The sequence below is a fragment of the Rattus rattus genome, chromosome 4, assembly GCF_011064425.1.
Source record: "Rattus rattus isolate New Zealand chromosome 4, Rrattus_CSIRO_v1, whole genome shotgun sequence".
NCBI classification, from domain to species: domain Eukaryota; kingdom Metazoa; phylum Chordata; class Mammalia; order Rodentia; family Muridae; genus Rattus; species Rattus rattus.
The window spans coordinates 21984071-22039138 of record NC_046157.1 but is presented as its reverse complement, the minus strand read 5'-3'; the positions used below and the strand labels follow the sequence as shown (position 1 = coordinate 22039138).

Genomic DNA, 55068 nt, shown 5'->3' with positions numbered 1-55068 from the left:
TGGGACCCTAGGTTGGGAAGAATACCCTCCCCTCCCCGTATGCACCCACTGCCCCAAATAAAAATAACCAATCTAGGGAAGCAGCTGACAGTGATGTATATTGGGAGTGGGCAGGAAGGATATTCGGGAATTGAGGGCAGCAGTGAAAGACCATGCGTGTGCTGGGAGGGGTCTTGTGGCTGGATTGTCCTGTCTTCCCTTGTAGGTATGTATAAATATAAAGATAAGCCTTTTCTTCTCCCCCTACTGCCCAAAATACTGCTTACCACCGTCCCAGCTCGCCCTTTTCCTCATGGCTCAAAGGGGAGAGAGAAAAATGCGTTATCACCAATTGCGATCAGACCCACATCCATCAGCTTCTGGATCTTCTGTGCTATTACAGGATTCTTTTTCAAGTGTTCGGCCAGAGCCTGGGGGTCCCTTTTGCATCCGCTCCGGATGAGCCTCATGGCTGGGTCACTCATTATCTGCTGTACCTCAGGGTCAGCCATGGCCCGCCGTTTCACATCCTCAGGGCTATCATGTCTGTTGTACTGTGCCATCATACAGCGTTGGTAACCATCTGCTGCTTCCTTACAGCTGGAGTCCAGGTCTAATGCCTTCTGGTACACATCCATGGCTTTTGTATAGTCCTTCATGGCTTCCAGAGCAGCTGCTTTCCGTGTATAACCCTTGATGAAGGTTGGCTCTAGCTGGATGCACTCTTCACAGTCCTTGAGTGCCAGCTGAAACTCCAGGAGCTTGGTGTAGCAGGCGGCTCGGTTGCTGTATAGTTTGGCATCTCTTGGGTTCCTTTTAATGGCTTCTGTATAGTGCTTCATGGCCTGGGGGTAGTCCCCTTTCTGGAAGCACTCATTGCCCTTATTCTTTTCCTCCAAAGCCAAATCAGGGTTGATATAAGCCAGTCGCTCTTGTTCCTTCAGAATTTTCTCTGCCTGCTGGCACTTCTTGAGCACATCTGGGGTTCGGTGCTCTGCCAGAGACTTGTTGTAGAAATGGATAGCATCCTTGTACCTTTCTTCTTTGAAATAGGAATTGCCAATTCGAGCATAAGCTTTGGCGATCTGCCGGTAGTCCTCTCGGTTCTCTCTGCCTACTTCAATGGCCTTCTCACAGAGCTCCCGGCATTTGTTGCAGTCGCCCTTCTCAAAGTGCACAGCTGCTTGATTAGTTATGTAAGTCATATTGGTAGGGTCCAGCTCCTTGGCCTTGTCATAATGCTTCAGGGCCTTGTCAAAATCTTTCTTCTTGTAGGCATCATTTCCCAGTTCCTTTTCTTTCAGAGCCTGTTTCTTATTCTCTGGAAGATCTTCTTCCATTGGTTCTGGCTTGGCCTCCTTTTTAGGAGGGGGTGGAGGTGGGGGTGTTGCTGCCTCTTCCTCTTCATCCATACTGCCCAGATCAACTCCAAGGAGGACACACGAGGAGTAGTCATGACCAGGGATCTTGGAGTTCGTTGCAGGTCTGAAGGAAACTTGTTCTGTAGCTGCTCTATGAGTTCCCTGTAGAGTTACAGGGTCACTGAGCAGTATGCCTCTGGGATCATTCTCTAACTTCTGGTACAGATTAGGCAAGTTGAAAGGATTCATAAATTTCCTCTCTGCAAACCTGGCCTCCATGTTCTGCAAGTGTTCCTTAAGCTGGAGATTATTGGCTTCATGTTTTAAACCTTCTTCAGGTTCGTTTGGCTTCTTCAAACCGGTTTAGGGAACTCAAGGGCTGCTGCTTTTCTTGAATAACCCTTGCCTCAGTCAGGCTTCAGGTCAACAGTCTTGCAACCATCCTCATCGCCTTCTGGTAGTCTCCTTTCTTGCCATAGGCTGCAGATGTATTGCTATAGAGCACATGGTTCTGAGGATCTAGTTTAATTGCCTCTAGAGTAGCACTGTAAGGCATCATCAATGTTCCCAACCTCCAGCCCTTGTGCCCTCTCCTTTAGCTCATTCACCTGCTCCATAGCCTGGCCCGAACCCCGTTGAATCGAATTGGCTGGCTGCTGCTGCTCCCAACTGCACGCCACGCCTTCTGGAACCTACTAGAAGCTCCCCAATTGTCAACTCTTAAATGTTTTTCAACAATAAATGGGAGATATTTACTGGCTGAGGCCTACAATTATATTAAGTACATATGACCAAATAAATTGTTTCAAACATTATAAGGAAATTCAAATTTGAACATTCAAAACTATCTAACACCTGAGAGAAATAGAGTTAAAATTGTAGAACAAAGACTGCAAGACTCTTGATTTATTTTGGTCATTTGCCTTAACTCCATTTCTTACTGGGGATCATTACACTAGGAAAAGATACTCTCAGAGAATATATTTTGCAAGCTCATAAACAAAGTAAAAATTGAAGACATGTGAAGAAATGATTATTGAAATAAGTATAAAATTTATAATTTCCTACATCAATTATCAGGAACATAACCAGCTGAAATTAGTAACATACTTATGTCTTACTAATGCTGAGTTTTATGTCATCATAGGTGCTCAGTGAAAATTATTAAGATTATCACAGGGTTTAGCAACTACTTGAAGAACTCCTTTTTGAGGCCCATCATCTGAGAAGCACACTGAAGTGTAATACAAGCTACTAGAAATAAAAATTTCTTTCCATAAATTAGACCTCAAAAGGATTTCATTCAAGAGAGCAAGACCCAAAGTCCGATTTGCCTTTGTGGAGCTAGTAGTGTTTTCCAAGAAATTGTTCAAGGGGGAAACTTTGAATAAAATACAAATATATTGTTTCAGACTATACTTTTGTTGATAAATGATGCAAAAGGGGAATCCATGCCATGCATAAGAAAATACAATAAAAGAAAAAAACATGCTCCCTAAAACACACATACATTACATTTGTTTATCTTCTTAGGTTTGTGGATTCATGTATATATATCATTGGCATTGTATGTGAATCACCAACATTAGGTCTATTCCATGACGGTAGAACCACAGGTACTCCTGAACACATAACTTCAAATTGTAAATTATCTCAATACAGATATCAGATTTCTGATTGCATATAACTTATGACCTCTTACCCAATTACTATTTACTTGTATCAATGCCTAGTGCAGTAAATCCATACTCACTTTTCTTCCTTACAGTTAAGAAAAACCACCATTTGTCTTTTATGAATGAGCACATGTAAAGACTGTACTCTAGAATGAACTTTTTAACTTGAGATTACCTGTGTTCCTATCAAAATATTAATTCTGTCACTATAAGGATTATTTTTACACATATGACAATCTTCAACATTAAAATACTTATTGTGTTATATTCTAGCCATGGAAGCATTCATTGTCATGTTGATTTTCTCACAATCAAGTTGGACAACATCTGATGTACATCATTCTAAATGCAGTGTCCTTTGCCTGATGCAAATGCAATTTTTTGTCCATTATTTCTACCATATTCCATTGAAATTGATGTGTCATTTTTGAAGAATATTTGAGAAGGGAATGCTATCATGGACACATAGTACACCCACATTGGTTTCCTTGACAAAAATGTAATTGAATCCTGTCATAAAAAAAACTGCTGTTATATTTCAGAATTATGAACATTGTCATGTAGTCACTAGTCCTGTGTTAGTATGGAATATGAAATATATCATCCTAAAAACAAAAAAAGTGCTAATCAGAAATTATAGAAGGTATTTGCAATTATACATGCCAATAAATGTTTACCAAATCAACCATAAGTTTTATTTGTTCCATGTTATGAACTTAAGACTTATTTTAATAACTATTATGTATGTGTGCTGTATGAGAGCAATGTTTCTAATTTGGGCTTTTAAAGTTTATACTTTTATTACACTCTACTCAACAATTGTCACTTTATCTGTTTTTCCCGTAAGGTCTTAGGCATAATAAACAGGCATATTTTGTCCTTTTAGCTCATTTCCATTTCTAATTCATAAGAGACCATCAGGTCTACAATTTTTGTGGTACTCTTTGCTAAGAATTCAGAGGTGTTGCTTTGTTGGAATAGGCATGTCACTGGAAGTCTCCACTTTCATTCTCTACTCCCTGCTTCTTGACAGGATATAAGTGCTTACCTGCTGCTCCAGTGTTATGTCTGCATGCTTGCTACCATGATCAGAAGCATGATGATCCTGGACTCTTTCTTTGAAACAATAAGTAATCTCTTAACTAAAGGCTTTCTCTGGTGAGTTACCTTGATCATGATATCTTGTAAGACCAGTTTAATATTAACTAAATTGTATCCAGTAGTAAGAGTCAATGGTTGACTCTGTACCACTTTTATTTCTTTTCAGTGTGGAAAGTGAAAACAGTTAGAGACCATGAACCAGAAGGCCTTCTCTAAAATTGGTCTGAAATACTGGTAATAGAAAACTGCATATTTAATTCCTCCAAGTGATTTGCTTTTTTTACTTCAAACTAACTTGACGCTTATTACTGACATATTATACATATCAATCCCTATTCAGGAGGCTTAAATTTGAACATAAATGTCACTTAGGGACATTATAAAAGGTGTTGTTGTAAAAATATAAAAAATACATAAGGCCTCTGGGATCCCGTAGATAAGGGCACTGGAGCATCAGGTCCCCTGCGCCTGAGACACCGCCAGAACCTGAAGGGACCAACTGGATAAACATTTCTCTGCACCCAAATCCCATGGGAGGGAGAGCTGAACCTTCAGAGAGGCAGACACGCCTGAGAAGCCAGAAGAGACTACACTCTGCCCACATTTCTGACTCCAGAGGAAAACACCAAACAAAATCTGGGACCCTGGTGCACGGGGGCTCCCAAAAAGGGCGGCGCAGGTCCTCCTGGTTGCTGCCCTCATGGAGAGCTCACAAGCAACACCCCACGAGCAAACTTGAGCCTCAGGACCACAGGTAAGACAAACTTTTCTGCTCCAAGCGAGCTGCCTGGTGAACTTACAGGCCCATAGGGACAGCTGAAGACCTGTAGATAGGAAAAACTATACGCCCAAAAGCAGAACACTCTGTTCCCATAACTGGCTGAAAGAAAAAGGAAAACAGGCTCTACAGCACTGCTGACACATTAGGCTTATGGGAAGTAGCCTGTCAGAAATAGCAGAACAAAAGGAACACCAGAGATAAATCTACGGCGTAGGGGCAAGTGCAGGAACTCTCAAGCAACAGAAACGAAGACTACATGGCATCATTGGAGCCCAATTCTCCCACCAAAGCAAACACTGAATATCCAAACATACCAGAAGAGCAAGATCTAGACTTAAAATCACATTTGATCATGATGCTGGAGGACTTCAAGAAAGACATGAAGAAATCCCTTAGAGAAACACAGGAAAACATAAATAAACAAGTAGAAACCTATAGTGGGGAATCACAAAAATCCCTGAAAGAATTCCAGGAAAACACAGTCAAACAGTCGAAGAAATTAAAAGTGGAAATAGAAGCAATAAAGAAAGCAAAAAGTGAAACAACGCTGGATATAGAAAACCAAAGGAAGAAACAAGGAGCCACAAATACAAGCATCACAAACAGAATACAAGAGATAGAAGAGAGAATCTCAGGAGCAGAAGATTCCATAGAAATCATAGACACAATGGTCAAAGTTAATGAAAAACCGAAAAAGCTACTGTTCCAAAATATATAGGAAATCCAGGATACAATGAGAAGATCAAACCTAAGGATAATAGGTATAGAAGACAGTGAAGACTCCCAGCTCAAAGGACCAGTAAATATCTTCAACGGAATCATAGAAGAAGACTTCCCTAACCTAAAAAAAAGAGATACCCATAGGCATACAAGAAGCCTACAGAACTCCAAATAGATTGGACCAGAAAAGAAACACCTCCCGTCACATAATAGTCAAAACACCAAATACACAAAAAAAAAAAAAGAATATTAAAAGCAGTAAGGGAAAAAGGTCAAGTAACATATAAAGGCAGACCTATCAGAATCACACCAGATTTTTCAGAAACTATGAAAGCCAGAAGATCCTGGACAGATGTCATACAGACCCTAAGAGAACACAAATGCCAGCCCAGGTTACTGTATCCTGCAAAACTCTCAATTAACATAGATGGAGAAACCAAGATATTCCATGACAAAACCAAATTTACACAATATCTTTCTACAAATCCAGCACTACAAAGGATAATAAATGGTAAAGCCCAACATAAGGAGGCAAGCTATACCCTAGAAGAAGCAAGAAACTAATCATCTTGGCAACAAAACAAAGAGAATGAAAGCACACAAACATAACGTCACATCCAAATATGAATATAACGGGAAGCAATAATCACTATTTCTTAATATCTCTCAACATCAATGGCCTCAACTCCCCAATAAAAGACATAGATTAACAAACTTGATACGCAACCATGACCCTGCATTCTGCTGCCTACAGGAAACACACCTCAGAGACAAAGACAGACATTACCTCAGAGTGAAAGGCTGGAACACAACTTTCCAAGCAAATGGTCAGAAGAAGCAAGCTGGAGTAGCCATTCTAATATCAAATAAAATCAATTTTCAACTAAAAGTCATCAAAAAAGATAAGGAAGGACACTTCATATTCATCAAAGGAAAAATCCACCAAGATGAACTCTCAATCCTAAATATCTATGCCCCAAATACAAGGGCACCTACATACGAAAAGAAACTCTTACTAAAGCTCAAAACACACATTGCACCTCACACAATAATAGTAGGAGATTTCAACACCCCACTCTCATCAATGGACAGATCATGGAAACAGAAATTAAACAGAGACGTAGACAGACTAAGAGAAGTCATGAGCCAAATGGACTTAATAGATATTTATAGAACATTCTATCCTAAAGCAAAAGGATATACCTTCTTCTCAGCTCCTCATGGTACTTTCGAAAAATTGCCCATATAATTGGTCAAAAAACCAGCCTCAACAGGTACAGAAAGATAGAAATAATCCCATGCGTGCTATCAGACCACCACGGCCTAAAACTGGTCTTCAATAACAATAAGGGAAGAATGCCCATATATACGTGGAAATTGAACAATGCTCTACTCAATGATAACCTGGTCAAGGAAGAAATAAAGAAAGAAATTAAAAACTTTTTAGAATTTAATGAAAATGAAGGTACAACATACCCAAACTTATGGGACACAATGAAAGCTGTGCTAAGAGGAAAACTCATAGCTCTGAGTGCCTGCAGAAAGAAACAGGAAAGAGCATATGTCAGCAGCTTGACAGCACACCAAAAGCTCTAGAACAAAAAGAAGCAAATACACCCAGGAGGAGAAGGCAGGAAATAATCAAACTCAGAGCTAAAATCAACCAAGTAGGAACAAAAAGGACCATAGAAAGAATCAACAGAACCAAAAGTTGGTTCTTTGAGAAAATCAACAAGATAGATAAACCCTTAGCCAGACTAATGAGAGGACACAGAGAGTGCGTCCAAATTAACAAAATCAGAAATGGAAAGGGAGACATAACTACAGATTCAGAGGAAATTCAAAAAATCATCAGATCTTACTATAAAAGCCTATATTCAACAAAACTTGAAAATCTGCAGGAAATGGATAATTTCCTAGACAGATACCAGGTACTGAAGTTAAATCAGGAACAGATAAACCATTTAGACAACCCCCTAACTCCTAATGAAATAGAAGCAGTCATTAAAGGTCTCCCAACCAAAAAGAGCCCAGGTCCAGACAGGTTTAGTGCAGAATTCTATCAGACCTTCATAGAAGACCTCATACCAATACTATCCAAACTATTCCACAAAATTGAAACAGATGAAGCTCTACAGAATTCCTTCTATGAAGCCACAATTACTCTTATACCTAAACCACACAAAGACCCAACAAAGAAAGAGAACTTCAGACCAATTTCCTTTATGAATATTGATGCAAAAATACTCAATAAAATTCTAGCAAACCGAATCCAAGAGCACATCAAAACAATCATCCACCATGACCAAGTGGGTTTCATCCCAGGCATGCAGGAATGGTTTAATGTACGGAAAACTATCAACATGATCCATTATATAAACAAACTGAAAGAACAAAACCACATGATCATTTCATTAGATGCTGAGAAAGCATTTGACAAAATTCAACACCCCTTCATGATAAAAGTCCTGAAAGAATAGGAATTCAAGGCCCATATCTAAACATAGTAAAAGCTATATACAGCAAACCAGTTGCTAACATTAAACTAAATGGAGAGAAACTTGAAGCAATCCCACTAAAATCAGGGACTAGAAAAGGCTGCCCACTCTCTCCCTACTTATTCAATATAGTTCTTGAAGTTCTAGCCAGAGAAATCTGACAACAAAAGGAGGTCAAGGGGATACAGATCGGAAAAGAAGAAGTCAAAATATCACTATTTTCAGATGATATGATAGTATATTTAAGTGATCCCAAAAGTTCCACCAGAGAACTACTAAAGCTGATAAACAACTTCAGCAAAGTGGCTGGGTATAAAATTAACTCAAATAAACCAGTAGCCTTCCTCTACACAAAAGAGAAACAAGCCGAGAAAGAAATTAGGGAAACGACACCCTTCATTATAGACCCAAATAATATAAAGTACCTCGGAGTTACTTTAACCAAGCAAGTAAAAGATCTGTACAATAAGAACTTCAAGACACTGAAGAAAGAAATTGAAGAAGACCTCAGAAGACAGAAAGATCTCCCATGCTCATGGATTGGCAGGATTAATATAGGAAAAATGGCCATTTTACCAAAAGCGATCTGCAGATTCAATGCAATCCCCATCAAAATACCATTCCATTTCTTCAAAGAGTTAGATAGAACAATTTGCAAATTCATCTGGAATAACAAAAAACCCAGGATAGCTAAAACTATCCTCAACAATAAAAGGACTTCAGGGGGAATCACTATCCCTGAACTCAAGCAGTATTACAGAGCAATAGTGATAAAAACTGCATGGTATTGGGACAGAGACAGACAGATAGACCAATGAAACAGAATTGAAGACCCAGAAATGAACCCACACACCTATGGGCACTTGATTTTTGACAAAGGAGCCAAAACCATCCAATGGAAAAAAGATAGCATTTTCAGCAAATGGTGCTGGTTCAACTGGAGGTCAACATGTAGAAGAATGCAGATCGATCCATGCTTATCACCCTGTACAAAGCTTAAGTCCAAGTGGATCAAGGACCTCCACATCAAACCAGACACACTCAAACTAATAGAAGAAAAACTAGGGCAGCATCTGGAACACATGGGCACTGGAAAAAACTTCCTGAACAAAACCCCAATGGCTTACGCTCTAAGATCAAGAATCGACAAATGGGATCTCATAAAACTGCAAAGCTTCTGTAAGGCAAAGGACACAGTGGTTAGGACAAAACGGCAACCAACAGATTGGGAAAAGATCTTTACCAATCCTACAACACATAGAGGCCTTATATCAAAAATATACAAAGAACTCAAGAAGTTAGACCACAGGGAAACAAATAATCCTATTAAAAAATGGGGTTCAGAGCTAAACAAAGAATTCACAGCTGAGGAATGCCGATTGGCTGAGAAACACCTAAAGAAATGTTCAACATCTTTAGTCATAAGGGAAATGCAAATCAAAACAACCCTGAGATTTCACCTCACACCAGTGAGAATGGCTAAGATCAAAAACTCAGGTGACAGCAAATGCTTGTGAGGATGTGGAGAAAGAGGAACACTCCTCCATTGTTGGTGGGATTGCAGACTGGTACATCCATTCTGGAAATCAGTCTGGAGGTTCCTCAGAAAATTGGACATTGAACTGCCTGAGGATTCAGCTATACCTCTCTTGGGCATATACCCAAAAGATGCCCCAACATATAAAAAAGACATGTGCTCCACTATGTTCATAGCAGCCTTATTTATAATAGCTAGAAGCTGGAAAGAACCCAGATGCCCTTCAACAGAGGAATGGATACAGAAAATGTGGTACATCTACACAATGGAATATTACTCAGCTATCAAAAACAATGACTTTATGAAATTCGTAGGCAAATGGTCGGAACTGGAAAATATCATCCTGAGTGAGGTAACCCAATCACAGAAAAACACTCATTTTTTTCACTCAAAACATGGTATGCACTCATTGATAAGTGGATACTAGCCCAAATGCTTGAATTAACCTAGATGGATTAGTTTTACAAGTATTTTATTGCGTATTTTTGTGTCAATATTCATAAGGGAAAGTTGTCTGAAATTCTCTTTCTTTTTTTGAGTCTTATTGAGTTTTAGGTGTAAGCATAATCATGGCTTCATAGAAGGAATCAGGTAGTGTTCCTACTGTTTCTTTGTTTTTTTCTGAGATTGTTTGGATAGTATTGGTAGGAGGTCTTCTATATAAGTCTGATAGAATTCTGCACTAAGTCCATCTTGTCCTGAGCTCTATTTGTTTGGGAGAATTTTAATAATTGTTTTTATTTTTTTAGGAGTGTTGGGATTGTTTAGATAGTTTATCTGTTCCTGCTTTAATTTTGGTATCTGGTATTTGTCTAGAAAATTGTCCATTTCCTCCAGATTTTCCAGGCTTTTGTAGTAGGATCTGATAATTTTATGAATTTCCTCAGATTCTGTTGTTATGTCTCCTTTTCATTTCTGATTTTGTTAATTTGTATAAAGTTTCTGTGCCCTCTGGTTAGTCTGGCTAAAGGTTTATCTATCTTGTTGATTTTCTCAAAGAACCAGCTCTTGTTTTTGTTGACTCTTTGTATAGTCCTTTTTGTTTCTACTTGGCTGATTTCAGCCCTGACTTTGACTATTTTCTGCCTTCTACCCCTCTTAAGTGCATTTGCTTCTTTTTGTTCTAGAGCTTTTAGGTGTGCTCTCAAGCTGCTAATGTATGCTCTCTCCTGTTTCTTTTCGATGCACACCAAGCTATGAGTTTTCCTCTTAGCACTGCTTTCTTTGTGTTCCATAAGATTGGGTATGTTGTTGCCTTCATTTTTTTTTTTTTTTTTTTTTTTTTTTATGCTGGGGACCAACCCAGATCTTGCTTTTGCTAGGGCAAGCGCCTACCACTGAGCTAAATCCCAACCCCTGTGCCTTCATTTTCATTAAATACTAAATGTCTTTAAAATAATTCTTTATTTCATCCTGACAAATTATCATTGAGTAATGCGTTGTTCATCTTCCATATTATATGTGGGCATTCTGTTGTCATTGAAGATCAGCCTTAGTCCATGGTAATCTAATAAGATGCATGGGTTTATTTTTTTCTTCCTGTATCTGTTGAAGCCTGTTTTTTTGGCTGATTATATGCTCAATTTTAGAAAGGCTACCATGAGGTGCTCAGAAGAAGGTATATCCTTTTGTATTAGAGTGAAATGTTCTATAAATATTTGTTAAATCCATTTGGTTCATAAATTCTGTTAGTTTCTCTATGTTTCTGCTTAACCTCTGTTTCCATAATCAGTCTATTGTTGAAAGTGGAGTGTTGAAATATTCTAGTATTATTTTGTGAGGTACAATATGTGATTTGTGCTTTATTAAAGTTTCTTTTATAAATATAGGTGCCCTTGCACTTCGAGCATAGATATTTAGGATTGAGATTTCATCTTGGTAGATTTTTCCTTTGATGAAATATGAAGTGTCTTTCCTTATCTTTTTTTGATGACTATTTGTTGAAAGTCTAATTTATTCGATATTAGAATGGCTACTCTCTCTTGTTTCTTCAGATCATTTGCTTTGCAAGTTGTTTTCCAGTCTTTTACTCTGAGGTAGTGTCTGTGTTTGACCCTGAGGTGTGTTTCCTGCATGCAGCAAAATGCTGTGTCCTCTTTATGTATCCAGTCTATTAGTCTATGTGTTTTTATTATGGAATTGATTCTATTGATGTTAAGATATATTAAGAAATAGTGATTGATGCTTCCTGTTATTTTCACTGTTAGAAGCATAATTATGTTTGTTTATCTCTCTTCTTTTGGTTTTGTTTCAAAGAGATTTCTTTCTTGCTTTTTCTAGGGTTTATTTTCCCTCCTTGTGCTGGAGTTTTCCTTGCATTATCCTTTGTAGTGCTGAATTTGGAGAAAGATATTGTGTAAATTGATTTTGTCATGCAATATTTTAGTTTCTCCATCTATATTGAGAATTTTGCTGGTTATAGTTGTCTGGGCTGAAATTTTTGTCTTGTAGAGTCTTCTCTACCTACTATCTTTAGTTTAGATCTTCTCATTGTGGCCTGGATTGCCTGGATGTTTTGGGTTGGGACCTTTTTGTTATTTACAATACCTTTGGTGATTGTGTTAATGTTTTCTGTGGTATCTTCTGACCCTGAGATTCTCTTTTCTATCTCTTGTATTCTGTTGGTGCTTGCACCTGTGACTCCTGACTTCTTTCTTAGGTTTTCTATCTCCAGGGTTGTCTTGCTTTGTGCTTTCTTTATTGTTTCTATTTCCAGTTTTAAATCCTGTATAGTTTTGTTCAATTCCACCACCTGTTTGTTTGTGCATTCCTGTAATTCTATAAGGAATTTTCATGTTTCCTCTTTATGGGCTTCTACTTGTTTACTTGTGTTGTCCTCTATTTCTTTTAGGGAGTTATTTTTGTCCTTCAAAAAGTCCTCCATCATCATCATAAAATGTGATTTTAAATTTAAATCTTGCTTTTCTGGTATGTTTGGATATTCAGTATTTGCTTTGGTGGAAGAACTGGGCTCTGATGATGCCAAGTAGTCTCTGTTTCTATTGCTTATGTTCCTGAACCTGCCTCTGGCCATCAGGTCGTATCTGTTGTTAGCTTGTCATGCTGCCTCTGATAGTCGCTTGACCATCCTGTAGGCCTGTGTGTCAGCATTCTGGTAGACCTGTTTCCTTTCAGCTGGATATGGAAACGGAGAGTTCTGATCTCAAGTGTGTAGGAACTCCTGCCAACTAGCTTTCAGCTCTTGGCACAGGCAGAAACCCAAACAGTACTGCCCTTTACTGCTCCTAGATCCCTATGCCAAGGAGAACAGGTAGCACTAGGCAATTTTTCTCTTGAGTCAGGAATGTGGGCCAAAAGTGTCTCCACTGATCTCTCAGGAGTGTTAATATTTCAAAATGTCCAGCTCTCTCTTCCATGGGATTTGGGTGCAGGGAACTCTGTAACCATTTCAGTTCATTTCTGGGCACAGGAAGAAACCAGCAGTTTCATACTGTTGACTGCTCCTATTTTCCTGTATCCAGAGGCACTATACAGTTTTCTCTTGAGTCAGGGATGTGAGCGGAAGTGGGTAGAAGTAGTGGTCTGTCTTGTGGTCTCAGGATTCTCTGCACTTCTCAGAGTTCAGCTCCCACGTGATTTTCCAGATAACTTCTTTAGATGGGCAAAACTGAAGCTTACCTGAGAGACTAGAGATTGGTGATGCAGAAAATGGCAGCCAATCGGAAACTGCCACTTGGAGGGCACACTTGCTTGGGACCAATTTTACAAGAATAGATGGTATAAAGGCCACTGCCAGAAAATTAATAACTGAGTTTCCTGCATTGGTTTTAGCTGCTCCCAGAGTTTGAGCCATTAATTCCTGACACCTAACCTCCAAACTCCAAGGGTGTGGACAATTTGGTTACACATGATCCAATGCTCAAAGCAACATCTGAAGCCCAGTGTGGTCTATGGACTCCTCCCTTTCCTCATTTTTGGCTGCTTGTGAACCTCCATTTTTGGGGTTCATTTTTGCTTGTCACAGTCCTGAAGTTTGAGCTGTTCTAATCTTCTCAAGACACTGCTAGAATATTTCATTCAAATATTAAAGAATATAGATTTTTCTTAGAAGTCTAGAAAACTTTGCATAAAGCAGAAATTCACAAAGGAAAACTTTTGGACAAGCAGAGGGAAGAACTATTCTATGAATATATACTAATGTTTAAAAGACAGATACACTGAAACTAATAGAAGAGAAGGTGGGAATGAGCCTCGAACACATGGGTACAAGGGACAATTTCCCAAAAAGAACACCAATGGCTTATGCGCTATAATCAGGAATTGACAAATTGGACCTCATAAAATTGTTAAGGTTCTGTAATACAAAGAACACTGACAATAGGACAAAATGTCAACCAACAGATTGGGAAAAGATCTTTACCAATACTATATCTAATAGAGGGAAAGCTTTGAAGGAGTTAGCAAAAGTATTAAATCAGGTGAACAGGTTTGTAACCCCATATGAAGAATAGCTATATCAACCAAACAGATTACCCAGAGATCCCACAGACTAAACTACCAACCAAAGAGTACACATATGGGAGTGCATGGCTCTAGCTGCATATGTAGCAGGGGGTTGCATTGTCTGAAATCAGTAAGAGGAGAATCCCTTGGTCCTGTGAAGGCTTGTTTATCTAGGTTTGTTATGAAGTTTAATTGTAAGTGGCCACTGGGTAGAACAGTAAAATGCTTGTCTGGTGTTGGGGGAATATTCTCCAATCCTGTGAATCATGCCACTATTTCTTAAAAGCTTATTGAATCTGCCCATAAGGATTGAGAATCTCTTAGCTAGAATTGTAGAATTATTTTGTCTGGTTCCATGTTCTAAGTTCTCCTTGCTAAACCTCTTGTCTTAAGGGCAAGGCAGAGGACAATCTCAAACTTGGATGTAAACTTAAGTAGATCGGAGTGGGCCTGGTGCAATCACACAGAAAGCTCATTCTGCCATAACAGTTCCAGATATTATTGGAATTCCACAGGGGAGTAGGATTTTTTGCCAGGATGAGAAGGCCAGCGGCTTGATTCTGTCAGAAATAGAAATGCTCAGGAATACCTCTAATCTTTCAGGGGGCCTCCAGTTTCATGAAGATTCGTGCATCTTCTCTGACTGAACCCAGCCCAAAGAGTCCTCTGCTGTACATGTATAGGGGCCCTCATCTCAGCTGGTGTAGGCTGACTTGCTACTGAGCCGGTGTCTAAGAGATCTCAGGGTTCCAGGTTAGTGGAGAGTGCTGTTCCTCCAACAGAGTTGCCTTCCTGCTCAGCTTCTGCCAACTTTTCCATAATTTGACCACAGGGGTCAACAGCTTCAGTTCGTTGGTTGAGTGCACATATATCCATCTAATGCTTTCAGATAAAAAAGCTTGTTGGGTCTTTCGGAGGGCAATCATGATATGTCCCTTTTGTGAGTGTTCCGTAGCCTCATAATAGTGTGAGGGCTTGGGGCCTTCCCTTGGGGCCTGCTTTTTCTCAGGCTCATAACCATTTTTGTCCATGTAGTTTTTTTTCAGACAGGAAGAATTATGGGTTAGAGCTTTGGCTGTGAGATAGCGACCCCATCCCTCACTGGATGCCCTCCCTGTCCTTATGCTGGAGGTGGTTTCAAGATGTTCTCTTTCTGCACTGAAGGTCCTTTCATCTGTGGTTCCCCCATTTGAGACCTGAGAGTCTCTCACTTCCCAGGTCTCTGGTACATTCTGGAGGGTCTTCCCAACCTCTTTCCTCCAGAGGTTGCCTGTTTCCATTCTTTCTTCTATACAGGGCTTCAGTTCTTTCCCCCCACCCAATACCAGATCATTTTCATCTATTTGCCCACTCTCATCCCCTTTCCCTCCCCTATCCCTTCCTCCTTCCCCTCTTGTGTTTGCTCTCTTCTCCCTCCCAAGATGAACAGAGGTGTCTTCACTTGGGTCCTTCAGCTTGTTGAACTTTCTGAGTTTTGTGGACTGTATCTTGGGTAGTCTGTACTTTTCTTTTTCTTTTTCTTTCTTTTTTTTTTTGACTAATATCCACTTATTAGTGAGAACAAAGTGTGCATGTCTTTTTGGGTCTGAGTTAACTCACTCAGGATGACATTTTCAAATTCCATTAATTTGCCTGCAAAACTCAGGATGTCCTCATTCTTAATAGTTAAATAATATTCCATTGTGTAAATGACGTACATTTTTTGTATCTATTCTTCTGTTGTGGGACATCTGGGTTATTTTGAGTTTCTGGCTATTACAAATAAGGCTGCTGTGAACATAGGGGACTGTGTGCCCCTGTGGTATGATGAGGCATCTTTGGCGTATATTCACAAGAGTAGTATTTCTGGATTTTAGGAAGATCTATTTCCAATTTTCTGAGGAACCTCTAAAATTGATTTCCAGAGTGGTTGTATCCCACCTGCAATGGAAGAGTTTTCCTCTTTCTCCACATCCTGACCAACATGTGTTGTCACCTGAGGTTTTGATCTTAGTTATTTTGACTTGTTTTAGGTGGAATCTCAGGATCGTCTTGATTTTCATTTATCTTATCACTAAGTACTTTTAACATTTCTTTTGGGGCCTCTCAGCCATTGGAGATTCCTCTATTGTGATTTTTCAGTTTAGTTTGATACTCTATTTTTTTATTGGGTTGTTTGGTTTTCGGTTGCAAGCTTTTAATTCTCATTTTTCACTACTGTGTTTAAATGTTCTCCTCATTCTATCTCAATGCCTCCAAACCTTTCCCTGTTCAAACATTCATAATGAAATTCATTATGAAATTCATTTTCTTCTTATAATATTAAGTATTCATGCCTGCCTAAATGTCATACATTTATCTACACACAGACACACACCCAAACTCAGACACAGACACACACACACACACACACACACACACACACATGAATCCATGCAGTATTGTTAATATACAAATATGTTGGAATTACAAGTGATAATGTATAACCTATCGAGGATCTGAATATTAAGTAATCCTAGTTACCTTGTCTTTTTAGCCATATATTTTCTGTTAGTATCCATCGAGCTGTAAGTTGACATCCTGAAATTCCCTATCCTTTCTGGTTTGTTAATGTTTGTCATTATGGAGTAGTCACTAATAATGATAATTTTTATTATTATTTATATAATACATGATACATAGTATATTTGCTATATTATAGTTTTATAAATATATAGCATATTTATATAATCATGCACACCACACACCCTTGGCACAGCAAATGTGTTGGTTCTCTCGATCTTAAGATCATTATGCATTCCCTTTTTCTTTAGTTTTATGTGTATGGTTTATGTTACAGGTATATCAACTATGGATTTTACTAAATTATTATTTGTTTTCTCTCTTGCACTAATTGTAACTTTCTTTAATCATCTTTGTCTACTTCAGAAAGAATTTTCTTTGAGGACAGGTTATAGCTATACTTATTTGCATATAGATGGATAACTATTCAGAATATTGTTTAAAAATTAGAGAGATTTTAAAATGTGTCAAGATTCGGTTTCCCTCTAGAGTTCAATCATCATTGGCAAGGTGTTATTGGTTGCGTTTAAAACATCATGCATCAATATAATCCTATTAAGCATTTCCTATGTTTCCAAAGGTATGAGTCTCAGTACTGAATTATCATGGATTTCTCCATTCGGGTAATTGTTTTGATTCACAGGATTTACTACAAGGTAAAGTACTAATTAATTTTCTTGCCTGGAAATTCAGATAGGTTATTTAGATTCTACAAACAGAAGACTTTAGGCAGGAAACTATAACTAGTACATCCTTTCTTTCTGTTTTCTGTATACAAAGTGTACAGTGTCTTCAATTAAAAGTTTTCCTCTCCAATCTCCTGGAGAAAGCCATTGTCAATGTGATAGGCTTACAATGTTAGAAGTCTCTTGCTGATAACTGTCTTATCCCCAACTTGAAAATTCGTGTTCCTGTTCCTGGCCAGGTTGTGTGGATTTTATTTGATAGTCTATCATTTACATAATATATATATACATATAATAACTGCCTGCTATTTTTCTGATGTACAACTGAATATGTATTATGTAAATTTAATAGTATATGGTAAAAATATGTAAAGGTTTTAATATGCAGCCAGGAAGATCTTTTTTTTTTTTTGTAAAAGATGGTTTCTGTAAATGTAACTTACTGTCACCACCATTAACATAAAAATTAAGTTATTTAATTTTACATGCAGTTAAGGAATTAAAATCTATGTGGATTTTTCATTTTTGAATAAAATAACAAAATTCATAACATATATCAGATTTGTGAGTTAATTTTAACAATATTCTATTTCCAATAAAATCTATTTTATTCTATAATGCCTTGAAAGTATTATGTCAGGTTTCCTGAGAATAATGTAGCATTTGGGGAAAAAGATACATACTAGGAGCCCTGCACTGGAGGACAAGATTGAGAAGACCTCTACAGAAACCATGACTTTGCCTTTGGTGCTATGGTAGACAGGGAGAAAAGTGACCCAGACACTGCAGAACACCAGCATGCTGAATGTCAGATACTTAGCTTCATTGAAGGTGTCAGGCAGGTTCCTGGCCAAGAAAGCCACAGTAAAACTTATAAGGGCCAGGGCGCCAAGGTATCCAAGTGCACAGTAAAAGGCTATGACTGAGCCTTTGTTGCATATAATGAGGATGTGACCATATTCAGTGTGTAAATCTCTTTCCACAAATGGAGGAGATGTTCCTAGCCAGACCCCACAGAGAATAATTTGAATCAGTGTACAGACAGGAATTACATAATTTGGGGCCCCAGATACCAACAGCCCCCGCATCCTCCTTCCTGGAGTAGTGATTTTAAAGGCTAAAACCACAGTTATAGTTTTGGATAAGACAGTGGTCACAGACACAGTAAATGCAAATCCAAATATGATCTGCTGCATGATGCAGGTGGCTGTGTTTGGGTGACCAATAAAAAGCAAGGAGCAAAGAAAACAAAATATAAGAGAAATGAGTAGAGTGTAGCTGAGAGTACGATTATTGGCCTTTACAATAGGTGTGTCACGATGCTTTAAAAAGACCCAAAAAACAAGAGCTGTGAGTACAGAGAAGCACAGAGCAAGGAAGGCCAGAGCCATCCCCAAGGGGTCTTCAAAAGCCAGAAATGTCACAGTCTTCTTGAGGCAGTGATTTTTCTCTTTGTTGGCATACTGATCGCCTGGACACTTCACACACTGATCCATATCTGTGAAAATAGAAATGGTCAATGATTCTAGTTTCAGCATGTATATCTAAGTTTATTGCTCCTTATTTGAAAGCAATATATGATGCATTCAAAACAACTTTCTCCTTTTTCTTGTTGTAAACAGCAAAAGAATATTCCATATTGACAAATTTGAGTGTAACAGTATTTAATTTTCCATTAAACACACAATATTTGTTATTTTAAAATCACTTATTTTTGATGATATTACTTTTATTGCTTATACATTTTATTACAAATACAGCTATTTACTCGCAGAGCAAGTAAATTTAGCGTACTGTACTATATTGAAAAATTTGTAACAACATGCCAAAGACTGAATATTTTACAAAAAGTAGGCCTACTGTCTCGATAATAACTTCATGGTCAGTGTCTTTCTGCTACAGTGGCATAGAGATTCTAGGATATCTATGATTCATAAGTGCCAGAGAGAACACAAAGAAGTGTGATGCTAAGGAGGTAAAATCTAACATGTGATGATATGATGAAATCTCAGAATTATAGAGATGTCTTAACCAGAGAATACTCAGTAAAGATTATATATATATATATATATATATATATATGTATATATATGATATATATGTTTGGATATGGTGTTTTATCTTCTGGGTTTGGCTTTTTTCCTCTTGATGTTTAACAAATTTTTGTCATGCCTCCTTGATTTATTTGTCATCAAACTATTATATATTATTATTGTGCATAAGCCCCATACTTGGTTTTAGTTTTAGGGAAAATCATGTAGTTTTTTCTTTTTCTTTTATTGAGTACTTTTTTAATTTACATTTTAAATGTTATCCCCTTTACTGGTTTCCCCTCCAGAAACCATTATTTCAACTCCCTCCTCCAGCTTCTTTGAGGGTACTCCCTTGCCCACCAACCTGCACCCTCTTATATCTCTCTCCCCTGATATTCCACTACACTGGGGCATCCAGCCTTGAAATGACCAAGGGCCTCACCTCCCATTGATGCCTGACAAAGCCATTCTCTGATACATATGCAGATGGAGCTATAGGCCCATCCCTGCATACTCATGAGATTGTGGTATAGTCATTGGGAGTTCTGTGGGTCTGGCTGGTTGATATTATTGTTCTTATGGGGTTGCAATTCCCTTCAGCTACTTCTCTCTTTTCTCTAACTCCTACATTTGGGACACCGCTCTCAGTTCAATGGTTGGCTGCAAGCATCCACCTCTATATTTGTCAGGTTCTGGCAGAGCCTCTCAGGAGACAGCTATATGAGGCTCCTGTCAGCATGCACTGCTTGGCATCTGCAGTATTGTCTGGGTTTGGTATCTTTACATGAGATAGATCCTACAGGTGGGGCAGTCTCTGGATGGCCTTTAATTCAGTCTCTGCACCATACTTTGTCTTCATATGTTCTCCTGTGAATATTTTTGTTCCCCCTTCTAAGAAGATTTGAAGCATCCACACTGTTTCTTCCTTCTTCTTGAAATTCATGTGGTTTGTGACTTGTATTTTGGGTATTTTGAGCTTTTGGGTAGTATCTGCTTACCCAGTGAACGTATCAGTGATTGAGTTACCTCACTCACAATACTTTCTAGGTCCATCCATTTGCCTAAGAATTTCATGAAGTCATTATTTTTAATAACTGAGTAATATTCTATTGGGAAAATATAACACTAGGACACCTGGGTTCTTACCAGATTCTGGCTATTATAAATAAGGCTACTATGAACATAGTATAGCATGTGTCCCTGTTTTATGTTGGAGCATCTTTTGGATATATGCTCAGCAGTGGTATAGCTGGGTCCTCAGGTAGTATTATGTCCATTCTTCTGAGGAACCTCCAGACTAACTTGCAGAGTGTTTTAACCAGCTTGTAATCCCATTAAAAGTAAAGGAGTATACCTCTTTCTCCACATCCTTGCTAGCATTTGCTGTCACCTGAGTTTTTGATCTCAGCCATTCTGACTGATGTGAGGTAGAGATTCAGGGTTGTTTTGATTTGCATTTCCCTGATGACCAAGGATGTTGAATATATCTTTAGGTGCTTCTTGGCCATTCAATATTCCACAGGAAAGAGTTTGTTGTTTAACTCTCTAACTCATTTTTAAAAGGCTTATTTGATTCTCTGGAATTTAACTTCTTGAATTCTTTGTATATATTATTAGTCTTCTATCAGATGCAGGATTGGTAAAAATCTTTTCCCAATCTGTTTGTTGACATTTTGTCTTATTGACAGTGTCCTTTCCCTTACAGATGCTTTGCAATTTTATGAGATCCAATTTGTTAATTCTTGATCTTAAAGTATAAGATATGGGTGTTATGTTCAGGAATTTTTCCCCTGAGACCATGGCTTTGAGGTACTTACCCGCTTTCTCTTCTATTAGTTTCAGTGTATCTGGTTTTATGTGGACGTCCTTGATCTTCTTGAACTGGTGATAAGAACGGTTCAGTTAGATTTTTCCACATGCTGACCACCAGTTAAACCAGCACAATTTGTTGACAATGACTTGCTTTTTCCATTGGATGGTTTTAGCTTCTTTGTCAAAGATCAATTAATCATAAGTGGTTGGGTTCATTTCTGTGTCTTCATTTCTATTCCATTGATCTACTTGTCTGTCTCTGTACCAATACTGTACACTTATCACTATTGCATATACTCTGTCATTGTCCTTTGAAAGTTCACTTATCATTTTCTATGATAAAAATATGTACTCTGGATTTCTTCTCATTTAATTCTAACTGCAGTTATGCCTTAAATTGGCATAGTAGGCTTTGTAAATGAATACAGGAGTGTTCAAATCATTAATTTCCTGAGAATTATCTCATTACTGGAGAATACATTAATAGTATCTAAATATTAAGATGAATTAGACAGAAAATCTGCCTGCTGCCATATAGTGACAAGTCTAGAGTTCTTCACACACAATCAGTTAGGCTTATTATAACTATTGTCAAAGATTCATTTTCCTATCATGGTTATTTTCATATCTTAATTATATCTTTCTGTTCTTAAATGAAACTTATTTTCTTTATTTGTTTTGAGTTTTGTTTTCTTTAGTTTTTCTGTGCAGGTTCTTTCCTATTTTTTAATTATACCATCTCTATTTATTGCTTTACCAATTATAACAAGAACAATGTGTCCAGTAGTTCAATATTAATCATTAGAATACACATGATGATAAGACATATCCATAACTCAAAATTTAAGAACTGTCCATGTCTAATGTACTTGCACATGAGTTTAATTCAAGCACTTTGGAGGAAGAATTCGGAATGGGATTTCAGTGATTTTAATGGCAGTCTAGGCTGCATATTTTCTTTCTGAACAGTAAGAACTAAACAAGGTGGCTCTGTTAGGTAGAACAAAGTTACAATAACAAGAACAATTATTGTATCCAACATGAAAATAATCACATCTATGATGTTTAGTAGCTGGTATTTTCAATTTTAAGCACATTATCCTTCTAATAAATTTGTTGCTACAGCTTTAAGTTTGCTTAGTAATGTGTTCAAGCCAACGCCTTATAGAAATAAAGAGGCTGAAATCTATGTCTGCACTATAAACGCACCACACACCACACACACACACACACACACACACACACACACACACAATCACTCACTCACATGGATCCTCATGTAAATAAGGCCCACATAGAGCCTTTACAAAAGTTGAGTACAACATGCAACATATTATGAGAAAAAATACTTTATAAATTAGTTGCAGTCATAGTGTGCTCATTATTAGATGCTATGTCATGAGGCATATCAGAGATTCTGCTGTACTCAGAACATTTGGTAATCTCCCTTCCCTGAAGTCCCAAAGTTGCTGCTGGGAGACCTGTGGACTTTGGGACCCATGTTCCCCAAAACACCCTGACTGTGGAATGCCAATCTCCTTCTGCCTGGGGTTTTAAGATTGAACAGACTAATAAGTTAGTCTGATAACTGGAAAATGCTATATCTTGAGGCATACTAGAGGTTCTATTGCACTCAGGGTATTTGGTAAGATATCCCACATAGCCCCACAGCTGCCTCTGATGGCCAGTGGTCTGAGTACCCAGCATCACACCAAATCCCCTAACCATCAAATATCAAATCCCATATTCCTGATGCTTTCTGCTGGAACAGATTGCTAGCTAGTCTGGAAGATGCTATGTCCTGAGACATACCAGAGGATCCACTGGTCTCAGATCATTTGACATCATATCCAGAATTATATCAGAAGAATCACTGTACTCAGAGCATTTGATACCATACCCCAAGGCATTCCAGGAGATCTGCTGCACCCAGGGCATCTGATGCAACAACAGGAGACCTCAGGAGAAATCCACTGCACACAGGACATCCTAGCTTTAAGGAACTCCAGGAGTTCCTTTGTAAACAAGGAAATGAATGCTAGAGTCTGAAGACCTCCCAGAGAATCTGTGGCATGCAGGGCAAATGACCCAAAAGACTGAAAGTCTCCCTGGAATTTGGCTGCACATAGTGAAACAGAAAGCTCAGCCCATTAAAGCCTACAGAGAACTGCTTCACACAGTACAAGAGTATGATTCTCCTCTAATACCCAGCAGCCTGAAGGCCTCTCAGGAGATTTATTGCAGTCAGGGTAACAAATTCAGCAGCTTCTCTGAACCTCTGAAGACCCTCCAGTTAGAAAGCACCACAAGAGGTCTGCAAGAGTAAGGGTCACAGACCTACCAGGAGACCTGCTTCTACCTAGGGACAAGAGAGGCAGACTCTAGACAGAGTCACCAGGACCAGTAAAAACTAGGAATAACCAGATTATGAGAGGCAAGCGCAAGCCATAATCAACAGAAGCCAACATATGTGGGCAGTATCCTAACTAATTTTCCCACGACAGCAAGCAGTGAACACACAGCACATCTGAAAATCAGGAAGCTGTCCTAAAATTCTACTTCATAAAGAAAAGAGAGTTCTTTACATAGGATATAAATAACTCACTGAAAGAAATAAAGAAAAACACAATCGAAAAGGTAAAGGAATTGCAGAAAGTGGCCCAAGATCTAAAAGTAGAAAACAGAAATGGTGGCAAACCAGGAAATGGAAAACATAGGAAAGAGGTCAGAAATCACAGGTGTAAGTCTCATGAACAGAACACAAGAGATAGAAGAGAGAATCTCAGGTGTGCAAGATACTGCAGAAGAAATTGACACAACTGTAAAAGACAACACAAAACATGAAAAACTCCTCATCCAAATCATCCAGGAAAGTCAGGAAACAATGAAAAGACCATATCTCAAAATAATTGGAATAGAGGAGAATTAATATTCCCAGCTCAAAGAACCTGAAAAATTCTTCAACAAAAATCATAGAAAAAATTCTTCCCCAACTTAAGGAATGAGATGACTATAAAGGTACAAGAAACTTATAGAATACCATGCAAATGGGATCAGAAAAGAAAATCCCCTCATCAAATAATAATCAAAACACTAAATGCACAGAATACAGAAAGATGTTAAAGCTCCAAGGGAAAAGGGCAAAGTAACATACAAAGGCTGAGCTATCAGAATTACACTAGACTTCTCAAAAGAGACTATGAAGGCCAGAAAAGCCTGGTCGGAGGTCGTAGAGACTTTGGGAGAACACAAATGCCATTCCAGGTTACTAACCCCAGCAAAACTCTCAATCAACATAGATGAAGAAACCAAAATATTCCAGGACAAAACCAATTTCAAACAATAACTGTTTACCAATCCATTACTACAGAGTATCCTAAAAAGAAAATTCAAACACAAGGAAGATATCTACATCAAAGAAAAAATAAGATATTCAGCATCTCACAGCAAAGCCAAGAGGAGAGAAGCACAGGCACATAAATCCACCTATGAGAACAAACATAACAGAACAAACCAGTCATCTGTTGTTAATATCTATCAATATTAATGGACTCAACTCATTTATGAAATGATGTAAGCCTTCAGACTGGATATGCAAATAAGATTCAGCATTTTGCTACGTAAAAGCAGCACACCTCAATAACAAAGACAGGCACTATCTCAGAGGAAAAGGCTTTAAAATTGTCTTCCAAGCAAATGGACCCAAGAAACAAAAGGGAGTTTCCACCCCAATACCCAATAAAATAGATTTTCAACCAAAAGTTGTCAAGCATGATAAGGAAAGTCATTTCATATTCATCAAAGGGAAAGTCCACCAAGAGAAAGTCTCGATTCTGGACATCTGTCTCTCAAAATGCAATGGCACCCACATTCATAAATGGAACTTTACTAAAGTTCAAAACATGCACTGAACACTACACAATAATAATGGGAGATTTCAACACCTCACTCTCATCAAAGTGCAGGTAATTGAAACAGAAACTAAACAGGGACACAGTGAAATTAATAGAACTATGAATCAAATGGATGTAACAGATATCTACAGAACATTTCAGCCTAAAACAAAAGACTATTCCTTCTTTCCAGCAACACATGGAATCTTCTCCAAAACCGAACATATAATTGGTCACAAAAAATCCTCAACTAATACGAGAAGATTGAAATATTCCCATATACCATATCAAACCACCATGACCAAAATCTGGTCTTCAATAACAGCCAAAGCCACAGAAAACCCACATATATGTTGAAATTGAACAACTCTCTACTCAATGATAATTTCATCAGGGATGAAGTAAAGAAAAATATTAAAGACTTCCTGGAACTTAATGAAAATGTTAAAACATCATTCTCAAACTACTGGGTCACAAAGAAAGCAGTTCTAAGAGGAAATTTTATAGCACTAAGTGTACTGGTAAAGAAATTGGAGAGATCTTACACTAGCAACTTAACAGTACACCTGAGAGCTCTAGAAAAAAAAGAAACAAAATCACCCAAGGGGAGTAGAAGGCAGGAAATAGTCAAACACAGGGCTGAAATTAACCAAGTAGAAACCAAGAGAACAATACAAAGAATGAGCAAAACCTAAAGCTGGTTCTTTGAGAGAATCAACAAGAGAGACAACCCTCTAGCTAAAGTAACTAAATGGCTCAGGGACAGCATCCAAATCCACAAAATAATAATTGAAAAGGAGACATAACAACAAAAATGGAGGAAATTAAAAACTACCTGGAAAACGTAGTTGAAATGAATGGTCTTCTAGACATCTACCACATACCAAAGTTAAATCAAGAGCCAGAGAACTTTGTAAGCAGTCCCTTGTCCCATAAGGAAATAGAAGTGATTAAAATCTCTCAATCAACCAACAAACGAACAGCACAGCACCTGCTGAATGGATTTAGTTCAGAATTCTTCCAGACTTTCAACGTAGACCTGATACCAATATTGCTCAAAATACTTCATAAAATACAAAGAGAAGGCAGACTACCTAATTCATTTTATGAAGCCACAATTATTCTGATACCTAAACCACACAAGACCCTACCATAACCAGTCCCTTATGAATATCAATGCAAAAACACTCAGTAAAATTTTGCAGCACCAAAGTGGCATCCAGCTCAGTGAGAGGCCCCAACACATGATACCATTAGTGAGTCTATGGGATGCTCACATAAAGGGACCTATCATGACTGTCCTCTAAAAGACTCAACAGGCAGCTCAAACCTGAAAAGCCCCAAGTTTGATAAACAACTTCAGCAAAATGGTTGGATTTGTAATTAACTCAAACAAATCCCTAGGCTTCCTCTACTCAAAGGATAGACAGGCCAAGAGAGAAATTAGGGAAGTGTCACCCTTCACAATAGTCACAAATAACATAAAATACTTCTGTGTGAATCTATCCAAGCAAGTGAATAATCTGTATAACAAGAACTTTAAGTCTCTGAAGAAAGAAATTGAAAGTCACCCATGCTCATGGATTAGCAGGATAAATACTGTAAAACTGGCCATATTGCCAAAAGCAGTCTACAGATTCAATGCAATCATTATCAAAACTTCAACTCAATACTTCATAGATTTAGAAAGAGGAATATTCAAATTCATGTGAAATAAGAAAAACCCAGGATAGCAAAAAATATCGTCAACAATAAAAAAAAAATCTGAGGAAATCATTCCTGACCTCAAGCTGAATTACAGGTAATAGTGACAAAAACAACATGGTATTGGTACAGAGACAGGCAGATAGATCAATGGAATAGAATTGAAGATACAGAAATGAATACACACACCTATGGTCACTTGATCTTTGACAAAGGACATAAGTGGAAAAAAATAGCATTTGCAACATATGCTGCTGGTTCAATTAGAGGTCAGCATGTAGAAGAATGCAAATCAATGCATTCTCATCACCCTGTAAAAATCTCAAGTACAACTAGATCAAGGACCTCCACATAAAACCAAATACACTAAAACTAATAGAAGAAAACGTGGGGAAGATCCTCAAACCCATGGGCACAAGGGAAAATTTCCTGAACAAAACAGTAATGGCTTCTGTTCAAAGTTTAAGAATCAACAAATTGGACATCATAAAATTGTAAAGCTTCTCTAAGGCAAAGGACACTGTCATTAGGACAAATTGGCAACCAAAAGATTGGGAAAATATCTTTTCCAATCCCATATCTGGTAGAGGGCTACTATCCAATATATAAGAGAACTCAAGAAGTTAGATACCAAGATTGAAATAACACTATTAAAAAATGTGTAACAGAGTTAAACAAATAATTTTCACCTGAGGAATATCAAATGGCTGAGAAATATCTAAAGAAATGCTCAACATCCTTAGTCGTCAGGGAACTACAAATCAAAACAACCCCAAGATTCCAGTCATACCAGTCAGAATGGCTATGAAAAAAACCTCGGGTGACAACAAATGCTGGCAAGAATGTGGAGAAAGAACACTATTCCATTGTTGGTGGAATGCAAACTGGTACAACCACTATGGAAATTGGTCTCGAGGTTCATCAGAAAATTGGACATAATACTACCTGAGGACCCAGCTATACCACTCCTGAGCATATACTGAAAAGTTTCTCCAACATATAACAAGGACACATGCTCCACTATATTCATAGCAGCCTTATTTATAATAGACAGAATCTGGAAAGAACCCAGGTGTCTGTCGACAGAAGAGTGGATACAGAAAATGTGATACATTTACCCAATAGAATACTACTCAGCTATTAAAAACAATGACTTCATGAAATTCTTAGGCAAATGGATGGAAATAGAAACTATCATTGTGAGTGAGGTAACCCAATGACAAAAGAACATACATGGTATGCACTCACTGATAAGTGGATATTAACCCAAAAACTCAGAATATCCAAGATGCAGTTCACAAACCACATCAAGTTCAAGAAGAAGAATGAAGAAAGTCTGGATGCTTCAAATCTTAGAAGGGAGAACAAATATATTCACTGTAGAAAATGTGCAGAAAAAGTATGGTGCAGAGATTGAAGTTAAGGCCATTGAGAGACTGCACCACCAGTACGATCCCTCCCTCATAAAGACACCAAACCCAGACAATATTGAGGATGCCAAGCCGTGCATACTAACAGGAGTCTTATACAGCTGTCTCTTAAGAGGCTCTGCCAGAGCCTGACAAATACAGAGGTACATGATTGCAACCAACCATTAACTGAGAATGAGGGACAAAATGAAGGAGTTAGAGAAAAGTTTGAAGGAGCTAAAATGGCTTGCTACCCCATAAAAACAACTATATTCACCAACCACAGCTTCCTGGGACTAAACCACCATCCTAAGACTACACATGGACACATGGACGGACCCATAGCTCCAGCTGCATATGTAGCAGAGAAAAGCCTTGTTGGGCACCAATGGGAGAAGTGCTTGGCCCTGCCAAGGCTGTATTCCCCAGTGTAGGGGAATGTCAGGACAGGGAGGCAAGAATGGATGTGTGGTTCAGTGGAGGAATACCCTCATAGAAGAAGGAGGGGGAGAGGATGTGGTATTATGGAGGGGAAACTGGAAACGGGGATAGCATTTGAAATGTAAATTTAAAAAAATCAGTAAAAAAGATCCAGATGCAGATATGTGCATCTAATCAATGAGCAGAAGCTGCTGCATCCTCTAGTTGAATTAGGGAAAAGGTAAAGGAAGCTGAGGAGGAGGGTGACTCTGTAGGAGGACCTGCAGTGTCTATTAACTTGAAACCCTGTGAACTACCAGACGCTGGATCACCAACCAGGCAACATATACCAGCTGATATGAGGCCCACAACACATACACAGCAGAGCACTGATGGTACTGGGTTCAGTCAGAGAATATGCACCTGACCCTCAAGAGACTGGAGATCCCAGGGAGTTAATAGGTCTGGGGTGTGGGTGGTATGGGGATATCTTCATAGAGAAGAGGAAGGGGGGAGGAAAGGGATGTCGAATAGTTCAAGGGTGGACCATGTGGTGAACAATATCTGTAGTGTAAAATTTAAAAGTAAATGAAGTCATAGTTTTTGTGGAATAATAAACAGAGAGAAACAAACTCTAGTAAATCTGTTTATAATTTCCTGTTGAGAAGAGCATGCTAAAACATGCTGTTAATGTGACTCCAAAAAGAGAATCCTTTAAAAACATATATTAAAACTTTTGGATTCAAACACTAATGTCATTACCAAAGTATTTTTTCAAGAAATTATGTGGAAAATGAATGTTCAACATAATTCTTCAAATGAAAGTTCATCATAATTTGACCAATTATATTACTAGTAATAATTTATTAAGACATTTCTTCTTGTGATATATAGTTGCAAGTATTTTCTATAAAAGTCCTTCTGATCATCATGTTACATATGTATGAACACGCACCTAAAATTTTTGAATACTATTTTTATTAGCATTGTTTTCTTTAATTCCTATCCATGATCCAAAGTAATATATGAAACAAGTCTTCTAGATTCACAATGTTCTACTTCTGAGATTTCACAGATAACAAATAACAACTAACTGTATCTATTGAGACACAATAACACTTTCAAAAACCTTTTCTTTGTCAAGAGCCACAAGGATTCCTGAGATGGTGAAGATGGGTGAAATTCATGATTTCAGTGTTATTCGCAAGTTTCAAAAATGATAAAAGCAAATACATGCAATCTAAAGAGTGTTTGTTCAATCCACCAATGAATAAGAAACAGCTTCATAGGATCTTTAGAGTTATTGCCATGTAAACTAATATCTGCAGTATGTTAACATTATATATGTAACATAACATCAATATAATCACAGTATTTTCTAGACCACATACACAAAGAAAAACATAAGTTCTGCATATGTAATGTATATGTTTGATAGTGTAAATAGTTACCTGTCTGATTAGAAATTTCATTCCCAAAGCAGGGTTTGCAATCAAAACAGCAAGCAGCCTTGTTCTCCTGAGGGAATTTTCTAGATCCAGGAGAACAGCTTACACTACATACAGAGATAGGTGTCTGTGGACAATTATATATGTTTTTAGAACATATCAACATGTTACTAACTCTATGATGATTGGATTATGTTATGCAATTGAACCTCTGAACTATGAACTTAGTTTTGACCAGAATTTGTATAAATGCAGAACCAGAAGAGTTGTGAATGACACAGCACTATGCATAGACACAATAGGAATTATTCTATCCAACAGGATTAATTTCCTAATCGTCAAAATCTCATTTAAAATATACTGCGAGCTAGATATCAAGAATATCTGGACATATGACTTGTTTACACATTTATTCTGAAAGCCAGGTGAAATTTTTCACTTACCTGTTTCACTCCTGTGCCCCATTCTATAATATCCTCTGACAGAGACAATTGATTATCATGTGGGGAATATGGGAAATATGCTCCTACATGCATCTTATGTCCAAGACCTTGAGGAAAGTTCCAGAAGTTCAGAATGTCATACTGTGCATCTGATTTTTCTCTCTGCCTCATATCTACTTTCTCTCCAACTGGATTGTTAAATTGAATGCTCTTCACAAAGCGGTGTAGCTAAAAGAAAAATTTTTAACATTTAAAAACACTAACTCATTTAATTTTTTGCATGAATGTTTTGCCTGTATATGTATAAGTATAACAAATGCATGTCTGTTGCCTATGGATATCCATGGAGGGGTTTTTCCCAAGACCAGAGAGACAAAAGGAACCTAGCATAACTATCCACTGAGAAGGTCCACACAACACTTTATGGAAACAGATCCAGAGACCCATAGCTAAACATTTGAGGGAGGTGAGGAAGTCTTTTGTAAGAGTTGGGGAAAGGATTGAGGAAGCTGGAGAGGACTGATGCTCCACAAGAAGACCAGAGAATAAAAAAGTTCTTGAGATTTGGGGGTCTGAACCATGCACCAAGCATAAACAGACTGAAACTGCTCCCTTCACATTTGTATATGAAGTCGGGCCTGGTCTTCATGCAATTCTACAAACAACCGTATCAGGGGCTCACGTTGACTCCATTGCCTCTGGATCAAGTTCCCTCAACTGGAACATGTTCTCTGGTTTCAGTCAGAAAGAATGTTCCTCATTTCTGCACTTACTTGAGGGCCCAGGCTGGATTAGCACTCAGGGAGGACCCATTCTTAATTGAGAAGGAGAGGTGAATAGGAGGACATGGAAAATGTGTGGGGACTGAGAGTAGGAGAAACTCAAATTGTAATGTAAAGTAAATAGATAAATACATTAATGAAAATAGAGGATGGCAGATTCCTGAAAAAAGGTCCTTTTTTTGATTAAATTATGTGTTCCATGTTTGAAGAGCAAAGCTCAATTTTGCAAGTAACAATCAGATTACATAATCACTCCCATAAGATAAAACATTATATAGTTGCCAACTGTAAAACATTTTATTTAAAAATTAAATAAATATTAAATATTAAAAATTTCATACATGTACCAATTGTATAAAATTTTATTGTTATTATAGAGTAAGAAGATGCATGTGAAATAATAGAAATGACTATCATCAAAAACACTGAAACTCAGTAATCTCTGTAAATTCAAAGAACTTCTGAGAGTACATAAAATTCATTCCTTATTCCCTTACATTTGACATAATTTCTGGACACAATTTAAGTAAATTCTGTATCACAGTGCTTTCAGCCCAGTGTTTTCAGTCACCAGTTCACTCATAGCTCATATTAAAAATTTCCCGTGAAAGGGGGAGTGTGTGTGTGTGTGTGTGTGTGTGTGTGTGTGTGTGTGTGTGTGTGTTTGCATTGAAACCCTGTGGATAGTGATATTTGATTTTCAGTTATGAAACCTATCTTCTATTTATCTGACATATTTTTTGCTTCAAACTAGACTTCCATTAAGCAAAATGTGAAAGGTGCATGAAAGGAGGTATTTAGGAAGATCTTAAAATGTGTCTTCCACAACACTATGGAACCCTTACATGAGTGACAAATGACACATTACCTGCCAGGGATGAATAAACTGTCCTTTGTTACTGTCCACTGGTTTCATATCTACATCTTTTAATAGCATCTCATGGAGGCTATGGGCCACAGCATAAACTGTATTATAGATGTGGTAGCTCCCCTCACTCAATTTCACGTCAAAGCGATCCCAAGGCAACAAGGCCAAGGATCCTTTAGATGAACAGTTCTTTCTTGTTTTGCAGGAATGCCCTGAGACTGGACAATTAAAATATAAAGTCCATATTTCGGAAAGGAAAGCATCATCTGGGTAATTGAATGGTTTTACATTCTTAATAAAATCTTTAAAAGCAGAAATATCTGGATGATGTTGTGAAAAAGTGAGAGTTCCATGGAAAGAGTCCAGGATGAAGTGTCTCATGCTGCTAGTAACATCCCACTGTGAAGTGGTTATCCATACTTTCCATGGGAATATATGTTCCCATCGCATAAATACTGTTCCTACGGAGGACTCAGTGTCACCAAAAACAATAACTACATTTGCCATTTCCCTCATGATTGGGCTATGGTAGATGAATGAATCACTCAAGTGGAAAGTAAAGTTGACTCTGATCATTTGCACAAAGGCAGCACACACATTGTTCTTCTCCATTTCTCTCCTCAAGTCTGAAAGGAATCCAATACCTTTTTCATTCTCTGAGATGACCAGCCCCACCCAAGTCCACCTAAAATGAACCATCAAAGAGACCATGCCACGGGCTAGTGTTGTGTCTTTAGGGGCCATCTGACAGAGAGAAGGAAACTTGATATCGTCACTCAGCATCGGATCAAAAGGCCCAATGGTTAGCTGAAGGAAATATATAAGAAAAGACATAAAGAACATAATCCCATCAAGTTCAGTCACATGGTAAATGACAATATCAATGAAGATAGTAATGATGGTGCATTCATCATTTTAAAATCATCTCCAACTTCCTACAACTCTCTGAAAGCTTTGAATACATTCTATATTATATTATATCATGTCACATTTGTAACTCTTATATCATAGGTCTCCATTCTGTATAAAAAAATATTGAGACCAGAAAAAAATAAGAGTACTTACTCTTAAAGACACTGTTGAAACATTCTTATTCCAAAAACTATATCCTCCCTTTTCAAATAATTCAGCTCAGACAAATCTTCTTTTGTTAACAAATTGACACTCACCTGTGGATATTTGTAGAGTACCAAAAATCTCCCAATTTGGTAAGAAATTTCCCACGTTGTTCCTGTAATGACTGCTAGAGTGTTCATTTCTCCTCTAAAGGTGTAGTTAGGGATGGCCTCATCCATGCCTGTGAGGTACTTGATGGTGTTGAACAAAGTTTTTGCAAAATTTGGCTCAGAATTATAGACACTGTATCCAATACTTATGTTTGGTAAAAGATGTGGGTTTCTATTGATCTCTTCAATGGCAAAAACCAATGCCAGGACATGCTGGTACTTATTTGGATATAATTTAAACACAGAACATGAGACCGTTACATTAAAACCCAATCTAATTGAATAAAAATTTAATATAGTAACTGTTTTATTGAATGCTGATTCACATAAACTATCATTGCTGAGAATATAATGTAAAGATGACATTACATAAAAATGAGGTCTTAGGGTTCTGTTTCATGGTGAATCTCAGAAATTCTTCCACTCTCTGAGAGGAATTTTGCTACTCCTTAAGTGTCTGTCCCTGAAGAATCTGTGCTATAAGACTGCCTGCAATCCATAGCTGAAAAAGAAAGATAGCTCCAAAACTCAAACCTGCTTCTGTCTTGATTCTTGAATCCTTACTCTTCACAATGTGAAAATCAAAATATTGTTCATTTAGTTTCTAGTTCATGAAGTGGTTAGCGACATTATATGTAAGTCAATGTTCTAATCAATAATGAAACCACAATCCCCTCAAACTCTTTTTGGAAATTCTTGCCTGGTACAGAGCCTAAAAGATATCAAGTGAGACACATATGAGCCTTTAGTTTTCTCCTTTTGTTCTTTATTCGGCACATAGACTATTATTTTGTTATATTAGTGTATGTTGCCTTAAAATGATATAACCTTTATGATGATACTACAGTTTCTTTATCATATTCTGGCCCACAACTAGAAATAAAAATGTTGAAGCATTGTTCAATCAAAATGTTGATGAACATCATCAATTGGATCCAAAACTTGATATTTTCCAATCTTCTTTGTCTGCCTTACAAAACTATGATGTCTTCTTTTCTTTTCCCACTTTCTAGATTCATGTCTTTTTTATGTTACCTGATAATTTAAACAGAACTACTATTATAGCCGTGACAGATGTAATTTCTGTAATACAGCTTGCATTATTAGACCAGACTTTACTATTTCTATCTATATTGAACCACAGACTTTACAATATTTTGAAAAGTTTATATGCATTAACTTTAATCTACTATATATTTCTTGAAATTTCATAATATTTATAAGTGGCTCTCATTAATACTTCCTGATATACCCATCTAGTATGAGAGTCTATTTTTAATTTAAATAGATTCTTAGTTTATACAGTATATCCCCACAACAAATTTCCCTACCCTCTAGTCCTCCTTGGCTTCCTGTATGGAAAAGAATACATCATAAAGATATGACAACCAAATAGGACAAAACAAAATGTAAGAAAGGAAAAAGTGCTCAGAACAAAGTTTGAAAAAAAACCAATAAAAAGAAATGTTTCAATAGAAGGAATAACATTAACAGATACACCAATTACTACTCTTAGGAGTCTCACAAAAACATCAAGCTAACATCCATTTTATATATATATATATATATATATATATATATATATATATATATGGCACCTACAGACCCATATGGACCTCTGGAGTGTAATTTCAGTTTTTGTGAGTCGATATGACCTCTGCTTAGCTGATTTACACTTTATCCCATGTTACTATATAGCCTTCCCTTCTCACAATAATTTCTATTAATTTAAAAATATTCCACTTATGTGCTTTTATATTTGTATATAGTATTTGGCTTGGTAATCATAAAAGTCATGTTCTTACATAATGATACTTTTATTAAATTACTTCTTTCAGAATTTTATGTTGGTTTATAATGCATCCTGGCATCTTTCTTTCAATAGTACCTCTTTATCTCCTCCACAGACATATGATTCTTTCTGTTTTGCTCCTATCCTGGTCCAAGATTTATTTCTACATTTTTCTATTATTCAGAAATTTAACCGAAACTATTTCTGGACTCAAGACAAGGTGAATGGTATTCCTGAATTAGTATTTTTTGAACAGAACCCCACCATTTCCAATTCTAGTTCTTGAAGATCTGGTATTACATTTTAATATTCTATAACAGATAAATGTATCAATGTGCCAGTATTACAATAATAACAATATGCAAAACTGGTGACATGCAAAACACTGTAGGCAGCTATGGCAGGTATATGAATAAAGGGGATAGAAAAATGCCTAGGCCAGAAAAACAGGGAAACAAATTCACACAGCAAAGTAGGAAGAAAAAACAAATTCATCTCCAAATGCTGCCACTGCTTCCATATAAGCATATAAATCACACAGGACTTGTCAGTCTAGATCTGATAAGGGACATGGCATTAACTGCTGCTCAGTTCCATTTTCTATTTTTACATGAAAAAAACATTGCTACAGTTCCCTGTCTTGACATCCTTTGCATTTAACTCAACTTTTATCAGTGCATATGACATTGAAAATATCTAGAAAATGTATCTGAGTTTGAATAAAAATTTTAATAAAAACAAGTTTCGGAATATCACATATACTGCTCCCTTTTCCAGCTTGTAGCAATTGGACACACTGAGTAGCGATTGCATGGGGAAAACAAGTCTCTTGTAAGTGTGTAAGTAAGTCCCATATCCAACAGAACAGAAACACAAATATGGGGAAAAAACAATAATCTTCTGTCTGCAACAAATACTATTGCATTCTTGACTTTCTGTAAATGTCACTTTGCTACAGTGCCTTGGTCCTGAGTACAAAACAGTAGCTTGGGCTGCGTTTCTGAGAAGTAACACCACTTTGTCTGCTGCCTGACAGTTGCTGGAGGAATAACGTGAATGGACATACTAGAAAGTGATATTTCACTCAGTGTACACACTTGAATCATAAGGAAATGGCAAATGAATAATGGACAAACTCTGAAAGTGGTATTGAGGAGAATAAGAGAAGTGATATAGACAAAGCTATTCCACAGAGATGCATCTCACCTATGCATCATCTATCCTGATAGTAAGATAACAACAATGTGAATGAAGAAGGCACTTACTGTTTTATAATAAGTGTGCTGTCCGGACCTTCAGTATGTTGTGCTGTTAGATATGAATACATGGGTAAGAACACACTGATGAGCATGTCCCCATCCTTCCAGACATTGTCTGCCATAGTTGCAATACATCTCTGTTTTCTTGATGCTCTGCAGAATGATGGAGAATTCAGGATTAAGATAATATAAATAAAAGAAAGCATTTTACCGTGTCTGCAAATGCTGAGCCTGAAGACATGGGAAGCCATGTGCACATGAAGAGCTGCTGAACATGTGCAGCTTTGTTTGCAAGTTTATTAGTTTTGTTCCCTTAACCGCAAGTCCTATACACTTAAGGCCACCCTATTCCGCTCCCCTGGAGAAATTGTAAAAATTATCTGCCCCCAGGCTCTGCAGCTGCCTTCCCTGCATAGGTAAAAAGGGCAAATGAAAATAGGACTAATGGTTATTTATTCCACTCCCCAATGCAATGATTTCACTGTACTTCAAAAGCAACAAAGTCAACGAAACCAACAGAGTGTATGAAGCCTGTCTGCTAAGTTTTGCAGAAAAAAATAATTGAAGTGATAAACTAGATTTCCTGTCACAGTACACTGAGTAAGGTGAGATATTAAAAGATCAGAAGGTCTAATTCTATCCCTTGATACATTGGTATTATATTTTCTATTATTATGAATTGTAAGGAAATATTCATTGTCACCCTCATGATTGGCACCCATGCATTCAAATCTCCCTCATGTGTGTATTCTCTCTTGTTTGAAAAGACTATACAGTACTAACACAGCAATTTTAAGCCAGTCTTTTAATTTCAATGTGGAAAATAAGTTACACACATATGCTAGATTATATGGCATTCTACTTTGTACTTGAGTGCAGACAGATCAAAATCCATTGTTACTTCTATACCACAGATTATTACAGTATTCCTTCATTTAAGATCATAGCATCTCAACAACCATACTATGTTGCATAAAATTTTATCTGTGCTTTATTATTATTATTTTTGTTCATTTACTGCTTATGCATACTTAGGACTATGATTAACATTATATGTGTTTGAAGATCAGAGGACAGCTTCAGAGAATTGAATCTCTCTTTGAACTCAATGATCCTCAGCATACTCACACACAAAAAGCTTGTCTTTACCTACTAAGCCATCTTACTATATGCTAAGCTACTTTAGTCATCAATAAGTTGTCCATATTGAACTGTTTTCAAGAATATATTCTATCTGTAGAATGGACAGATGTCCCTGTCATGCAGGGACTTGTTCTGTTCAAGCAGAAAAAATTATAGAACCAGAAAGCTGCACAAACTCAGGGGAATGAATTTGGTCAGAGAATTGACTGGGCTAAGATTGTGAGACAAAATAGCTTATTTCAGTCTCTCTGGGTACTTAAAATTAAACTTTTTCATACAATATAATATTATCTTATCTCTCCCTTCCTCTACCTTCTTCCACATCTTTCTACATGTCTGTACACAGAAAATATCATGGCATGCCAGGCTTTCTAAAAGTCCCCAACAAGCATAAGAATAAAAGGAATAAATAAAAAAAACACTAAATCAAAGAAATCTAATACCTGTCAGACAAAATATAACTCATGACAAAACAAAAGACAAAAAGAAAACTTGGATTTTTCTTTGTCTTTGTGTTGACATCTATTTCTGGGCATTTGTATAGCTCCAGTGTGTGGCTGATGTAGCCAGTGACACTTTATTGACAAGATTTATTTTCCGTTGCATAGAAGATATGAAATAAAGTTAGTTTCTTGGTTAGGGGCAGGACTTTGTGTCATTTTCTCCTTTCCCATTGCTGGAAATTTTTCTGGATTGAATCCATTTCCACACTTACTTGCATTCCAGCAACCATAGTATACAAAAAAATTCGATTCATGAAGCTATTATAATAAACAGTAGATATTATACTTTCATTCTCATTCATTTTCCACTGTCAACCACTACTTAGATGTACCTTGATACGGTGGGTTATCCCATTTCTTTTTCAGTTTGTTCAACTTCTGTTTTAATACCACATGTACTAAGTTACACTAACTTTTCTTCCCTCTCTAAGCTTGATCCTTCCAATTTTATAATTCCCTTTTAATCTTCATGATTAAAATATATACATATACAAATATATACACATCCATATTTGTTTAATGCAAATTTATAATATTTAGTGCATGTGCTTATTCAAGTGGTACCACTAAAGATATACATATGGTATATTAAATAAAATATCACCCACTTTCACTTCACTTACCCTCACATTTCTCACCCTTCTGGTTCACATAGATGTCTTTTTCCTTCAGTTTTGTTTTTGCAATTATATAACATTTACATGCCTTATTTTATGTATCTATACTAAATTCACAAATTACATAAATGACTGAAAAAATTTCTAATGATAGCTAAACTCATTTAGATTTGTCTTCAGTTGTGTACTACAAATTAAAGGTTTTTTTATTTATCTTAGAATTATCAGCTTTACTTGCATATATTTCTCTGTGCACAGCTGAAGCCCTCTGAGCTTTCTCTAATTGTGGATAAAATGACTATTTTTGCTGTTTTTTTAGATTTGTTTATGCAGCAATGATAGTAATGATTAGTGTGTAGATTCTGTGACATTGTTAAGAGGCATTATTTCTTCCCAGATAATTCCCACAAATTTGTAAACAATACCAAGTAGTCAGATTAAAATTATGTTACATATAATTAATATTATATGGACTGAGGCAGATTATTTATGCAATGTATTTGCAATTCTTTGTGAATACTTTTATATATACATTCATACACACACATATGTATACATGTAAAAACATTTACAGAAGGAGAGGATATAAATTTGAGCAATAGATTATTCGTGGACGTGGTTAAGAGAAGAAAGGCAAGGTAGGAATTATATAAGCATAATATAATGTCAACAGATAAATTTATATTTACTTAATTTTTATTTGTATATGGTCATGTATTGTCATTCACAAGGGATATGGAATGTATGCAAATCTGAGGACAACTTATGGAAACTATTTCTCTCTTTTCACGATGACTGTTAGCAACAAACTTTTATTATTAGGCATGAAAGCAGGTGCCTTTACATGCAAGAATATCCACATGCTTCTGAGACATTAACCCAACAATTTTGGGATACATGCTAAGCTTGCATTATGTAGCTCCCATTGTTTAGTATACTGGACTCCAGGTCAAATTGCATTATGGTTACATAGCAAATTTCTTTAACGATTCTTCTGCTGCTGACCACCAAGATTACTTCATCCCTAATGACTTAAGAGTAACACAGCAAAGAACATTGATGTGTAAGCCTGTCTGTGATGTGTTCATTTAATAAAGTCACCAGAGAGATCCCATACCAGATAGGGAACCTACATTTTATATTTTAAAAAAAGTTCAACACTGGCCTCAGAGGTCTCTGGACTGCATTTTATACTCAGCAGTGATACATTCTGGCTAAATCTTTGACAATTTTTTTAATTTAATTAATAACTATTATTATGCTTGATGTGAAATGAAATCTCAGTGTTTGTGTTCCCTTATTGTGAATACCAAAGATGAAAAGTTTTAATTTTTATTGCCCTTAATAATTTGAGGACAGTTTGATAATTTACTTAGAATATTGTTAGTAAGATTATGTAATTATATATTGTATGTATTTATATATTTTTTGTATACTATATGTAATTATATATTAAATATTTTTTGATTTATACTTTCAATGTAAATATGTTTTCAGATATATAGACAGCAAAGTTAGTTTCCATTTCATCAAAGTTTTTCCCTTAGATTTCCTTATCTAATACTGTTTTATTTCTAGCCACTTATGTGCATCTAAATATTGACTCATTTCTGAAAAGTATAATTTGAATGTAATGGATGACAGGAGAAAATTTTAATAACACAAATAAGTATACTTTCCTATCTAGTGGAATCTATTTAAAATATAAATTCTATGAATATCTGAGTTTCATTATTATCTCTTGAAACATTCCTGTTTTCATGCACTGTATCATTAAGATTGGTATTATTTCTTGTTCTTGTTGTTAAAGTGGAAATTGTCTTGACATTATTTGTATTTCTAATGAATCAATTTTTCCTCCATTAGTGGGTGTGAGTAGCCTTGGGCTGAACATCCAGAATCACATAATTAACACTAAAAATTTCCAAAGGAACTAAGGCAAAATGAAGACATAATTGCTCAATGAATTTTTACAAGTCATGAATGCATAACAAAAGACATAACCACTTGCTTAACTGAATTTGTATAAGTCTCATCATCAAAAGACAGTCAAACCTATAGGCACAAAATCAGAACTAGACAATTTCCCCAAATGATCCATTCGTTAGTGGTGGTACTTTAACAAATACAAATTAGGCACCACTTAAAATCCATACTTGAAAGATCTGTAAATATATTCAAAATATGTGGACGTAAATATCTCAGTGGATGAAAAGAGAAAGAGAACAAAGACCCATGAAGGACAGAATGGCACTAAGAATCTTCCTAAAATATAAGAAAGGTAATTTAAATAATCAATTAAACCACAGGAGTATTGTGAAACAAGAAAACTAAAATTTAAGAATTTAATAGCTATTTATCTAATAGTAAGTATTTGTTCATTAAAACAAAAAAAAAGTAATATGTAGACCAAGCAGGTCTGTACCCACTTGTTTCTGATAGGTAAATAGAAATGCTGACAGTCAAAGATTTGGCAGGGAAAACTAAGGTGAGACTTTTAGAATTCTCAGGCAAAAGAGAAAAGAAAAGGAGGAAGAAGATCTGTCACACCTGAAAAATACAAGGAGAGGAGTGACATTGCACCTGAGATGATGCGGAACAGAGAACATAGCAAATATATAGGGGCTGAGAGATAGTGGCCCAAGAGGGCTGCCTGACATGGTTCAGGGCAACAAAGATGAAATACAGGATTTAGTATGTAGTAAGTCTGGACTATAAGAGGGAAATGAATTAGCAATGTGAGCGTTAAGAATCCATTGATCTGGTTTAGGCTTATCAAAATATAAAGACTGTGTGTACACCTTTCCATCAGGAACCCAGAACACTTGGGCAGACAACAACGAATTTTGCTGCCATTGAGGTTTATTTAAGTATTTGATTTGGTTCTAATCATTTAGAACCAAATTGTCATTAATATAATGAGTTCAATCGATGAATATCAAGACACAGGCTAACAAACTGGATATGTAAACAAGATCCATGAAGAAACACACCTGAGTAACAAAGACAGATACTACCTCAGAGTAAAGGGGCTATAAAAAAGTTTTCCAAGAAAATAGTCTCAAGAAACAAACTGGAGTACCCATGTTAATATACAATAATATAAATTTTCAATCCAAATTATTCCCAAGACGTTGGGAAGAATCTTTACACTCACCAAAAGAAAAATTCACCAAGACGAAATTTTACTTCTGAACATCAATGCCCCAAATGCAAGTGTAATCACCTTCATAAAAGAAACCCTATTAAAGGTCCAACCACATATGTAACATCATACAATTATAGGTTGAAATTTCAACACACCATTCTCAACAATGTACAGGTCATTGAAACAGAAATTAAACAGAGACACAGTAAAACTAAGATAAAGTATGAAACAAATGGAATAAACTGGAATCTACAGGACATTTTACCACAAATGCATGCTACCAGATCACCATGGAGTAGTACTAGACATTAATAACAATGAGTACACAGTCATGAGAACTGTATTACTTTCTGTTCAATGATAATTTTGTCAGGGAAAAATAACGAAATTAAAGACTTTCTAAAATTAAATGAAAATGAAATCAATGCTAACCCAAATTCAGGAGATACAATGAAAATGATATTTTGAGGAAACTTCAAAGGACTAAGTACCTTCATAAAGATACTGGAGAGAGTTTATACTAGTAACTTAACAGCACGTCTGAAAGCTCTAGAACAAAATGAAGTGAATATACCCAAGAGGATTAGATGGCAGGAAATAGTCAAACACAGGGCAGAAATCAACCAATTAGAAACAAAGAAAAACCTAAAAATAATCAACACATCCCAAAGCACGTGAGAAAATCAGGAAGAGCCATAAACCTGTATCCAAACTAACTTGAAGGTACTGAGACTGTATCCAAATTAATAAAATCTGAAAATTAAAACATAGACATAACAACAGAAACTGAAGAAATTTGAAACATAAGATCTTTATGAAAGACTATACATAACAAAACTTAAAAAACTAAATGAAATGTATAACTTTCTATAGATATATCATGCACCAAAGTTATGTCAAAATCAAGTAAACAATTTAAATCGACCCATAACCCCTTAAGAAATAGAAGAAGCCACTAAAAGTCTCATTGCTCTTCATTGGTACCTAAGCAGTTGGAGCCCAGGGTCAGTCCATGTATAGTCTTTGGGTAGGGGCTTAGTCCCTGGAAGCTCTGGTTGGTTGGCATTGTTGTTCATATGGGGTCTCAAGCCCCTTCAAGCACTTTCAGTGCTTTCTCTGAATCCTTCATCAGAGGACCCATTCTCAGTTTGGTGGTTTGTTGCTGACATTCGTGTATGTATTTGCCATATTCTGGCTATGTCTCTCAGAAGAGATCTACATCCGGTTCATGTCTGCCTGAACTTCTTTGCTTCATCCATCTTATCTAGGTTGGTGGCTTTATATGTATAGGCCACATGTGGGGCAGGCTCTGAATGGGTGTTCCTTCTGCCTCTGTTCTAAACTTTGCCTCCCTATTCCATCCCCTTTTAAAGAAGGGGTGAAGCACCCACATTTTGGTCATCCTTCTTGAGTTTCATGTGTTCTGTCAATTTAGGGTAACTCAAGCATTTGGGATAAAATCCACTTACCAATGAGTACATACCTTGTGTGTTTTTCTGTGATTGCGTTATCTCACTCAGGCTGATATTTCCCAGTTCCATCCATTTGCCTATGAATTTCATAAAATCATTGTTTTTGATAGCTATGTAGTATTCAATTGTGTAGATGGACATTTTCTGTATCCATTCTTCTGTTGAAGGGCATCTGGGTTCTTTATAGCTTCTGGCTATTAAAAATAAGGTTGCTATGAACACAGTGGAGCAAGTCTCTTTGTTGTATGTTGGGGCATGATTTGGATATATGCCCAAGAGGGGTATAGCTGGGAACTCTATATGTTCAACTTTCTGAGGAACCTCCAGACTGATTTCCAGAATGGTTGTACCAGTCTGCAATCCCACAAACAATGGAGGAGTGTTCCTCTTTCTCCACATCTTCGCCAGCATCTGCTGTCGCCGGTGTTTTTGATCTTAGCCATTCTGACTGGTGTGAGGTGGAATCTCAGGGTTATTTTGGTTTGCATTTCCCTTATGACTAAAGATGTTGAACATTTCTTTAGGTGTTTTTCAGCCATTGGGCATTCCTCAGCGGTGAATTCTTTGTTTAGCTCTGAACCCCATTTTTAGTGGGGTTATTTGTCTCCCTGCAATCTAACCTTGTGAGATCTTTCTACATTTTGGATATAAGCTCTCTATGAGTTGTAGGATTGATAAATATCTTTTCCTAATATGTTGGTTGCCATTTTGTCCTAAAAACAGTGTCCTTTGCCTCACAGAAGCTTTGCAGTTTTATGAGATCCCATTTGTCGGTTCTGGATCTTAGAACATAAGCCACTGGTGTTTTGTTCAGGAAATTTTCTCCTGTGCCCATGTGTTCGAGGTTCTTCCCCACTTTTTCTTCTATTAGTTTGAGTGTATCTGATTTGATGTGGAGGTCCTTGATCAACTTGGACTTAAACTGTGTACAGGGTGATAAGAATGGATTGATCTGATCTTCCTGGTTGCGGCGGCCGCTGAGAGCTCAGAAGCAACACCCCAGGAACAAACTTGAGCCTCGGGACCACAGGTAAGACCAACTTTTCTGCTGCAAGCAACCTGACTGGTGAACTCAAAACACAGGCCCACAGGAACAGCTGAAGACCTGTAGATAGGAAAAACTACATGCCGGAAAGCAGAACACCCTGTCCCCATAACTGGATGAAAGGAAACAGGAAAACAGGTCTACAGCACTCCTGAAACACAGGCTTATAGGACAGTCTAGCCACAGTCAGAAATAGCAGAACAAAGTAACACTAGAGATAATCTGATGGTGAGAGGCAAGCGCAGGAACCCAAGCAACAGAAACCAAGACTACATGGCATCATCAGAGCCCAATTCTCCCACCAAAGCAAACACGGAATATCCAAACACACCAGAAAAGCAAGATCTAGTTTCAAAATCATATTTGATCATGATGCTGGAGGGCTTCAAGAAAGACGTGAAGAACTCCGTTAGAGAACAAGTAGAAGCCTACAGAGAGGAATCACAAAAATCCCTAAAAGAATTCCAGGAAAACATAAATAAACAAGTAGAAGCCCATAGAGAGGAGTCACAAAAATCCCTGAAAGAATTCCAGGAAAACACAATCAAACAGTTGAAGGAATTAAAAATGGAAATAGAAGCAATCAAGAAAGAACACATGGAAACAACCCTGGATATAGAAAACCAAAAGAAGAGACAAGGAGCTGTAGATACAAGCTTCACCAACAGAATACAAGAGATGGAAGAAAGAATCTCAGGAGCAGAAGATTCCATAGAAATCATTGACTCAACTGTCAAAGATAATGTAAAGCAGGAAAAAGCTACTGGTCCAAAACATACAGGAAATTCAGGACTCAATGAGAAGATCAAACCTAAGAATAATAGGTATAAAAGAGAGTGAAGACTCCCAGCTAAAAGGATCAATAAATATCTTCAACAAAATCATAGAAGAAAACTTCCCTAACATAAAGAAAGAGATACCCATAAGCATACAAGAAGCCTACAGAACTCCAAATAGATTGGACCAGAAAAGAAACTCCTCATGTCACATAATAGTCAAAACACCAAACGCACAAAATAAAGAAAGAATATTAAAAGCAGTAAGGGAAAAAGGTCAAGTAACATATAAAGGCAGACCTATCAGAATCACACCAGACTTTTCGCCAGAAACTATGAAAGCCAGAAGATCCTGGACAGAGGTCATGCAGACCCTAAGAGAACACAAATGCCAGCCCAGGTTACTGTATCCTGCAAAACTCTCAATTAACATAGACGGAGAAACCAAGATATTCCATGACAAAACCAAATTTACACAATATCTTTCTACAAATCCAACACTACAAAGGATAATAAATGGTAAAGCCCAACATAAGGAGACAAGCTATACCCTAGAAGAAGCAAGAAACTAATCGTCTTGGCAACAAAACAAAGAGAAGAAAAGCACACAAAAATAACCTCACATCCAAATATGAATATAACAGGAAGCAATAATCACTATTTCTTAATATCTCTCAACATCAATGGTCTCAACTCCCCAATAAAAAGACATAGATTAACAAACTGGATACAACGAGGACCCTGCATTGTGCTGCCTACAGGAAACACACCTCAGAGACAAAGACAGACACTACCTCAGAGTGAAAGGCTGGAAATCAACTTTCGAAGCAAATGGTCGGAAGAAGCAAGCTGGAGTAGCCATTCTAATATCAAATAAAATCAATTTTGAACTAAAAGTCATCAAAAAAGATAAGGAAGGACACTTCATATTCATCAAAGGAAAAATCCACCAAGATGAACTCTCAATCCTAAATATCTATGCCCCAAATACAAGGGCACCTACATACATAAAACAAACCTTACTAAAGCTCAAAACACACATTGCACCTCACACAATAATAGTACGAGATTTCAACACCCCACTCTCATCAATGGACAGATCATGGAAACAGAAATTAAACAGAGACGTAGACAGACTAAGAGAAGTCATGAGCCAAATGGACTTAACAGATATTTATAGAACATTCTATCCTAAAGCAAAAGGATATACCTTCTTCTCAGCTCCTCATGGTACTTTCTACAAAATTGACCACATAATTGGTCAAAAAACGGGCCTCAACAGGTACAGAAAGATAGAAATAATCCCATGCGGCCTAAAGCTGGTCTTCAATAACAATAAGAGAAGAATGCCCAGATATACGTGGAAATTGAAAAATGCTCTACTCAATGATAACCTGGTCAGGAAGAAATAAAGAAAGAAATTAAAGACTTTTTAGAATTTAATGAAAATGAAGGTACAACATCCCAAACTTATGGGACACAATGAAAGCTGTGCTAAGAGGAAAACTCATAGTGCTGAGTGCATGCAGAAAGAAACAGGAAAAAGCATATGTCACCAGCTTGACAACACACCTAAAAGCTCTAGAACAAAAATAAGCAAATACACCCAGGCGGAGTAGAAGGCAGGAAATAATCAAACTCAGAGCTGAAATCAACCAAGTAGAAACAAAAAGGACCATAGAAAGAATCAACAGAACCAAAAGTTGGTTCTTTGAGAAAATCAACAAGAAAGACAAACCCTTAGCCAGACTAACGAGAAGACACAGAGAGTGTGTCCAAATTAACAAAATCAGAAATGAAAAGGAGACATAACAACAGATTCAGAGGAAATTCAAAAAATCATCAGATCTTACTATAAAAGCCTATATTCACCAAAACTTGAAAATCTGCAGGAAATGGACAATTTCCTAGACAGATACCAGGTACCGAAGTTAAATCAGGAACAGATAAACCAGTTAAACAACCCCATAACTCCTAAGGAAATAGAAGCAGTTATTAAAGGTCTCCCAACCAAAAAGAGCCCAGGTCCAGACGGGTTTAGTGCAGAATTCTATCAGACCTTCATAGAAGACCTCATACCAATATTATCCAAACTATTCCACAAAATTGAAGCAGATGGAGCACTACCAAATTCCTTCTATGAAGCCACTATTACTCTTATACCTAAATCACACAAAGACACAACAAAGAAAGAGAACTTCAGACCAATTTCCCTTATGAATATCGACACAAAAATACTCAATAAAATTCTGGCAAACCGAATCCAAGAGCACATCAAAACAATCATCCACCATGATCAAGTAGGCTTCATCCAAGGCATGCAGGGATGGTTTAATATACAGAAAACCATCAACGTGATCCATTATATAAACAAACTGAAAGAACAAAACCACATGATCATCTCATTAGATGCTGAGAAAGCATTTGACAAAATTCAACACCCTTTCATGATAAAAGTCCTGGAAAGAATAGGAATTCAGGGCCCATACCTAAACATAGTAAAAGCCATATACAGCAATCCAGTTGCTAACATTAAACCAAATGGAGAGAAACTTGAAGCAATCCCACTAAAATCAGGGACTAGACAAGGCTGCCCACTCTCTCCCTACTTATTCAATATAGTTCTTGAAGTTCTAGCCAGAACAATCAGACAACAAAAGGAGGTCAAGGTGATACAGATCAGAAAAGAGGAAGTCAAAATATCACTATTTGCAGATGATATGATAGTATATTTAAGTGATCCCAAAAGTTCCACCAGAGAACTACTAAAGCTGATAAACAACTTCAGCAAAGTGGCTGGGTATAAAATTAACTCAAATAAATCAGTAGCCTTCCTCTACACAAAAGAGAAACAGGCCGAGAAAGAAATTAGGGAAACGACACCCTTCATAATAGACCCAAATAATATAAAGTACCTCGGTGTGACTTTAACCTAGCAAGTAAAAGATCTGTACAATAAGAACTTCAAGACTCTGAAGAAAGAAATTGAAGAAGACCTCAGAAGATGGAAAGATCTCCCATGCTTATGGATTGGCAGGATTAATATAGTAAAAATGGCCATTCTAGCAAAAGCAATCTACAGATTCAATGCAATCCCCATCAAAATACCAATCAATTCTTCAAAGAGTTAGACAGAACAATTTGCAAATTCATCTGGAATAACAAAAACCCAGGATAGCTAAAACTATCCTCAACAATAAAAAAGGACTTCCTGGGAATCACTATCCCTGAACTCAAGCAGTATTACAGAGCAATAGTGATAAAAAACTGCATGGTATTAGTAGAGACAGACAGATAGACCAATGGAACAGAATGAAGACCCAGAAATGAACCCACACACCCTATGGTCACTTGATTTTCACAAAGGAGCCAAAACTATAAAATGGAAAAAAGATAGCATTTTCAGCAAATGGTGCTGGTTCAACTGGAGGTCAACATGTAGAAGAATGCAGATCGATCCATGCTTATCACCCTGCACAAAGCTTAAGTCCAAGTGGATCAAGGACCTCCACATCAAACCAGATACACTCACACTAATAGAAGAAAAACGGGAAGCATCTGGAACACACCACTGGAAGGGGAATCCCTTGGCCCTGCCAGACTGAACCCCCCAGTGAAGGGGGATTATTGGGGGGAGAGTGGTAATGAGGGAGGATTGGGAGGAAACACCCATATAGAAGGGAGTGGGAGGAGGGTATGAGGATGTTGACCTGGAAACTGGGAAGGGAAATATCAATTGAAATATAAATAAGAAATACTCAATTTAATAAAGATGTAGAAAAAAAGAAAAAAGAATATATGGACATATAACTTGTTTACTCATTTATTCTGAAACACAGATAAAGATTTTGACTTACCTGTTTCACACCTGTGCTCCATTCTATAATATTCTCTGACAGAGACAATTGTTCATCATGTGGGGAATATGGGATATATATTCCTACATGCACCTTATATCCAAGACCTTGTGGAAAGTTCCAGAAGTTCAGAATGTCATACTCTGCATCTGATTTTTCTCTCTGCCTCATATCTACTTTCGCTCCAACTGGATTATTAAATTGAATGCTTTTGATAAAATGGTGCAGCTAAAAGAAAATTTTTAACATTAAACAAACACTAACTCATTTAATTTTCTGTGTATGAATATTTTGCCTGTATATGTATAAGAATGACAAATGCATGCCTGTGGTCTATAGATATTGAAGGAGGGGTTATCCCCAACACCACAGAGACTACAGGAACATAGGATAACTATCCACTGAGAAGTTCCACCCAAAACGTTACAGAAACAGATCAAGAGACCCATAACTAAATATTTCAGGGAGGTCAGGAAGTCTTTTATAAGAATTTGGGAAAGGATTGAGGAAGCTGGAGAGGGTTGAGACTCTACAAGGAAACCAAAACAGTCATAGCATTCCTGAGATTGGGGACTCTTAGAGTCTGAACCATGCACCAAGCATAAACAGACTGAAATGGATCCCGGCACATTTGTATATGAAGTCAAGCCTGGTCTTCATGCAATTTTAAAACACCTTTAACAGGGGTTCACAATCACTCCATGCCTGTGAATATAGTTCTCTTAGCTGGAACACTTTTTCTGGTCTCAGCTGGAGAGAATGTTCCTTATTTTTGCACCTACTTGAAGTCCCAGTCTGGATTAGAAACCAGGGAGGACCACTTCATTCTTAATAAAGAAACTTTATTAAGGGGACTGAGAGTAGGAAAAATTCAAATTGTAATGTAAAGTGATTAATTAAATACAATAATGAAAAAAGAGGATAGCAAATTCCTGGAAAAACGGTCGAATTTTTGTGATTATTTATGTGTTCCATGTTTGAAGAACAAAGCCCAATTTTGCAAATAACAATCAAATTCCTTAATCGCTCCCATAAGATAAAATATTATATAGGTACCAACTGTAAACCATTTTATTTAAATATTCAATATAATAAATATTAAAAATATACATGTACAAAATGAATAAAATTGTATTATGTTATTATAGAACCAGAAGATGCAAGTGAAATAATAGAGATGACAAACATCACAAATGCTGTCATCCAGTTATTTTTGGAAGTTCAAAGAACTACCAAAAGTACACAAAATTCATTCATTACTCTTATATTCTACATAATTTCTTGACATACTTTAAGTAAATTCTGTATTACAGTGCTTTCAGCCCAGTGATTTCAGTCACTAGGTCACTCATAGTTCATATTAAATATTTCCAGTGAAAGGGCGAGTGTGTGTGTGTGTGTGTGTGTGTGTGTGTGTGTGTGTGTGTGTGTATGTGTATGTTTTTTCATTGAAACCCAGTGATGTTTGATCTCCAGTTATGAAGCATGTCTTCTATTTATGTGACATGTGATTTCTTTTTACTTCAAACTAGAGTTCGATTAAGTAAATATGAAAGACACATGAAAGGATATACTTAGCATAATTTTGAAATGTGTCTTCCACAAAACTATGGAACCTTTAAAATGAGTTACAAATGACACATTACCTGCCAGGGATGAATAAACTGTCCTTCATTACTAACCACTGATTTTATATCTACATAGTTTAATAGCATCTCATGGAGGCTATGGGCCACAGCACAAACTGCATTATATATGTGGTAGCTCCCCTAACTCAATTTCATGTCAAAGCGATCCCAAGGCAACAAGGCCAAGGATCCTTTAGATGAACAGTTCTTTCTTGTTTTACGGGAATACCCTGAGACTGAACAATTAAAATATAAAGTCCATATTTCTGAAAGGAAGGCATCATCTGGGTTATTGGAAGGTTTTACATTCTTAATAAAATTTTTAAAAGCAGAAATATCTGGATGATGTTGTGAAAAAATGAGAGTTCCATGGAAAGAGTCCAGGATGAAGTGTCTCGTGCTGCTAGTAACATCCCACTGTGAAGTGGTTATCCATACTTTCCATGGAAATATATGTTCCCATCGCATAAATACTGTTCCTACGGAGGACTCAGTGTCACCAAAAACAATGACTACATTTGCCGTTTCCCTCATGATTGGGGTATGGTAGATGAATGAATCATTTAAGTGGAAAGTAAAGTTGAATCTGATCATTTGCACAAAGGCAGCACACACATTGTTCTTCTCCATTTCTCTCCTCAAGTCTGAAAGGAATCCAATACCTTTTTCATTCTCTGAGATGACCAGTCCCACCCAAGTCCACTTAAAATGAACCATCAAAGAGACCATGCCACGGGCTAGTGTTGTGTCTTTAGGAGCCATCTGACAGAGAGAAGGAAACTTGATATCATTGCTCAGCATCGGATCAATAGGCCCAATGGTTAGCTGAAGGAAATATATAAGAAAATACATAAAGAACATAATCCAATCAAGCTCAGTGATGTAGTTAATGGCAATATCAATGAAAATAGTAGTGATAGTATGTTCATCATTGTGAAATCATCACCAACTTCCTACAACTCTGAAAACTTAGTCCTGATTGTGGTATTTTGCGGATTGTGCCTACTTGGATAACAGGTCTCCAGGACTTTCAGCTGGGTCCAGTCAGGACACATCTGCTACAGCGTTTGCTTCATTCTTCCTACCACTTACCCAAAGGATATCTCAACGCCCTTGTACAGCTTGAAGATGTTATGGAGGAGTCGTCGCCCAAATTCCCTGGACTTTTGGGGGACTGAAAGTGGTTATTCTGCGGTGGTTTTCATGAGGAATTTAGAAATGGGTGTAATTTAACAGGGAGTAACAGTGGGTAGATTGCTTTACACAGTCATAATCTCATTTGGCAACAAAGATAAAAATCAGACCTTTGCTTTGGTATAGAAATTATTTGACAAAAAAAAAATGTGTAAGACGTACAAGGTTTAGAGCCAGTCCCAGTATTGATGTCACTACATGGTTCTGGGTTGATTACACCTGTGGGTGAAGGGCCAAATAACAGATTCATGGCTCCAAGTTTGTGAGAATACTTTCGAGATACTATTTAGGGTTTGGAGACAACAGTCCAGATTACTTTCTGTAGAAAGGTGGTTTTCAAAACCGTCAGAAAGGCACAAAATTTGAGATTTAAAGTTATTTATCTTCTGTTGAGACACATCTGCTCCTAACAGTTCCCCTTTGGTGGATTGAATGAAGAATTTGAACATCTCTACCTCCAGGCAAGGCAATACTCTGCGGCTATGCAGACACTGGACAAAACTGCCTGTTTCATGTCCAGACTGATACTGTCCAGAAAAGGACAAATTGTGCAGAGGAGTTGACTGATAAAGCCCTGACAAGATGGGGTGATCAGCCCTTTCAAATCTGCATTTCAACAGTCTGTCAGTTGATTTGGGGCCGGAAGGCTGAAGCCTTGAGCTCACATGTTTCGAGCAGGGGGCTGTGCTAGTGGAGATTTGTCTCTACAACCTCTCAGTTCTGGAAGCCGTGTTAGGCTTCCAATGTGTATAGCTATTTGGTCGTTCTGAGATTTCTGACAGGGTTGAAGACTGACTAGAGTCTCATAGCCTATCAGGCTGTTTAACTCTGAATATGCATACTTTATTGGATGGTTATCAGATAGTACACAAGCTAGGCAAGATATAATATAGATTTTAAGACTTTCTGAAGCAGGAATGGAAAACTAAATGTTGTGTTTAACTGATAGAGTGTGGGACTGGGTGGGGGATATATTTTATGCTTTCAATTATGAAATGATAATAGTTGTGATCGCCTTGTATTTGAGAGAAGAGTTTACTATTTTTTTTTTTTTTGACAATAAGGGTGAAACGTGGGATGATGTCAAAGGTGAGGCAGGTACAGGATAGAAGGAGGCCTGTCATTGGACAAGCAGGAAGGATGGGCGGGAGATAAGGCGGAGGGAAGAGCAGGAGATACGCAGGAAAAATGGGTAAGAGACAGGAGGGAGGGGTATAGAAGGTTTGGCAAGACAATATGGCCGGTGACATTAGGATTCCACGCTCTACCTTTACAGGTTGTTAAAAGATGTTTTTAAGGGATGGACGTTTATAGGACTTTGTATGTTTAGGTGGGCAATTCTCACTAATCAATTGGGCCAAAGCTTAGTGCGTTGCGTGTCCCTTCAGGTACCAACCTCAGTGTTCAAAAGAGCGTGAGGCAGACCTATCGTATAGAAGTTATTAAGGTAAAATAAAAAATCTGTGGCTCCGGGTAGAGAGCTTGACAGAGGGATATATTTTATGCTAATGTCCTGGTTCCATACCTTTCTTATTGGTATTAGAATTGAGAGAAGGTGTTTAGTTCCTTTCATGAATTACCCTGCTAATGGCCATAGGGTTCCTTGATCTTGCCTAGCTAGGGTTTGTGGTTACTTTTGATCTTTACCACCACAGGAAGCTATGAGTATCTGAATGGGGGCTCCCTGGGAATTTGGGGTCCTTTGCTGCTATCCTATAGAACAAACGCCTGGTGGGCTCATTGTTTACCTTACTTGCATTTTAAAGCGTGGCTGAGACTTCATGATGTGTGAGACTTTGTGTTTGATGGCTATGCCTTTACCCTGGGGCAGAGTGCAAGGTACAAGCTTTCCTGGTTACAGACTAAGGAGCACAGTATTTTGGGAGAAATGTGTTGTCTTTGTGTTTTTCAAAAGTGCGATCAGGCTCTGGAAACCTCATAGAGTCCCACTGATCGGATTTGATTGAGGTAGACCACCTGAAGAAATTGAATCAGGAGAATCAAACAAAAAGGTATCTGGATGCTAAAGTTTTGTTCTGATTGTGGTATTTTGCGGATTGTGCCTACTTGGATTCCTGGTCTCCAGGACATTCAGCTGGGTCCAGTCAGGACACATCTGCTACAGCGTTTGCTTCATTCTTCCTACCCCTTACTCCCAAGGATATCTCAACGCCCTTGTACAGCTTGAAGAAGTTATGGAGGAGTCGTCGCCCCAATTCCCTGGATTTTGGGGGTGGAAGTGGTTATTCTGCGGTGGTTTTCATGAGGAATTTAGAAATGGGTGTAATTTAACAGGGAGGAAGTCGGTAGATTGCCTTACACAGTCACAATCTCATTTGGCAACAAAGATAAAAATCAGGCCTTTGCTTTGGTATAGAAATTATTTGACAAAAAAAAATGTGTAAGACGTACAAGGTTTAGAGCCAGTCCCAGTATTGATGTCACTACATGGTTCTGGGTTAATTACACCTGTGTATGAAGGGCCAAATAACAGATTCATGGCTCCAAGTTTGTGAGAATACTTGCGAGATACTATTTAGGGTTTGGAGACAACAGTCCAGATTACTTTCTGTAGAAAGGTGGTTTTCAAAACCGTCAGAAAGGCACAAAATTTGAGATTTAAAGTTATTTATCTTCTGTTGAGACACATCTGCTCCTAACAGTTCCCCTTTCGTTGATCAAATGAAGAATTTGAACATCTCTACCTCCAGGCGAGGCAATATTTTGCGGCAATGCAGACACTGGACAAAACTGCCTGTTTCATCTCCAGACTGATACAGTCCAGAAAAGGACAAATTGTGCAGAGAACTTGACTCATTAAGCCCTGACAAGATGGGGTGATCAGCCCTTTCATATCTGCATTTCAACAGTCTGTCAGTTGATTTTGGGCCAGAAGGCTGAAGCCTTGAGCTCACATGTTTCGAGCAGGGGGCTGGGCTAGTGGAGATTTGTCTCTACAACTTCTCAGTTCTGGAAGCCATGTTAGGCTTCCTATGTGTATAGCTATTTGGTCGTTCTGAGATTTTTGATGGGGTTGAAGACTGACTAGAGTCTCATAGCCTATCAGGCTGTTTAACTCTGAATATGCATACTTTATTGGATGGTTATCAGAGAGTATATAAGCTATGCAAGACATAATATAGATTTTAAGCCTTTCTGAACCTGGTATGGAAAACTAAATGTTCTGTTTCACTGATAGATTGTTGTTTACACATTACATAATCTATGGCTTTTTAGCACCAGAAAGAGATT

General features: G+C 37.3%; 2 protein-coding genes and 1 pseudogene across 3 annotated transcripts in view; all 3 read right to left on the bottom strand.

Moving 5' to 3' along the window:
- Positions 1-294, bottom strand: part of Stxbp5l (syntaxin binding protein 5 like) — a 171706-nt gene extending 171412 nt beyond the window's left edge. Inside the window, exon 1 of the mRNA XM_032899379.1 lies at positions 283-294. Coding sequence (XP_032755270.1) covers positions 283-294 — 12 coding nt within the window. The remainder of the gene's footprint in view (positions 1-282) is intronic.
- Positions 291-1957, bottom strand: LOC116897976 (annotated as a pseudogene). The gene has a single exon (XR_004387631.1). The product of XR_004387631.1 is annotated as a stress-induced-phosphoprotein 1-like (transcript).
- Positions 1958-12489: 10532 nt separating this feature from the next.
- Positions 12490-36555, bottom strand: LOC116897975 (vomeronasal type-2 receptor 116-like; the record flags this gene model as incomplete). The annotated part of the gene is made up of 7 exons (XM_032899378.1): positions 36456-36555; positions 33326-33642; positions 32157-32963; positions 30507-30734; positions 30067-30190; positions 17980-18842; positions 12490-12516 (listed from the first exon to the last, which is right to left on the bottom strand). Coding segments are annotated over exons 1-7 (2466 nt in total), but the record flags the coding sequence as incomplete, so codon positions are not given.
- Positions 36556-55068: the final 18513 nt, after the last annotated feature.